Source organism: Vanellus vanellus (genome assembly GCF_965231255.1).
Source record: "Vanellus vanellus genome assembly, chromosome: 12".
Classification (NCBI taxonomy): domain Eukaryota; kingdom Metazoa; phylum Chordata; class Aves; order Charadriiformes; family Charadriidae; genus Vanellus; species Vanellus vanellus.
Window position 1 is genome coordinate 14,642,393 of NC_138917.1, and position 60,948 is coordinate 14,703,340.

Sequence of the window (60,948 nt, forward strand, 5' to 3'; positions counted from 1 at the left end):
AGTCTCAATGACTGCAACAAAACTACAAGAGCTCCAGGGGAGGAGGTGGGAATGTTTGCCACTGTCACTGTACCACATGCGAAATATGCGAAAGACACTGGGCAGTGTTAGTCCTCCAGTAAATCTCTCGACAATGAACTAAGCCTGGCTGGATATCAGAGCTTTAACCCAAGATTGTTCTTTCTAAATCATGTTTACTTTATATTCTTCTGCAGAAAAGGACATTTGTCTCTGATTTTTTGGTGTTAGCTTGTCTTTCCTTCATATGTGTGCAGCTCAGATTTTGATGGAGCCCTGCCCCCATATGGTGCTCTAAGCTTTACTAAATTGATTACAATTAAAATAGTTCTTAGACTGATCCTCTTTTCTTAAGTAGAGCTAATGCAGATTAACTGTCCATAGAAAGAGGCTTTAAGTACCCAGTGCAAGAGAAATCTCGTATTAAATATTAGCAGTGGCATCACCGTGTATCACCATCATCGTTTAATGTGTTGTGCTGTTTGACAATAAAAATGTGCAACTAAAAATACAGTGCTGTGCAAAAAGATCTAAGTTCTAACTCTCACTTGCATTTCATATGTGCTGTCTCATTGAATGGCAGTTCAAACTACAGCAAGAAGTAATCCTTGGGTGCCTTTCTGTCTAAGAAAGAACACAGCTGGATATGCTGAAAAATTAGGCTGTCCATAGAGCCATAAGTCAGAAATGCGTTAACTCAGTTTTTGATCTTAATTTTGTTTCTAAACATATCCAAGTACATAAAATTAAAGAGATGTGGAATATTAGAATGACTACTGCAACATGACAAACTCTCATGGTAAAGCACAGGATTTTTCACAACTACATTCCAAGACATAAAAAAAACCCCGAAGTATGAACATGCATGAATTAATTATTAAACCACAGGACTTTCAAAAATACAGTTCTTAATTTTGAACAAGGTGTTTATTCTGCTTTGAAGGAAAACTCATAGTCAAGGAAATCATTTCAAGCATAAGCAAGCAAATAATTTCCAGCATAAGCAAGCAAATGAATAGAATTGGTACAACTTACTATATAAAAACCACCAAGGTTTGTATAAGACAAACTGTTTACATAAGCAGCAGGTGGATGCAAAGGACTGATTTATAGGATACTTTAAGTGAAATAAACAGTAACCTTGCTACGTTGGGATTAGTCCTTACAGAACAGATTGAGTATCCCACTAGCTGTTGAAGGCATAACAATAAACACCTGTGGAATTTATGCAATTTACAAATCCACACTGCTATAAGTTCTTTTAAATATTCATTTGCTTGTCTCCATTTCTCTTCCAGTGACTCACAGAGCTTAGACTACAGCTATTTAAGCCCTCCAAAGATATTCCTGGATACAAACATGAAAGGCATGAGTGAAGCCAATGCCAGGGGAAAAGGAGCATGTTTTGATTCTTAATGTTCCCAGACACGAATACTCAAGAATTACTGAAACATCACAGAAGGGTTATTCAAGCGAACTTAAGCAGCAGAATGTTTATCAATGTTTCCATAAGACATGCACTTGCATAACTATAATCCAATTTCTAGATAAAGATTTGGCCCAGTTTTAGGAAAGATTCTCGCTCCCAAATAATTTCATTTTTAATATATTTCAGTATATAAAGTATTCTATTAGCTCTTAAAACTACACAAATCATGTCTCAAAAAAATTCTTTGCAATCACTACTTTTTTTAAAAAAAATGATCTTTAATGAATAATTCTGTAGAAACATAGGTATTTAATTTGACTGAGGCGTAGTTGATACTTCGCTGCCTTTTGGGGACAGAGGGTTGTTAAGAATGCATTGAAATAAACACCATGGCTAAACTTAGCTGGACTCCAATCAATAAGAGAGAGCAACCATGACAGCCATTACATCAGCAATACAGTACGTGCACATGTTGAACTGGAAGGAAACGCTTTTTCAAACTGGTTGTGCACGGAAGAGTTAGGTCTGATTACATTTTACCTTAGCTGGAATTTGGCCAGGAGCATTAGGTAGAGTAACCCGTGCCAGTAGAAATTACATCACATCAATGTAAAAATGTTTGGGTGAAGACTTAGACATCTTGCTTTATTTTGTTATTTGTCAAAGCGTTTTGACAGTAGCCTACCTCCTCCAAGAAAGCACTGTAGCAGACTGAAACGCAACTGCAGAATCCAGTGACTTGTAAGGACACCAGTCTTTTTAGCAGTCACTACACTACGTCATCTATTACTATGCAGCACACTTGCCATACGCTGTACACTTGGTATTGTAATTTAACTCCCATGCACTGCATGAATATCATTTTCAAAAAGTGTTTGCACATGGCAAAGAGTTCTGAGAAGCAAGACCAAACAAGCCAGCAACTGCAACACACAAACTTTGGTATGGCAAACCACAACAGCAGTCCAGCAGCCAAGAATACATCAAAGATTATTATGCCATTATACCATCTGGTATTTTTAGAACAATTTTTATTCAAATTTAAAATCATATAGCCCCCTCGACCTCCCACCCCCCCCAAAAAAAACCCTATCTTATATCATGTTCCTTTTTCCTTAACATAACCTTCTGGCTGAGCAGCAAAGTGCCCAGGAATAATGCTCTTTCATGCTAACGGTTTAGACTTTACAACACTGTAACTGGGAAAGTCTCTGCTGAGAGAAGGGATTGTGACAGATGACATGAGATATTGCAGTAGTTTTACTGACAAAGCAGTAAGTGTGTGATAGAAGTTCAAAATCTATTCCATCTATTCCAGTCAAAGCAAGTTTAACAGGCATTAAAGCAGAACCTTGATAGGAATGTTATTTGGAAAAGCAGAGAATTTTCCTACACCATTAAAAATATATGTATGAATTTCTTGTTTCTCTTTTCTGGATGAAAGCTTAAAGCTTCCATTTGGGAAATAAACAAAAAGACAGTTTACAAATTATCTTCATATGCTAGAATAGGATTAAGAGGCCTGGAGCCAAACTTTAGAGCACTGAAAGAACAGGTTATTTAAGGTAGTGTAATTGGTAGACATTGTGTATTTGATACAGGCAAATGCTTCAAATAGTTCATCCATTTAAACCAGTACTGAGAAATCCATACACTTTTGCTGACAAATCTGAATTCTGCTTAAAGAGACAAGTAAACGTATCACTAAATTTACCAACAGTCTTTCATTAATGTATTAGTTCTTTATAGATAATCAAATGTTCACTGATAAAAAGACTTATCTCAGATCTTCAAACCAAAACATTCTTGTCCAGAAAGAGGGAACTTACACAAGGGGATTGTAGAAGAATTGGGAGCAGATGCAATCATCCTTGATTGACCTTGGGAAAGCCTTTTTCCCCCTCTCTGTTTAAGATTTGACATCTACCCTCTCTACTCCCCTTTGCCAGCCTTCTCCATTTAAAATAGAGAAGTTAGGGAGCAAGCTGTAAAGGAAAGAATCAAATCCTTGGAAGAAAGCTGTATGAATTATTGCAGAAAGAAAAAATAATACAGCAAAGGATTGGCATGCTCACAGCTGCATTCAGTGGCATTTTACACAATACCAATATTTGTTATCTTAAGCAAAAGCTCCTACTGTATCACTTTGGGGGAAAAAATACATAAATTTTTCTAGAGACCACAAAGTAAGGAACTAGGCATCAGGACAACAGAAAGGATCTTATTCCAGAATTGTTTAGGGGGGTTATTTAATAGATTTGAGGAGGAGGTTAAGTCTCAAAGATCATTTTCTTGCACATTCGCATAGAACTGAAGTGTGCATTCTGCTTACCAATCAGCTGTACTATACTTTTGTGCGGTACCAGAGCTATAAGCAAGTCTATTGTTTAAAAGACAAGTCCACTGAGTGATGGTAAAAGACACTTAACAGCCTAGAAATAGTTTGATCACAAGACCATCAATGATTATTCTTATAAACCTGTACACCAAAGTTAAGCAATGGTGATTGTTCCTACACAAACTAGAAGAAATACTCAAGTTCCTCCCCGCTGGATTTCCTGAGCAATTTTTACTCCCTCTTAGTTTTTAAAATTTTAACTGTTCCCACTATTTTTGTCAAATATTAGAAGGACTGTAATCGGAATCCTTTACTATCACTACCATCCCCTTACTGAAATATTATGATTTTGTCAGACATTTTGTTCCATTCACGCAATCCTGTGGGGCTCAGGCATCCTTGGAAGCAACTACAGACCAAGACAATTGGGTGTCAGTTTTTCCCAGTTCTCAACATACTTAATAGAAGATGTCATGTTTTCTTGCAAACCTTATACCCATCAGATTACAATAACCGTACTACCTTGGCAGCCATTAACAGCATATTAGTAAATAGCTCTGTGGCAAATTCTAAGCCAAGAAAACATGGGGAAGGGAGCACTTCTTTGACTGGGTGCCTTTTTTTTTTTTTTTTTGAGCTTGCTTAAAAGCACAGTCTACTAACCATGGAGAAATAACACTCCCTGGCGGTGGTTAGCATAGTTTAAATTGTCAAATTTCGCTTGGGACTTTTGCTCTTAGTTGCGAGGAGTCCTATTCCAGCACATATGGGCTCTGTCACTGAGATACATTTCCAGTATCATTTTATTCCAGCTAAACAAACACAAAAATGCAAACAGTTTTCTCTACTGTTTCAGCTCATTCTGTGTCCTGTTGCAAGCATTCAAGCATACACAATGCATGGAAACAAGACCAGCTTTATGCCCTTTGCCTATTTGGGAAACTGAAATTGCTCCACATTAAAGTGTACTTTATTTCAAATGCCAGTTGTGTCCTACCAGCTCTCTAATGCCATTAAGCCCTTTGCTATAAATCATTACCGGAAAAGGATGATCAGCAACAAGCCAGAATGTTCTGTCTTAAAGTAGGCTATTATATTGAAACAAATGTTACTGAAACAAAGACTTTCGTGTCTGGACTTCTGCAGGGTAGAGTTTTACAACAATTTTAACTTACTGCAACCACATAACTTTCATAGTAAATCAGGTGGGCAGAGTGAAGTGAAAAGCCATTTACGTAAATGTAAAATGTTAGCAGTTTACTTTGACCAAACAAACATCAGATTTGTTCTTGATAAGATTGCGCATCAAGAGATGAAAAAGAAAACTAATTTCCTTGTTCGTCACCCTCACTTTTGAAATTGTCTCATAAAAGGCATTCCCACCTCAAATATTATGATGCAGTTATAAGCCTGTTACTCATGATGTTCAAGGCCTACAACCCATCCAGATGTAGTCCCGAGAAAGTCAGCTGCCCATGAGCGCTGGGGGATGTCTTTGGAACATGATGTTTTAGCTTTTCAACACCCAGCAAAGGACATCAGCCTTAGTTTAAACTGTAAATTAACAGAAAACCTAAAAGGTTTTTGGGTTTTATTTATATATTCAGATATCTTTTGCACGTATATCCCCCATAAATTAAATCTATAAAAGAAACAAAAACCTGACAGCTTGTAATTCCACAGAAATGTGCATTATACTTATGTGTGGGTAATCCAAAGGAACATTTACCCCAGTCCTCCATGTTCCCCACTGCTTTTTCACCTCTACCAACACCTACACTTCTTATATTGTACAAATTTTCTTGTGATGAGAAGTATCTGAAAGTATGCTTTTAAGAAACAGTACTTTTAAAGGATGCAAAAGTCTTTTGAGACGCAGATCACATACATGAGAATAACAGAAGTATTACTGAAATCAACTGAAAAAGAGAAAAATCGAATCATTATAATAGAAGAAACTTTTCCTAGTTATAGCAACACAGTTGATGATAGTTTGATTCCATAAACCTGATTGTTTAAGAGTTATTAAAAAGATAATGGTATGAGTTAATGCTAATGTTGATCACAGCTAGTTGGCTGTTTTAGAAATGATAGGGATATTCATCAAAATGCAATTAAAAGGGTATTTTTAAAAATTAATAAAGACAAACATTAAAAAGAAACAAGCAGCCAGGAAAAAAAAAAGTCAACAAGATCGTTAAGGAATGTGAATACACTAATAGTGACAGACGAGGCTGATGTTGCTGAAGGCCTGAATAAGTTATTTTGAATAAGTTATTTGCTTTAACGTTCATGAAATAATTTGGAGGATATCCCCGAGACCAAAATACATTTTCATAGGGGAGGGTGACATGGTGAATGAAATCTGAGACAGTTTTATTATTCCAGAGCTCACAGAATAGTTCAATAATTAAGACAATTAAAAGCTGACATTGCATCAGCTTACAATGAGGGGAAAGAAAAAATGGGGGCTTCTAACTTGCTCTTTTCCAATAGGAAAGATGATACAACAGCAGAAACTAGAAGATGACAATATGGCACTTACACCTATCAGAAACAAAATGGCTGAGCTGCGGGCTGAAATAGTTCCTCACTTCCTAGAGTGGAGGGCAAGAAGATTGCTTGGGCTATTTCTACTCTTTTGAGAAATATCATAGACCTCACTTATCTAGCCTCCAATAATTTGGCTTAATAACTAAAAACAAAATTATAATGACTATTTGCTGACAGACTCAAACAGCAGGGATGAGCCATACTCCCTGCAGGCCACCGTCAGCCACACGAATTTTATGAGAGTAACTACACAAAAAGCAGCTGGCAGGCTCACAAAAGGCCTTTGGCGGAGTATTTCAACAAAAGTCTGTTAGAAACCCCGAATAACCATATGATAAAAAGCAAAATACTTGCTCAAAACCAGAAACTGTCCAGGGGTTAGAAATTAAAGAAGGAATAAATGGTTTACTGTCACTATGACTAAAGAATAACAGTAATGCCTCAAGATTCTGTACAGCTCTGTTTTCTAAAGCAATTTGACAGAAAACATGAAAATTTCATAATATTTGGCAGGCGTGTTCAAAAAAAAAAAAAAACGAAACCAAACCCAAAACCAAATGGATCATCTGGAATAGAGTAATAAGCAATATCCAGCGACATGGATTTGTGGTTTCATTAGATAAATTTGACCATATCCTACACAGGGAAAAGTTGTTTGGCCTGGTCCTCAAAAGTGCAACTGACTGCTGTGGAGTTATGCCACTATTGCTGAAGAGATTCTGACAAGCTTTCCCTGATTGCCATGGCTAATGCGTCCAATTCTATTTGCAAGTTGCAAGCATGCCAACTCCGTCATGGATTTATACACCTTATCTCCTGAATAAAGGAAATGTTCAGGTAAGTATAGCTAATTTATCATAATCAAAAGAAGAATTTTAGGCAAACATTAGATTTTCTATTGAAGAAGAAAATTACTCCTGTTCTTTTTGTCAATGAGTAAGGTAATCCATGAGGCATCTTTCACCTGCCAGTGTCCTGAATCACAGTGTTGAGTTGGATTTGTTTGAATTCCAGAGGCCACTTTTTTTTTTTTAATAATAAAATGAAAAGATTTCCATGCACATTTCAGCATGAAAGCCATATAACTCCCTATTCTTAGTACTGATTGCAGCACTTAGATAAGAGAAACATCTGCTAGAGCACAAATACTGCAGAATAATCTTCTTTGGGTTAACATTCTGTATTGCCATTATGAAATGTTAGGGTTTTTTTTTTCCTAACCAGATAGCTATAATAATTTTAAATCAATCTAATGTGCTATGATTAAATTCTATGATTAAATGAAGGAGAAAATTAAGCTAAGACCATACAGACCTCAAGGCTTCTGCAGCATCCCTTCCCTGTTGTAGGTGCAGAAGGAGAGACCTCTTATAGATGGCAAGAAATTGAAACTTTCCACAGAATCTGGGAATATCAGAAAGATCAGATGTGACTTTATGTGCAGTAAATGTAGCTTTTTATTACATAACAGTAAACTACTTTGCATTGCACTGTATGCAGATAGAATCATAGATGAGATATCTAAATTAATTACCATTTTTTGCAGTATCTATCAGGGTTTTTTAAAGATGCTCACTTCTAGTGGGCTAACAACAGAATCCTATAGAACAAAGAAGGTACAGCTGGTTCAGTTCTGCTGTTACTAGTAAATCCTTTCCCAAATAGAGACTTTAGGTCGTTGGGCCATAGGTATGTGGCTCATTTCAGCTGTGTCTTATGCGAAGGTAACCTACACATAAGACAGACATCTGCATTTATCATGCCCTCCTATATTTTGTAGGAACTGTTCAGGTTACAAAGACCGGCCCGTTTACCCATCCAAAATTACCAGTGTTCTGGTGGAAAGCCCCTAGCAGCTTTGCAAAGTCTGTTGTGAAGTTCTTTCACTTGCTGTGAACTGGCATTTTTCAGTGGCTAAATATTTTCCAAGGAAGACGGCTCAGTGTAACTCTGCAATGGGTGTAGCTATCCTTCACTCATTTTCATTCTTTCCCTCCATCGGAATTTGCCCTACACCATACTAGGTATCTTCTTCAGTGAGACTGCTATTTCAGTCAATGAAGCGTACTCTGTGCAGCATGCTGGTATGCTTTTCTATTCTGCGCCATAATTTGAAAGACCTAATTGTGGCTTGATATATGACACTGTCTAGCTTTACAGGTGACTGTACTTTTTATGTCCACCCACTTTTCCTGATGTTTTCACCTTGAATTTAGTGCATAATAATAATTTTATGGTATGTGCTACAGGAGGGGGGAAGCACAAACGCAGACCTAGTGCTTATGACATTGTCTCTACAGTCTTACACACAAAAGCGACTGAGGTAACTTAGAGGACTCAGAAAGCATTACAGCAAAGGACTCACACAAGTGATTTACACAAGTGATTTACACAAGTGAAACATGCTGTGGACTGGTTTAGGTGAGGTTTAAACGGTTTGTGTAAAGATGTCACACCAGCCTGTTTCCCATCTGAAGCAAAATGCAACAAAGTAGAAAGGCTTTCCCATAGTGAACTAACAAATTTAAACCAGCCTCCTTTGCCTGTTGCTACAGTAACCAGCTGCAGTAAGCGCTCTGCAGAAATTTCAGGCACAGTTTATATGAATTGTTTATGTAATTGTAGTTTATATGCAGACAGATGTCTGCCTTCAGAAAAAGACGTCACTGTATCACAGGAGAGATGCGTGCTTTACTGGCTGCATTAGCAGAACAGATGTAATATGTGGGTCCTGTATGAATAAAGCCAGAGACTGAATTTTCACAATGAATTTTTAACAGTTACGGCACATTGTTACTCTATGATGTATCTGTTCTGGGACATGAAATAGAGCATTCTGTCATTAGGGCTGTTGTCAAGCGTATCAGCCAGCATTACGTTCACTTGTAAAACATCTAGATTTTGTTTCTCTTATACAGTAAATATCTTCCAAAATTACAAATATTTTAATATAATCTTAGAGTTTAGAGAAAATAAAAGCCTGTTAGAGGGATAATTACGATCTGAGTCAAACCTTAGGATTGGCCTCAGAATATATAATAATCAGTCAGATATGACTGTTGTGTCTGTGGAGAGAATCTGAAATCTGAAGTCCCCTACGGATATTTTGTTTCCCTTTTAAAAAATTTGGATTGCTGGTAAAAAGGCATATACTCAAAAGCTGTACACCCTCCCGCTTAAATCTAAGAAGATGCAAAATAGGAAAGTTATAGCTCTTTCCCTACACCTGAAATGCAGTTTTAACCTCTTTTCAGTATTGTAAGAGGAGATTTAAAACAATGCACCATGCAAATAAATCATCTAATGAGAGCCTTAATTACAGAAAAACATAGCATTTCACCAGTTTACTCCCAAGATGTGATTAATGCAGTCCAAAATACTATTTTCTTATGGATTTGGAAACATTTAAGCCAGATAAGTTATGATTTTAGTCTATGTTAATCCTAAGCACCTTACTAATTCATCTAAAAATATAGTCTCACAAAAGAAACACATGTATAGCACAAACAAGAAAAAGCACATATAGCATTTTGGTAGGATATGTCAGAGTAGTTCTGGGTTCATTTTTTCCTACTTTTGGCTGAAGCATTTCAGGATAAAATTTAGAATAGAGAATTATTCATACCAGGCTAAGATTTATTTTTAACTCTTGACATAATTTCGCATTACAGTAATGGATTTAGTATGAATTTAGATCAAACTCTCTTCACTTTGCTTTTGAGACAGTTCACCCTATTTTAATTCTCTGCACATTTGGTGGCATAACTTTGTTTTTATGGCTCTTCTTCCACTATTCTTTCTTTTCCTACTTACTGACACACTTCCAGGTTAGAAGATTACTGACTCTTAATGATTTCATCATTTTTTTATTTAATTACTTGTATTTATTTTAAAGAAGTGAGACTACTGCACAGGTCAAAAGGGTGTCTTGCTGCTTTGGTTAGCAATTTAGCATGTCATTAACCAAATCATATCCAACTTTCATTGATAAACACAATAGCATGCATTGATTAAGTATGTCCATATTTAAGGAGGTAAATCAGCCTGCTTTCAGCTGATTAAATTTTTTCCCAATTGTTTGTTATTCTGGTATGACTCTTTGGTCTGTCTCTTTAGTGAGATGCTACAGGAATTCTGTTTAAAATCTTTTTTTTCCTATTCCATTTGAAAACACCAACTCTTTCCTCTAATCTGTGTCACTAAGAGGTGGAACACTGTCAGAAAAACAATCTGATTTCTACTATATCTCATTGTATTTGTACCTCCTGAAATAATTTTAGAAGATTTTTGCCTGCATTTGTTTTAAAAGACTTGAGGTTGTTTATTCTCCCCTTGGTTATTTGATTAGTTAGTCTCCACTCTGAATAAGCATTTATATGTTCAACTAACTGTAAATTTATTTATTAGAAATAAAATTATCGGGCTATATGAGTTTAAATTTGCACGGTGTTCTCTTTTTTAGGGAAAAAGCTGAAGTATTTTAGGGGAAAAAATACAGAAAATTTTGAAATCATCTAAGTATACAGTAGTAAACTACTACCCAAATGTCATGGAGGCAAAATAAGGGAAACAGATGTTAGTGACAAAAATCAATCCAGTGTGTTTCCAGGGGGTTTTTCTGTACTGAAGCAGGATGAAAAATTAATTGTAAAATGTTTTCAATGACACTTTTTTTTTTTTCATTTCTTAAAACCATACTAACTAGAAACGCTTACCACAAACATTATGATGCTTTCACAAAACACAGTAATGTTTTGTGAGAACTTTGTTGCTTTTGCAGGGCAGGGACAGTTTGTGTTTGGTACTGCCATTCGCAGTACACCTGTGATGGGCCCTGATGGGCTGGCATTTGGAGGATTATCATATCGCTGTTTCTCATAAGCAACTTCAGTGCTTTGGGTGCCCCCTCCACTGTTCACACCAGCTGCTGCAGGGAACTCATCTCTGCCAGTGCAGGACTGAGAAGTCTACACTGTGTGCTCCTGAACATAGCAAATAACAGCAACTGTAAGGCAGTGAACGGCTATTTGTATGAACCACCCCATATTATAAAGTGCACCAGTCAATAGCACTTCTTGTTTGAAACTAGAGCTTCATCCCCTATAACAAAACAAAATATACTCTTTCTCCTCCTTACCTTATATGTGGCTCTTTCTAGTGCCCTGCTGTGACACATCTGACCTAATTGTGGAAGAAGAAACGGAAGCTGTGAAGACAAAGACTACACAATTTAAAAAAAAAAAAAAAAAAAAAAAAAAAAAATAATCAACAGCATTTACTTGCAGGATTGTTAAGGTATAACAGGTAGGGAGGAAATACTGAAAAATGCTAGCAAATCTCATAGTTATGTTCCACAACAGCTTTCTAAGGAAAACAGCTTGGCACAATGTTTTCAAATCAAGTCAATGGTTATTCATGAAGTGTGGCAATCAATGTCATGTTTCTGATCACATGGCACCATCCTCTACTTAGCAAAGTGGTGCATCCTTAGAAATGGTATGATATATAATGATTGAAGATCACAGATCATGTTATTTTAACACATGCAAGAAATGCTAATTTTTACTTCTGATTTTTGCATACTGTTTTTTCCTGTCCAAAGAAGAAAAGTGTTTTCCTTATATTCCATTATTTTCCTTTTACGCTTTCCAACTAATCTAGATAAAAATACCTTGCCACCCCTTCCTAGTGTTTCTGCTGAATATTTAGTGCAAGATCCTTCAAACAACTGTGTTCTAAGTCCACCCTTTTGTTCCTCATTTTCCTTGTAAAGTAAGATTTGATCTTATTGTGTTCTGAATGGAGGAATACAACAAACCTTTACTATGGTTCTCTTGTAATTTAAACTTCACCTTTAAAGGAATTTTTTTTATTATTTATAACCTCTAAAGTCTCCTTCCTTTTCAGTTTTTAAAATTTGTTCCTTTCTGCCTCTTTGTTAATTCTAATTTAAAATCTAGATTTTTTTATCTTTTTCTATATGTTACTGAATAAATTTTATCCCCATTAAGTTATTTGTAAAGTTGCTATAAAAATAAAATAAATATTCATTCTATACTTCAGAGGTACCTTCTGAAACACTTTACTGGCTTTATCTGAAACCTGTGCTCCTAAATAATTCAGGCGCTTAACTCTAATGTAATCATGTTTTAAAAAAGCAACACAATAAAGTAAGGCCAGACTGCTGTTTCTGATAATGACCAATAGCAAACACCTAGAGAAAAGCCAAATTAGCCATTTAATACAAATTTTTGTAGTAATAGCATTACTACAGTTGAAAACTAAGAGAGTATGTTTCCTAAGATACAGCTTAAATTAAGATGGCTGTCCAACCTGTAATGGAATTATATTCTAAGAAGAATCCATACATCACAGAATGGTCAGGGTTGGAAGTGACCTCTGGGGCTCATCGAATCCAACCCCCCCCGCCAGAGCAGGGTCACCTACAGCAGGTTGCACAGGACGGCGTCCAGGAGGGTTTTGAACGTCTCCAGTGGGAAAGACTCCACAACCTCTCTGGGCAGCCTGTGCCAGTGCTCTGCCACCCTCAAGTAAATAAGCCCCTCCTCGTGTTTAGATGGAACTTCCTATGTTCAAGTTTGTGCCCGTTACCTCTTGTTCTATCACTGGGCACCACTGAAAAAAGACTGTTCCCATCTACCTGGTACCTTCCCTTTAAGTATTTATAAGTATTGATAAGATCCCCCCTCAGTCTTCTTTTTTCTAGACTGAAAAGATCCAAGTCCCTCAGCCTAACCTATAAGAAAGATGCTCCAATACCCTCATCATCTCCGCAGCCCTTTGCTGGACCCTCTCCAGCAGTTCCCTGTGCTTCTTGAACTGGGGAGCCCAGAACTGGACACAATACCCCAGATGCGGCCTCACCAGGGCAGAGTAGAGGGGGAGGATGACCTCCCTCGACCTGCTGGCCACACTCTTCTTGATGCCCCCAGGATGCCATTAGCCTTCTTGGCCACCAGGGCACATTGCTGGCTCATGAAGATAGCATGAAACTTATCACTTGAAACATAATACAAGGTGGATTCTAAGGATGCTTTCCACATTAGCTATTTCTGGAATTTGGTTGGGAAAAAAAATGGTGAATTTAACCATAACAAAGGGCCCTCATACATTTTATTGGTCTCATCAAGGTTCTTATCACAGCATTTTATGTACTATAATATACATTTATCAAAGTGAAAGATAATTTCCTCTATGCCATTACTGTAATTTCCCCATAACATTAGAGTAGACTCAGGCAAGTGTTCCCAACTAATATAGCAATACAGACAAAGAAAATTCTATAAAGCACTAACAAAATAATTATTGGTTTGTTCAAATTACTCTCTGTCAGTGAAGGAAGATAAACACAGATGATGTTTAAATTGAAAACAGAAAACTAACATCCTCAAACAGTAGGAATGATCAAAGTTACCTTGCATTGAAATGTTGAAATTGATTTGTCATTAGAAGTAAAAATACAAGTACTTCATATACCTAATGAGAAAAAACAAAATCAATGTTCATCTGTGTGGGGTTTTTGGCAAATTCTTTATTGATTAGGAAGAAATTGCAATTTAAAATGTCAAAGAGATTAATTCACTGTATCACTTAACTACTATACAGCAAACAGCAAAAGTAAGCTTGGTGTACATGGCCAAAGAGACAGAATAAAAATTATCCTAATGGAATGTCCATGCATAAATGGACACATTGAAATAACAACCTAAATCTGGTTAATTCAGCTGCTCTCTCTGAATTTAATTATTCTAATTAAAATCATCAAGCATCTACCTGCCATGAGACAATTACAGGCTTGCTTCTTCGTATCCAAAAGAAAGTGCAAAGCTTCCCAATTGAAAAGCAATCTATTACTACAGGATACAGTACCAAAAAGAAAAACATAATTGCCTATGAAATCCTTCAAGAATGGAAATGGGATATAAGAAAAACATATTTGAATGGTATATACTTGAGGCAGTCGTGTGTTTTACAGTACATTTCCACTTAATCAGGTGAAAACAGTGAAAACAGAACCTGAAGCTCATTTTAGAAAGTATTTCTAGAAGGACTTGTCTCAAAATAACTACGTCCAAAAATCCAGAAGCTTTTAGATGGAGAAACATAAACTACAGGAAAATTGGAGATGGTAGCACTGCAACATCTTGCACCTCACACAGAAGGAAAAAGAAAAAGTGTATAAAATTTCCTTTTCACTGAAGTGCGTTGCGCTTTCAAATAGTAATGTCTATATTTATATAATCTGCTCCCAAGCCCTAATGACAATAAGTATTATTGTCTGCTACTATTATGAAGTGTAGAAACCAGGATAAATTGAAAGACATCTTTGAACAGATGAATACGGCAACACCCCTACAATATAGCATCATGGAGTAAAAAGGCAAAGTATCTGCATATTGCAAAGAGTGTCTTAAGACAATAGACAGCTTGACATGCAGTTATGCACAAATCTACATTGACAGGGATGTAGATAGGAATTAAACAGACTCAGGTATTGGAAATACCTTCCTAGAGTTGTAAAACACTATTTATAGTTTAAATACGATTATGAAACCAATATTCCAGTCATGATCGCATTTCTGTTTCAGAATAACAAAAAGGGGTTGGAAAGCCTTAAAAGCACTGAGCATTAGGCCATTTAGTTTCAGAGAAAAGGTACACTGCGAGCCAAACACAAACTTTAACCCACAGTATTTCTCTCCCAAACTCCATCAGACACATGGGTGAATAGCATTTCCTTTAAAAATAGCTGCACAGGGGGACTTTGTGAGAACTAAAGATGTGCTAATGTGTTAAATACTTGTGACAAACATGCTTCAGCTATTAAACAAGCACACCAAACCGGGAGAGAAGTGTTTGAACAAAAGGGCATGTTTTAAAATAAGCTTTTGAAGGAAAGATCTGAAAGACTCTTTGAGGACTATCAAGTAAAATGGTACTTCTGTTATACTACCGCTTTCAAGTTTTAATTTTCTGCTGAAAGATTAAGGCCTTACTGGAGTGGGTTAAGACCACCCAATCATTTACCAAAAATTACACAAGTGCATCATACAGTGTGAGTTACTCAAACTGCAGACCGTGAAACATGCCGGTGGACCTACAGAGAGCAGGAGTCAATCACAGGAGTCACTCAAGATCAACTAAAAACAAGCACGATAAAGAAGCTAAAATTAGTCTGAACATTTGTTGATGTTTCTGTATGAGCCACAGGGATGAAAGCCTTTGTAAAAAGGAGGAAAGGGTAACTATTCCTGCTAGAGTTGGATGATCAATTCACTAAGTAAACTAAGAAACCTGCTTGCCTGCGGGCATAAGGAGGAACTCTGAGTCAAGGAGCTTTTCAGAAGGTTAATCTGTCACTGCTGAGCACTAAGTCCAGCACCTCCAGCCTATTACCCTGCACACATGACATTGAAAAGTGCGTTGTTGAGTTGCCTCAAGATCTGGCCCGTTATGCATTTCAGTGACATAAGCTTTGTCTTCCGAGGCATTTGTAATATTACAAGTATTTGGACAGCGAGGTCTACATTGCAATCTACTGGACACATACACTAACTTCCATTTCCTCCATTTCATTCTCCATCTACCTTTCTTTCTACCCTTTCTTTTTAATAAAAAAAGTAAAACATGAAATCCAACAGGTGTCATCTAAACTGAGGCTACTCGATCACAGGGGTTTGTTTTGGTTTGTTTTTTTTCCATGAATTGGGCCAGGACAACCACATTTTGTAATTGTTTTAGATGCAGCTCTGGCAGAAGCTTTGGCCTTTTATTGCAAAATCCCTATTTGGAATAATTATCCTCTCTGGTAAGATTCTTTCTTTAATAAAAATTAAGGTTGAAATTAAAGGGATACTATTAAAAGCACAATTTGTAGCCACATATAGCACTAAAATGCCTAAGCAAAATATTTTCGCAGATCCTGCCTTGGCAGAGGTGTATCTAGAAGCGGCTCTAACATCTTCAGCTGTGACACTCACATTTAATGGCAAAAATTACCTCTATTTACAGTCAGCGTCATTTTGACATCTTCCGACAAAGCCCATATGCAGCTTTAGAATCGCTAGCTCAGATACCTATGACAATGTAGCCATGTGGCATGGAGATCTCTGCGGCCTAATGAGATCAATCTAGGGCATTGAGTACTGAAGCAATTAATAATAGCTAAACTGCTGCAGCTACCCTGGCTACAAGTACATTAGAAAGTGAAAATAAAGCTCCATCAGGTGAATCACCAGGACCTGTAATTGCACATTTGATTGTCCACAGTCATCAGCCAACATGTTATATCTGGGCTGTCAGCAATTTCTGCTTGTGATGAGAGTTAAGCTCAGGGGAATCAGGCAGCCCATTCCTAGGGCAGCTCCTCAGCCCTCAGCTCAGGCTCCCAGGTTTTCAGTCTTTGCAACTGCAATTGCAAGCTACACAATTCCTTCTCACATGACCACACTTGCACCTAACCAGAAATGAGGATAGGATGGGATGCGATGCGCTGCTAGCTTTCTAGCAGTAGAAGACATACCAATATCAACTGGTGTAAAAATGAGCTCAACTAACTCTTGGCCTCCTTACCTTCCCGTAGGCATTAATCAATACCTTCTGTCTGTATTACTCCTTATTCTGCTTTAACTGTTTCAAATGTGACTCTAAAAAGTGGACTTCCAGATACACCAAAGAGTTTTTAAGAAGCCATAATCCACTATTGAAAGGCAGCTCTCCTCTTCCAAAATAGCTAGGTCATCAGGGAAAACACTCACTTTAAACTTTAACATGTCAGAATATTGACCGCTCAACTCCACTTGCTTCCAGCATGGTAAATACAATGATTTGTATTATTACTAGAAAAAATTAAAAGAACTTTTAAAAACATTTTTATCCAACAACAGTTTCAAAGCAAACAATTTCTCATTCTCAGAAATTCTCTAAATGGTGCATTTGCTTTATTAGTAAATAGAGCAAAACAAAAAAAATGGCATGATGTTCCTTCAAATTGCACTGTACAGAAGGTGTATCCAGCCTACAAAACATGAAAACCCTCCCGTTTCATTTCAGTTCCTATGTTTTAACCCTCAGTGTTTTGCATATTACCCACAAAATCTATGCTTGCAAACAAAAGCCTATATTAAGTAGTTTCAGCAGAAGATGAGGTAAAACATTACTCTAAAAAACCCGCCAGCCAGCTGGCAAAATTCATTTGCACTGGAAAAAAAAATCTTCTCTGGCACACAATAACACGCTGCTGCTGGGAAGCCTGCTGCTGTGTAGTACCGAATTATCTCTTTGACAACATACGGACGTCATATTGTCTAATCTCACATATTAAAGGACAGAGGCTAGACTTAACTTCTCCACTCCTTTATTTTAAAGAAAGAAACAGGCACCTTTCAGCATTGATTTCTCCTCCAATTGAGTCATGGCAGCTACGCAGTAACTTTTTTCTTTCCTCAAAAAATTAGTTTTGTTGAGCGGAGTTTTTATCGCTTTTTTTTTTTTCCTCCAGAAAGAAGATATGAGACCCATACTCCACTCTGACTCTTCCCTGGTGAAAACAGCATGAAGGAAATCTTAAAGATAATAACAACATAAATTCATTGGTATTCCAGAAATGATCTTTTAGATCTTAACTTTCTTTTATGAAAAACATGTCCAGGTTACTTGCAGATTAATTGCTGAGGTAAAGCATACCTGCTTGAACATTTTCAGACTAGGATGTTTGTGAAATAATGGCAATTTAAGTGTGAAATTCCAGAGAAACTGCTGGGGAGGCGCAGATTCTCTGTTCCTGCGTAGATCCCTGCCACAGGTGGGGTGGGGCAACAGGAGCAGAGGAGATTATGTCCAAAAACAGAAAACAAGACAGACCTCAGATCAGCCAATGGCACTAGGAGCAAACTACTTACATTAGATTTACTTTTGAATTTTACTTACCTTTAGATTCTTGCTCGGTTCAAATCAGACCTCTTCCATAACCAGCAATTGCCAAACCCCTTAGCTACTCACTCCAAGGTTAAGATTTCAGTCTCTTAAGCTTTCTATTTTGTATAAGTAATTAAGTATTTATTGGAACAGAGCTGAATGTGGTTCCCACACATCCCACGTGAATGTAAAAGCCAGTTTGGACACAGTCTCTTTTTAATTGTATACTTTTGGTTTACGAAAAGAGGCTTGTGATTTAATCACCGCATTACCCACAGGAAAATGTGACTGCTGTAAAGCATAGATAAAACAAAACAATCCTCCCGTGAAGATGAAGGTAATAGGGAAAGATTGTTAACATTTTAAAAAAATGTTTATCTCTCTACCACTCCAAGTATTCTTCAGGCCAGGAATGATCTGTACAATAGCTGGCTGGGTAATTCCTGATACTTTTGAAACCAGCCCGAACAGCGAGAAGTAAAGCAGCGTGGTTATCTGAAGCTCTGCAGTTCCTCTCCTTATCTGAAGTGCTGCAAGGGGCACACTGATTGATTACAGGGAAAGAAGGCAGTTATTTCAGACTTGGCTTTGCACCCCCCACTTCATGCCAAAGGGTATGTAACTCAATTGCTGTAACTCTCCACAAGCTCCAGGGACAGCATTGCCTCATCTGGGGGAGGAGGGAGCTGCCTCTGCTGCATCAGCAGCTAGTTGTGATGCAAAGGAAGAAAGATTTAAAATTAAAAGAATAACAATGATGTAATTTTCTGCCGTGTTTGGGGATGAGTTTGCAAACAACCTAGCTGCTACACAAGGACATTGCTTGTCAAGATGGCGTTTCAGGCATGCCTCTGTGCTCCCTGGTACCAGGGCCTTCATCTTCTCACCTGACTACAAGCATCTGCAAGCAATCTAGTCATTAAGGCAAAAGCTTGCTCACCACAAAGCCCACAAGAGCCCAGCCAAGCAGCCAGGCCCACCAGTAGGTCCCTGGGCCTTCTGAGGCAGTGCCAGGTGGGGTCACCACCACAGAACAACCCCTTGCGCCTATGCAAGGTGCCAACAGCCCTAGGGCGGGAGGTGAAAGGCACGGCTAAACCCCAGCATCTGTGGGCTCCTCAGGTAAGGTGTGACAGCCCTGCACCTACACGTACTGCAACAATGTATTCCCATTTGGCAGGTGTAGGAGTGGGGCATGGAGCCATTGTATGCCATTCCCAGAGAAAAATCACAGGAAAGTCTAGTACTATAGCAAAGAACATTTTCATTTGCTCTACCTACTTACGAGGTATTCTAGGTCTTTTTCCTCCACTGATGCAAATCCAGAGTTCAGAGTTTGCCGTATCTTCCCTTACACCAATAAAGTTCATTCCGATGTAAAATAATTTATACTGTAGCAGCTCTTCAGTTTAACATAGCTATTAAATGTTTTACGGAGAAAAAAAAAAAAAAAAAAAAAAAAAAAGAGGTGGGTGGTAAGCCAAAAGTTATGACAAAGCTTACAGCACTTTAGCTGTACTTCCCATGTGTTTTGTCATGAAAATGTGAATTTTTTGAAATATTGTTTAAAGTTGAGATAATATATAGCCAGTTGTTAATTTGTCTTTGTCCAATTAATAATTTACTGAGTTTTAAACTAGAAGCTCCAACTCAACCGATTTGTCTCAAAAGCTGTTTCATATAGTCTAGGCTCAAAGCTACTGTTGTAAAATCTTATGCCTAGAATGTATCATTTTTATTAACCCAGACGATGACACGTAAATATCCATGCTTAATTACTGTAATCTGTGTTGTCCAGGAATCCTTTGGGAAAAGTGCATTCAGAAAACAGGCATATAGATCCAATTTGCCATCACAAAGGTGAGATTAATACAATTTGTCATGCATTACTGTCCCAGGCTCAGCTATGACAAGCTGGGACAAGACATAGAATCCTAGAATGGTTTTGGTTGGAAGGGACCTTAAAGATCATCTAATTCCACCACCCACCCACCCCCCTCCCCCCCAGGTTACTTAAAGACCCATCCAGCCTGGCCTTGAACACCTCCATAACTTCTCTAGGCAATCCGTCCCAGTGCCTCACTACCTTCATAGTGAAAAATTTCTTCCTGATATCCAATCTAAATCTACCCTCTTCCAGTTTGAAGCCATTACCCCTCATCCTATCTCTACACACTCTTGTAAAAAGTCCTTCTCCAGCTTTCTTGTAGGCACCCTTCAGATATTGGAAGAACCTTATAAGGTCTCCCCAGAGCCTTCTCTTATCCAGACTGAACAACCCTAACTCTCTCAGCCTGTCTTCATAGCAGAGGTGCTCCAGCCCGCTGATCACCTTTGTGGTCCTCCTCTCTGGACCCACTCCAACAGGTCCACATCTTTCTTGTCCTGAGGACTCCAAACCTGGACACAGTACTCCAGGTGGGGTCTCACGAGAGTGGAGTAGAGGGAGAAAATCCCCTCCCTCGACCTTCTGGCCACACTCCTTGTGATGCAGCCCAGGATACGGTCAGCCTTCTGGGCAGCAACTGTGCGTTGCTGGCACATGTTGAGCTTCTCATCAGTCAGCACCCCCCAAGTCCTTCTCCTCAGGGCTGCTCTCAATCCATTCTCTGCCCAGCCTGTATTTGTGCTTGGGATTGCCCCAACCCACTTGCAGGACCTTGCACTTGGCCTTGTTGAACTTCATGAGGTTGGCATGCACCCACCTCTCAAGCCTGTCCAGGTCTCTCTGGATGGCATCCCTCCCCTCCAGCACGTCAACTGCTCCACACAGCTTGGTGTTGTAGGCAAACTCGCTGAGAGCGCACTCAGTACCACTGTCCATGTTGCCAACAAAGAGGTTGAATTGCACCGGTCCCAGACTGACCCCTGGGAAATGCCACTCATCAGTAGTTTCCACTTGGACATCCACCTGTTGACCACAACTCTGAGTGTGGCCATTGAGCCAGTTCCTTACCCACCAAGTGGTCCATCCATCAAATCCGTGTCCCTCCAATTTAGAGACCAGGATGTCCTGCAGGACAGCGCCACACGCTTTGTGCAAGTCCACGTAGATGACATCTGTTGCTCTCCCCTTATCCACCAATGCTGTAACCCCATCATAGAAGGCCACCAAATTTGCCAGGCATGACTTGCCCTTGGTGAACCCATGTTGCTTGTCAATCACCTCCTTATTTTCCTTATTTTCCATGTGCCTTAGCAGTGCTTCCAGGAGGATATGCTCCATGATCTTGCCGGGGGCAGAGGTGAGACCAACTGGCCTGTAGTTGCTCAAGTCTTCCTCTTTTCTCCTTTTCCAGTCAGTGGGAACTTCACCAGACTGCCAAAACTTTTCAAATATAATAAAAAGCAGCTTAGCAACCTCATCTGCCAGTTCCCTCAGGACCCATGGATGGATTTCATCAGGTTTCATGGACCTGTGTACTTTCAGGTTCTTTAGATGGGCTCTACTTGATCTTCACCTACAATGGACAGTTCTTCATTCTCCCAGTCCCTGCCTTCTGCAACTTGGGCAGTGCGGTTAGAGCCCTCGCTGGTGAAGACTGAGTCAAAAGAGTCATTGAGTGCCTGCATGCAGCTTATTCCTCCTGGAAATATTTACATGACAGTAATTTATCTACTCAGTAAAGACATGAAGGAACAGGGAAAAGTCAAAGACAAAGGTCAAGGTTGCCAAGACTTGAGAAAGGAATAAATAGTGGAAAGGCCAGACAAACAATAATAAAATGGGGCCAGGATCAACTAGGTAAGACATGGGGTAAAGCTAATTGCACATTTAATAAGTGTAAAATGCAGTAAGTCCAGGAATAACAGCCTAGATATATAGTATGGGGAAGTCTCATGCTGGAAGTTATTTTGCAGCTGCTTAAAAATTTCTTGAAACTAAATGTCACCAGATTTTCTTTGACAGCTACACAAGAAGGCACTCTGGAATTAGTTTCTCATTTAGGAGGCAGGAAACGTTCACAGAGAGGAGAATAGATCATTAGTCATCACTATAACATCAAATACCTTTAAGAAAAAGTAAAGAAATTTAAGAAAATCTAAAAGTGTAAGAAAAAAATAAAGTTTAAGAAAAATATTGACAGAGCATAAACTAAATTTATAATTTCAAACAAATAATCTGCTATCAAAATGCATCGCTCCAAGTTGATTGTACAAACCTTGTGTTAGTCAACAGTCCCTTCCCTTTATAGTTAAACATTTCTCCTTCTGCACCTCAAAGGGTAATTAAAGCTGTAAAATAAAGAAACTTACATTTATCAGTGACATAAGTGATTGGAAGGACAAAACTCTGACATGAGAAGGTTCCATTCAAAGCTAAGTCCCCTGAGGCTCAAGTGTCACTAAGAACTTAACCACAATTTTATCATACAATTCCTGCACAAAGGAAATGGTTGGAAGTTGTGCTATCAGCCTCATCTTTTCACATTTTGCTCCTTGACCTACTGACAACCTGCACAATTGAATCACCATTGGCATCTGGCACAGGAACAAGCAAAACTGTGCTGGTATTGAAAACAGAAGAGCTATGTTTTTATTGATATCTTCATGAATGTAAAGCTGAATTTTTAAATCGGGAGATAAAAGGCTGTCAAGAGATAAGCGAGGCTTAAAATTAAGCGCAAGAGAAAGAAATGCTATCAACACATCATGAAGGCAGCTTACTCATGAGAAGTACAGTTTTGAAAAGATGAGAGGAAAGAACCACAAAATTAGTTTTTAGACCCAGTCCTTTAATAAGGATTACACTTCGGAAATAAAGGCGTAACATGAAAGCATAAAACGTGGCATGTGGCCTGATGAATAGCTTAAGATACTAAACTACTGCCAGTCTTGGCATTAGGCTTTCACTTGACTCAAGTATTTCTTTAAAGTCACTAAGTGGCAAACATTTATGGGTTTGTGCATGTTGAGATACTGCAATGGCATTTTTGTTCATCAAAACGCAAGTTTTAGTCCTGAAGTCAAGTGTCCTGAGCAGAACAAAAACAGAAGCAGTGGGCTAGGGAAGCTGCAATGAATTCTGTGGTTCACATAATGGGAAAAAAAATGCTTGTAAATTACACCTGTCTCTTTTTCTTCCTATCAGCTACTCACACTGAAACGAAATATGTACTGAAGTGAATTTTGATTGTCATCTCAATTTAAGAATGGCTAGAGTGCAAAATCTGGATCATACTGTTCACATCCACTTCTAGACAATGCATTCATTTTCAGTGAAGGCACACACATGTTACGCTCCTTTTAGAAATTATTCCAAAGTCAAGTTGCTGGCAACATGCTTTTCCCTTCTTAACACCATATTTGATGCTGTTTCATAGGACATCCTGAATTACTTAGGAGTTGGTATTTTCCTACATACTTTTCACACACCAGTTCAAAAAACTGACCTACAACTTTTGAAGACAGTAAAAGATTTTGAAGGTGGCATCTAGATTTGTAATTAAAAATCAGAGAAGGAGGAGTCCTCAATCAGGCAGTCCTTCCAATTTTTCCCCTCAAGTAAAAACTAATAATGCGCAAGAGTGAGCCACTGAAGTGCCTTTGTTTTACTGAATGTTCCACAGCTGTGGGCTGATAAGATTGCAGTCGAAAGATATTTTTTAAAATTTTCCATTCATTTCCAAAACAGCTGCTACAAGTGGCACGCAGTTTTAAAAATTTTAGAATAATGCACTGAAAGGTACAGTACAAATACAACTAATAGACAGAAAGACATCTATTTTGATTTCTCTTTATTCAGATTAATGGAGTTTAGTTAGATGCTGTCCTCCCTAAGGAAAAGGTGCACAGGCACTGATAGCCGTTGGAAGTAAAGACCTGGGCACAGAAAGACACAGAAAACTGAATGATGCTACCCTTCCAAATGCTAAGTTTTCTAGAAAATCCTTCAAGTATGAAAAATGGCAACCAACCACTATATTCCTAAGGAAGAGGACTTCACTAGCTTCTGTTCACTGTAAAAAATTAAGAAGCATATCAATCTCTTACAGGAGTCAGATGCAGACTAACGACACTTTAAAAAAATATGGAGGAAGATGTACCACTAATTGCTGCACATTTGTTGTCCACTCTTCCACAATGACCCCTATCTATATTTTCTTTCTTTGAAGATTTTTTTTTTTTTTTTTACAACAAGAAGTTAAATAAATACACAAAAAATTCATCAGAGAGCTAGCAAAGAAGCAGCAGTCTCCATGCTAGAGTCCTGTTTTCTACTATGTTATCCATACGTGCAGCAAGGAAGTAAAGTTTCAACATGCAATATATATACTATTAATAAATATTTGTCACATTTTAGTAACATTATGGAAGGCTAATGGAACAGGTTAACTCCTTGGAAAGCAGCAGTGAAAATAATAGCTTGTGCAAATCTCTTATTGCAATGCCACTAGGAGTCAAGACAGTCAGAAAAGAAAGGTACCAAAGCTTCCTTTCCCATTCCATTTGAACTGATTGCCCACAATAGAAACAAACATTTCCTGTGACATTAGGTTGTCGTCAGCATCCGTAATTCCCAGTTCACTCAGTCTTTTCTTGTGCATCTTGCTCTTTTTTGCAGAAGTAGCCCCGAGTTCATTTGCAATTTCAGAATTGCCTTCAGTTTGTTTTGAAATCTCAGCTCTCTCATAAAGGTCCAACTCATCAGTTACACATTCAGGTAGTTCTTCTTGCCTGAAGGCCTCTACGCAGGCTGTCCCACCACCTGACCAGGTAGGCTGTGTATTCCCTAAGTCAGGAAACAATAAGAATGTCATCAACAGTAACGCAAAACAGCCAAATCATTTAAAACGCCTGGAATTAAATTTTCTTCAGTCTTAATATTTTCACCTCATCCCACTCAGTTTTTGAATAACTACTTAGTGATAGCCACATGTTCCAAATACAGTGTAAGATCCTTAAGGAAAAGGTTTCTTCTTGGGATGACTTCAAGTTGCCAAGTGATAGTGATAGTAGAGAAAATTACAGTGGATTTACACATTGCACTTAGTGACAGTTCTTCTTGAATAAGACATAACCTAAGAAATACAGTTGTCACATTTTATTTCCTGTGGACAAAAAAAAAAAAAAAATATCTGTGCTGGGATCATGTATCAGCTCTAATGCACGAAAGAAAAAACGAGCAGAGAATTACCACAAACCAGAAGAGCTGTAAGAGAAGTCATATATGCTTTCTCGCTGATCACACTCTTGTTTCTGTATGACCCAAGGAGGCCAGTCATACAGGCTCTGCTTAGCAGGGAGCACCGATCAGATATGTAACAACTTTGTAATGGAAGTGCACACACACCACGAAGCACACACAATCACAGTATTTCTCTGCAGCAAGTTCATCCTTTAGGAAACTCCAGTGTTCTGAGAGTTATGAAAATTTATTGCAGCTAAATCAATCTTGACATTATTAGAAAATTTAAGAGACTTGATTATGAGTTATGCAATCCAAAAACCTAGGTATACTAGATTTACTAGTTTTAGGATTTTCTTCTAGGAAAACAAAAATACCTTTTGTTATCTCTGCTGAAGCATCCTTTACATCAGAGGGCATCGTTGGTCTAACCAGAACCACACCGTATCCTTCATTATTATGGATCATATTATTGACCATGGTTATCTTGGGGATATCATAATGTCCATCTAAGAAGTTCTACAGCAAAGAAATGGAAATCCATCATGTTATGTCCAGGTAAAGGGATGCAAAATATTCCAGTTTTAGGTAGAATCAGTTCTGTGTATTGGCTAGAATTTTATTATTTGCCTATGCAAGTGACATTGCAAAAGGCATTTTCTTTCTGGCAGATAAGAAACCAAGTATACTGCTTTGATGAGCCAATCCGAGGCAAACAAGTACCATTATCATCCTCTATGGCATATAAGAGTTATACCATAAGGCAGTAAGGTTATAAGCCAATCTAAACGCAAATTATTTGCATTAATTCTAGCAGCTATAAGCTTTTGAAAAACAAGTACATCGTGCCTTGAACTGACCTTTATAAGTATTCCCTCCTTGCAGTGGTGTATGCCATTGTCCAACAGGGTGCACGTACTACCTGGGTATATTTCCACACCAGCACCCTACAAGATAAAATTGACAGCCATTCACAAACAGTTCAGGCACATTTAACTTGACAACTCCATTGAAGATCTTTGTGTTCATCTACCATTTTGCACAATGCAAAATTGTGTTACCGCTCCAGCTTCACGACTTTGTTAACCAACTTAAGCGGCAATACTCAAGATTGAGGCCCCATGGATAACATTATTGCCACCAGTCCATAAAAGCTCTGGTAAAGAGTAACTGCACAGCCTTGCATTACTTTCTTGTTCTTTAATTGTCCACCTCAACACTCAAAGCCCCATCATTCTTGAATTGAAATGTCCTAATCAGAGTTCAATTCTGCGTTTATCATCCTTCTGTAAGAACCAACAGACAAGGCGTCCAAAAAGAGCATTTAGTTTCCACAAAAAAAGCAAGGTTTAATGAGAAAATTATTTATGGGCACAGAAAAATCACTTCATATGTATTGCAAGACATCTATCAGTCCAGCAATGCAGCAACAATTCACAGATGTCCCCTGTCACTACATCATTTTCATATTTTCACACACAAATTGCCATGAGACACTTCAGTGGATACTATTGGTCCCAGGGGTCTTGTAGCCTCCAATCTCTTAAACTAAATAACATGTAATCGTCCAAAATGAATTTGTAAAGGTTCTCTCAAGAGCTACAGAAGTAACCCCCTTACTGACTGAATTACTTCCAAGGAGAAACCTTTATTTTAATTTAGGAAACAAGCCAGAGTTAAGAGTCTGTTTGTACCTTAGCACCATACAGATCTGAGTTTTGCATTACTAGCTCAGCTGATGTTCGTACTGTTATGCCCGTAGTTTCACATTGTAACACACAATTCTCCAGGATGGTTTTCCCATGATGGACATCTACATACACAGAAGACAAATATTGTTAAATGAATCAGTTATGCAAAGGCAAACTGCTCCTACAGATAGATGGGCTTGTAGCATTTTTGCAGTGTGATAAAATTACTATTTTATCCACTTCAGGTTGATTTTACTGATTTGCTCGTGCATGGTTTGAACTCATGCCATTTTTTCTAGTATAAGCGGGAACTCTGCTGCAAGGGAGCACTAGTCAAAGATTTGTCTTAGAGTTTTTTTGGCTTTTCTTATTTTTTTGAAAGTGACAGCAACTATTCTTTTCATTACATTCCTAAGAGACTTCTGAATTAATAAGATATTAAATACGTGTATACAGGTGTTAATAAACATTTTAACATGTTTAAAACCAAACATCTGTTTAATTAGCACCTTCTGCAAAGACAGAAGGCCAGGGCCAATAAGCTTATTAGATACAATTTAGGATTATTTGAGCCTGTTTGAATGTGCTCTCAGCAAACAAAGTTCTAGACTACTTCTAAAGCCTGTACCGTTCCTCAGTGGAGAGCTGGCTGGGTTCAGCTACAGCTGAATAATGCCATGGGCAGTCTTTTGTGGAAAGAAGAATTATTTCCTTTTCTAGGTAGCTTGCAATAGGCTGTGCAGCAGTCAGAGTCAGGATGCGTTAACAGCAGAAAAATAATCAAGTCAAATGATCTTATCCAAGTACAAGAATAAAACACAAGAGCCACAACAGCTTGAAAGTACAAAGAGTAGAAGTTCTTTTGATGTCTACCTTATAAGCAAGTTAAACAAAAGGGGAAGCCTTGATATTTATACCCGTAGAGCTCCTCTTTACAATATTTTGTTAAAACTAGTAAACTCAACACTGTGGCCCAGCTTTAATTCTAATAGTACATTATGAAAGATTCACAAAAAGGTAAAGATGCTTTTATACTTACTTAAAATCCCCTCCACAGCATCATGTTGCACTAACTTCAAACTGGAGATCCTTATATTGGCTCCTGTACAGTCAACAAAGTTGTCTCCTTTCCCTCGTTTTTCTATCACAATGTCATCTGGCAGGCCATAGCCTTAAAGCAGAGGTGAAAGATGCAAGTTTGATGAATAACTGGTAATAGTCAGCTGCTCAGTACATAACAGACAGACATTTAAATTAAATAAGGAGGTTTAAAGCTTGAGGTCTAATATCTTGAATAGGATTTTCCATCCAGTCGCCAGACTACACCTTGCATCCCCTCTGTACCAAGGTACATGCACTCAAAACCAAACTCAAAAGTTACCTTACTTGAATGACACACAATAAAATGCAAAGTTATTTTAGACAGTTGAACAAACGGGTAACTGAGCTCACATTTGCCAAGGTCAAAGTTCTCACTCCCAAAAGTTACAACAGAGCAGGGAGATGCAGTAACCAAGGACACACAGGCACCTGCAGCCCGCTTTCGAAGTACAGAAGTTCACTAGAGCAAGCAGAGGTTCCAAAGAGCATGGAGGGAATAAACAGTCATCACCACAACACAAAGAAGCAAGTCCAAAGGACTTGATGTTGTTAGGAAGCTTCACTTAACTTCCCTATTTAAATGAAACTTGGGTCAAAATTTAATGTTCCTGTGTTACATGGGCTTCCAGATTAATTCAGATTAAAAAGAAACTTTCATAAGCATATGTCAACGTTGATTTACTAAGCCATCCACAGTTGTCAGCATTCAACCACTTACAGGGAAATTTATGAGCATGTAAAGCTTTTATTGCTTGTCACTGACAAGAATCATGATAAGGAAAGCAATAATGCAATGTCCATTAAAGCAGCATGAGTCCTATCATTTTCTGAAAGCACACAGAAACTCAGATAAGAAGTGCCTGAGCGGGATGTTAGCTTTTAACCAAGTACATAAATAAATACTGTAATGTGCAAGTAGAGAGGTTAAAAAAAAAAAAAAAACAAAACAAAACAAAACATTGAACAAGAGTTGGCAGAAAGATTTAAAGACAGCAGATTTAATGCAAAGTTAAGTGATTGATACTATACTATCTAGAAATCTTTTCCCACTGCTACTGATTTATGGTCACTGCTGGAGAGGAGGTGGCATGGGGCAGTTTACTTCCAGTATGTAAAAAGAGAGCACCACAAGACAGCAAATTGCAGATCTAGTTTAACTTCACACCACTACAGAAAGGTTATTATCCAGGGCAAGAAGAGTGTTTTAGAAATAACTGTCCCACAGACTACCCGCAGTTTTTCTAACCATGCCTTTAGCTTGCTTTACACTTCACCTCTGAAGTAGCAGCTCTAGCAGTAAGAAGCAGGTGACAAGACAATGAATAGAGAAGGAAAGATTCACCTGCTGTCAAGTGGCGTTCAATTCACAAGGTGGTCACAGCTGTACACCCTGCCTGTAAGCTAAGTGATTCCACAGGAGCTAAAGGCAATTGTCATCCAGTAACACTGATCACAGATACTAGATGGGCTGATGCTACAGGTTTCCATCCAGCTTGAACAACTACTGTAAAAGCAGAAGGGAAGTTCTCAGGTGCCTTTGCTGCATGTTTTTGTCAAGTGTTAAAGTTATCCTTATCACGATTTCCTGCAGCAGCTACTGCTTTAGCCTTATTTAGTTTTTCTAAGTTTTTATTTATCCTTGACTTACTAATCCTCATACTTTCAACCTCAGTACTGACTTGCACAGTGGCTGGAAAAAAATAAAAGCTCTACTAAGCAAAGTGTCATTATGTCTTCGATGAGTCACCCCTTCATCCAAAGAAAGCCACCAAAACAGCCAGCTGCTCAGATTAGTGCCAGCAAAATTTTTCTTGATGCTCCTACTTCAAATGGTTTTGGCTGCTACTATTGCTATAAACACTTCTCTAACAGGAATCCATATAAGAAGCTTAAATACTCTAGCATGTATTCATTATTCAGAGCGGTTCGTGCTAAAGATACATATTTATATGCCTTGCTCCTTAGAATAGAGCAGCTCATCCTTTAACAGGTGTGCTATTTCACCATTTGTATTACTGTTTCCTCAAAGCTAGAAAAGCAATTGTCATAAATACCACCCCACACAATTTTAGAACAATGCCATTTTTACAGATAAATAAAGCACTTTGAGGTCCTTTATTCTGCAGGTTTATCGTCTATCAGCATACATATCTATATAAATCAAATATAGACAAGAGAAGGGCGAGAAAGAAAATGACACTCAAGAAAGGCAAGAAAAATAAAGTCCAGAACAGCAGGAAATTAAACTCCCAGCCTTCTTCCCATTAAGAAGTTTTGACAAGATAAAAATGCAGCTAAATAAGCATCTGAACAGCTGCACAAGCCCCAGTGACATACAGACTATTACATTGCAAAAGAGCGTGCATGCCTAAAGCAGAGAAATTACACTGAGAAATCAAGAATTGGGAGGAAGAGGGAGCAACATGTCCTAGACATGGCAGAAGTATTTAAAACAAATATTTTGCAAGAAAAATGAAATCACATATGCTATGTCTGTTTCTACAGAATAAATACACATATTAAATCAACAGCCCCCTCCTCTACCCATGTGCTTCACATAATGCAGATTCACACTAGCAGCCCTCACACACATCACTGACGCGCAATAAGTGCCATAAACTAAGTTCTAATAGCACTCGGCTCTTTCTCTTTGTATTCACCAGTGCTATACTGGCAACGAGTCTCAGAATATACCTCTGAAGCAGATTAAGGCATGTAAAGAAGAACAAGGACAACTCTCAAGTACTCTTAAGTCACTGGATCTAAAAACTGAAGCCTCTCAGAATGACTTCCGGGCTTCCTAGATTAACAAAAAAAAAAACAAACAAACCAGAAACCAAGTCCCTCATGTTTCTGTTGAATCCTCTCTATTATCTATATAACCAGCATTTATCCAGACAAATAGTTAGGAAGAAATGATGAATTCACCATTTATCAGCAAAATTTGCAGTTTCTTTGCAGAAGTAACTATGGCTAACAAAACAGCTTACTCCATCCTGCATTAGACATGGATCTACAAGCAGAAATAGGAACCCTCTGAAAAAAAAAAAAAGCAAATGCTCCTGCCAAACTCTGCAAGAAGTAAACCCTTATGCAGAGCTAGTTTAAAACACTTTGGTTTAAGGACCTTTATGCTAGCAAACCTTCTACCTTCTAGTTCAACTGAATCAGCAATGCAGAACACGCCATCTACAACATAATGACCAGGACAGATGATGACGGTGTCTCCTTCGTAACAGGCATTTACAGCTGCCAGTGGATCATTGTGAAACTGTAAAAAACAAACAATATAATCAGCTCCTGAAGATTCTATAAAAATGGATGCATTTATGTCCTTAAAGCTTGCTTTTCAATTAAATGCTTTTGCTTGAAAGAAACCCCCTTTAATGGCACCAATAATACACAATTTCTACTTTGAATTCAAGAATCATAGCACACTCTGGACAAAAACAGCCTTAAAACATTCCTTTGATGTTTGTGTCATGTCCATTCCCCCATGAGAAAACTGGGGCAGAGAGACAGATTGAAGAGCATATGCACCAGAAAGCAAACCTCAATATGGCCTTGGTTCCAGGCCAACATCTGAATTGTGCCTGAAGTGACTTGCCATGAATTACTGAAGAAATAGAAGACAGAAGGCAAGGAAAATAAAAACTACAAACAACTCAGCAACATAGATTCGAGCTGGTCTGAACACTGACATAACCCTTTGCTCCTGGTGCAAGTCACCCCAAAATAGAGTTCAGATATTACAGTGGCAAATAGGGGGGCCACATGGTCCTTTTTCTTGCCCGAAGGAGGCAGACTGATATCCTTCACAAATATTACTGAGGAATTCTGTACTGAAGGACGAAAAATAGTACAGAAAACTTGCACATTTATTTCTTCCCAGCAAATTCCAAGGTAAGCATAGTGAGAGTATTTTTCAATTGCCAAGAAAGAAAATCTGATTTATAGCCCAAAAGTTAATCCAGGACCTTCCCTGTGGCTCCATTTTGCCCATCTGTAATTCATGAACTTGATCAGAATACAGCAAGCACTTTCATTTGAGCCCAAGGCATCCAGACTGTTCTTAACTGCTGAAGTGCTAAGTCTTGCCCGAATTCACTAAAACTAAATAGAACTGCTCTAAAATAAATGTATCGCCTACACAGAACTAAAGCAACAGAATGACATTTTCTTCTTCAAACTCTAGATCATTATCAGTAGCATCAAAAGACACGGGTATTTCAAAACTAAGTACCTTACCGTGTTTCATTATAGAATTGTTACAGAAAGTTTATCTCATTATGTCCTACACACAGGGAAGAAACTGCTTCTATAGAGTACTCAGCAGACACAAATGAATTAAAAGAAATTATTTGTATCATCCAGTCTTATAAATTATTGTTTAAATGATAGCACTTTTTTTGGACTGACAAAAAATAATACAGTCCAAATGTAGTATCTTGCACACGATAAATTAACTTAGTCTTCCACATTGTTTCTAGAGGAGAAAAAAAAGTATTAGTAGACAGACAATTCCTGCTACTGTACCTGTATTTCTAGCTCTTCACCACAAGATTCAGGGCAAAGTTTGTCCCTTATCAATGACTGCAGCAGACTTGCCATCATGGTTGAGGATACAACATGAGTGATCTTGGTACCCGTTGGTCTCAGTCCTTTAGCTTGGAGACCACTGTATTTTTGGTAACCAAACACATATCTAAAACAAGGGCAACAAAGATGTCAGTTCTTTCTTCAGCAAAGAATGTCCATGCATACTTTCCCACACGGCCCTCCTCCTTGCACAAACCCACCAAGTACCTCAGCAGAGGATTCTCAATTAGTTTTAGCTTTTGTTTTAAGTGCTCTACTTTCTCATACAATTTTAGCCCTTCCACCATGGAGACGTTTTCCACTTCTGAGTCTGAATCACTGCTTGATATGCTGTTCCTCACATTTAAAAACTTCCTGTAAAGCTCTTCACATTGACACAACAAGTTCTGGTAATCAGCTACAAGCCCAGAAGGCACACGGTGTTCAAGGATGTCATAATGCCTGCAATTCAGAGAAAGAGGTCAGTATATTTTGCTTTTACAATTTTGAAAGATCAAACGCAAACCCAGACAGAACCTGAGGAGTTCTGCATCACTACTTTAGTCAAGATTTTCTACAGTCTATATTAATACTGCTCAAAATTTTTGAAAGCAGCAAAACCAAAAGCTCTGAACAGTCACAAACGTATTACTTTCTAAATGGTTGCACATCCACGTTGAAAGATTATAACAATTACCAGAAACTCGCTCTAAAACAAAGGCATAAGCACAGCTACAAAAAAAATAGTAAGAATTTAGAAGGTAATTAGCTACAATAATTAGTCTTTTTTTAAGCATTTATTAGAAAAACTGAGAAAATCCTGTCTGAAATAGAAAAAAAAATACTACATGAAGTCCCTATTAGCAACAATCTAAACAACTACCTGGACAAAAACACAGAATGAATAAGAAGGAATCATTATCAGCACCAGATGAAAATGTGAAGGCACTGCACAGTAAATTTTGCACCATCCCAAGAGCTTCCTCTACAAATTAAATTGCAGGCCAGAAAATGCCAGCCCAAAGTTGCATTGCCAAAGTCAGAAAGATGAGGACATCTGCCAGCTAGATGATGCCAAGAACTCCAGGGCCAATCATGCAAGACCAATCATGGTCACTACCAAAAAGCTGGGCAGCTATTAATGATACAAATAAACCAAGATTTAATTATCTCACACCATTTTTGTAGGGTATCAATGAAACACAGTACAAATAGCTCTATTCAAGAGGCTACAAGAAGTAAGGGCAAAGATGTTCCCTCAACTTGCAGAGGTTCTTTACAGGGTGCACTTAAAGCATTCTGCAACGAGCAAGAAAATCTGTAATCAGAGCAGTCACTATCTACGCAGTTCTGATAAACAGGATGTACAGAAATACAAAAATCCTCACAAAATTTTGGCAATGGGGTTATCAGAGGCAACAGAGTAGGTCAATGCAGTGTGATTAACAGCAGAAGAATTTATAACAATATAAAATATTTGAAGGAAACTGAATGTTGGACATAATTTGGCCTAAAACACATACTCTACATTTTAGAGCTGGTCACTATGAAAGTGCATGAAACTAACTTGTTTTTCAAGCTCATACAGCTGTATGTATACAGTTCATACAGCTGTACTTGGCTCAGAAGACTAGTACAACCTAATGTGCAGTGTAAAGATACTGCCTGTTCTCATTAAAACAGTGCGCACCAGAGATCTGAAAAGTTTAAAGCATCATATGTTTCCATGCATTGAAGATTAATATTATTCCTGAGCTGACACATCCATGCTTAGATCACAAGAGGGTAGCACCAACATCAGTGTAGCTTAGGACAGCCTTTGTATGAAGCACAGTATGGGAGAATAAGAAACGATAACATTTACTTTTCTGCTTGAAGACAAACAATAAGTATTTCGGATTCTCACTAAAATGACTGTAAGGCCGTGCACAGTGTTAAAAAAAGAATAAAAACATTATCCCATGGCACATCATTGCATTCTGGTTTCATTCCACGCAAAGTCTTCATAAGGCTAAAAAACCTCAACAACAGAATAGCCATTTGCTGGAGCCTACAAGTATAAACATTTCAGAAACGCATATAGTTTTCATATATAATACTTCCTCCTAATTTGTATGAACTCAGAAAAATACAGGCATATCAGAGTCCTCAAACGTCACATTGTGTTCTGTTTGAACGAGAGGCTTGCAGCCACCTTTCTAGTGTGGGTAATTATGCTAATTTTCTTTGTAAAGCACATGCTATATTCTAGCCCATGTTATACTGTATTCTAAATATCTTTTCAGGGTAGTTTATAAATGTTTACTGATGTAGTTAGCCAGCATCATAGCAGTATCAAACCTGGATCTGCACGACACAAAATTCCAGATACTCATGATGCTAAGTTATAATAAGTAAATCATAGAATCATAGAATCAGTGAGGTTGGAAGGGACCTTTAAGATCATCAAGTCCAACCATTAAATAAATAGGAATAAAATTAAATTTTTATAAATTTAAATTTTTAAAATTAAATTAAATAAAAGGAATTGAAAAGTAACTGTCATGAAAGACATGATGAACAGATACTGCATCAATTCTCAGAGGAAAACCTACAGTAAAAATCACTTTTCAATTATTCATTCCAGGTACATTTTATGGTGTGCTTTGGTTATTTAGCACCCTCAAAATATAACCAGATTGTGCCCTTGTGCACCGCTTCAGTTCCATATGGCTGGACAGCATTAAAAACCTACCTTCCTTCAGAAAACCTAATGCCGACTAATCCCACTAGGGAAAGAAATACACACATCCCTCCTTCAGCATGACCAATTTACAAGTTTTTATTTAGATTCAAGTCCCTTCTGGTTCTTATTCTATGCCCAGAGGTATCAGAGCATCCCACACTAACTTTAATTAGGATTGCAATTCCTATGCCTGCAGTTTGAAGGAGGCTATCGCTGGATTTGGAGCGCCATCTGATGGAAGGTCAAGGATTATAGGGAAAAACTGAGGGTTCAGAAATCAAGTGGCAACCTCAGTTGCCCCTTCTTTCCCTACAAAATTTTGAGCATCAGACAGTGAACGCTGCCAGAAAAAAAAACTTGCTTTGATTTACTAGTGAACAGTTTTATTTGAAATCTATTTGTTTATCACTATTCTAGCATAACCCTTTCCTGTGGTTACACCCTAATAATATCAAAGGTTCTCTTACAATCTCAGTATCACTTACAATCTCAGTCGAGGCTCAACGCATCGCACAAAGTAATCAAAGTCATCTTCCTCCTCCTCATCCCAGGTCCTCCAAATGCACTGGTAGAAGAACCTTTTGAAGCAAAGCAAGTATTTAAACACACAAAGGAGGCCACATTTACCTGAGCAGAGACAACAGCACCAGAAACACAAATGTAATCAATTTGAGAATTCATCTCAAAGCATCACCTCTCTCCAATTCCATATTACCATGCTGTAAACTTTTCAGTATGCACATAAGTTATCTTTCTTGTCTGTTGTTTAACTGCATAAAGGGTTTTATTTTATTTTTCTAACTTCAAAATTCGCATCAGCCCGAGTTCCACTGCCTTTCATAAAAAGGGACTGAACAGCTAAAAGCTGGATTTGAAAACAAGACTTACACTCGAGAACCTGAGACTTTTCAGTTGTTTGGTTTTGGCCAGGCATCCTTCAGCTAAGCTTTCTTTTCCATAATGAGTTTTTCACCTCCATCATTCAAGCTTAGATCTCTATTAGTGAGCACTGCTCAACAGAATGAGTCTCTCCTCCTCTTTTCCTCCCGCACCAATCACTTCTAGACATTCTCTAGACAGGAAGGTCATTCCTCCTATTTTAGCTTTTCATCCAGTCCTACTGCCTGCCTATTTGTAGACAGCTTTCAAATAGCATGTAGTACACGAAAGCAAAGGAGATGGAAAAGAGACACAGAGAAATGATCAAGAAAAAGAAAACAGAAGTAGTAAGATGTGAACAAACACCTGAAGAAGAAAGAACAAATTTAGGGGAGGCAAAATGCAGAAAAATGGAAGAACGAGGGGAAAAAAAGGAAAAAAAAAAAATCTACCAAAATGTTATAGAAGAGAAAGGAGCATTGCATTAGAGCCAGCAACGGGATACAACCTAAGGAAACATGGGGTGGAGAAGAGAGAAAGCAACGCAGATACACACAACCCTTTTCACACAAAAAGCAGACAATAAGCTGCAGCTAAACGTATCTTGTGATTGTGTGATTAATTGCAGCTGCGGAGGACACCACGGGTTTTCTTTGTGACCAGTCTCCTCATAGTACCAGTCATCAGATTTACTTTGGAAAGCTTGGCTTGTGGAGCTTCCAGCATTACCACAAGAACTTGGGGCACCACCCATTGGATACTACCAGAGTGCATTTGTTCAAGACAAAAATTAAACCTTGAGCATTTTCTTACCTGACATGCTCTACAGCTAGCGCTGTCTGATCAAACTCTCCTGACTCATCATACACAACCCACAGCTCCTGCAGTGGAATCTGACGCTCCTTCAGCTCCAAGAGCTCCTGCATACACTCCAAGGTAAAGGTGCTAACCCGCGACTCGCACAGGAAAGGCTCACTGAGTTGCACAACTGCTTTCAGAGCCGAGTACTCCACATCAGCAACCTATTGAAACAAATAGTTCTTAAGATTTCTTAGATGCAGCTGAGGAAAGCTACCATGAAATGCATAAGTCAGCAGACCATAATGCAAGTGCCAGCTGACCCACACAAACCAATGCACATTGCATAGTACAGCAAAGGCAATCCATTCAGCTGAAGTGACAACCCCAGAATTAAGCTTCTCAGAACCACACACGTAGAGCCTTTCCCACATTCAAAACTTCGTTCAAATCCCTCACAATACTCAGGCCAGTAAGTTGCTTCCCTGCTTTGGTTTCTTGCTTTGTTTTTTTAAGAAACAGGCAAAAGCAGTATCCTCGGACTCAAATAAATCAATACCTTACAGTTCACAGGGTCCCCTTTGGGGCTCATTTTTCAAAGTGCCCACAAGACATAAACAATCCAAAGAGGTAGTCTGGGCCACGGAAAACCATTTTGTTACTAATTGGGCTGAAAAGCTGAGGGGGTACAAAGTTTTGCACTTTTCAAATATATAATGGAACTCCCAGTTTGAACATCCAAGGTTTGCACAGACACATGAGTTGGACACCAGGAGACCTAGAAGAGTATCCCAAACCAGCAATCCTCAATGGGTCTATGACAGGAGTATGCAATGTGGAAGAGCTACCATCAGTACCCAAGTGGGTTAGAAAGAAGAATTTTACTGATTAAAAACACTGTTAAATGATCAGAGCCTGACATTTGAAAAGACAACATTACAACAGACAGCTCTGGTCCAAGTACTTATCCCCTTTGTGACCACAGAGTTCTACCTCATGGCTCTAACTTGGTGTTCCTCCTGCCTGTTTCAAGCAATGTGCTTTTGAAGGCATTGCTTTGATTTAGGTACAGTCCTCCCACCAAAATACTCAGACTCTAGAAAGAGTGTCCCTGAAATTAGCACGTGAGATGTTTTTGCCACATGACCTTCACATAGGTAAAGTTATACAAGCTCTATATTGCCACTTTAGGTTGAAAAATTTTCCCAGCTCTAGAGATACTCAAGTAAAGGCAAGTGATTTTACAGATTCATCCAAAGGACCGCAGATGACAGGCTGACAGTATCCACAAAACAGAACCAAATCTCTCTTATTTTCAAGATATCAACATCACTCTATGGTTGTCTCAGAGAAAATAAAATTCACCTGCCTCACTGACAATGCTATAATTCAACAGCAGAATTTTTAAATGGTAGGGAGGCAAATCCCAAGGTTGAAAAATTAAATAAAGCCAAAAATAGAAAGTCTACCTAGTGCGTGGCTTTCCAAAGTTGTAGTACGTGCTAAAGAGCTCATTCTGAGTAGTTGTGTCTCACTGCAATGACAGCCTCTCATGCAAGTATCACATCACAGACTCCAATCCCATGGTTCCAGGTGAAGGAAATGCACAAGACACATGGTGTTTCAGAACAAGGTTTCCTTTGAAAGAAATTCCTATTGCCCTAATTGCCAGTGATGGCTAGATATGAAAACCTTATTATCCTCTACCAGCTCATAAACTTAATAGATAAATGACCTGTTACAAATGTAAATTATGTAAGTTGGAGATAAATGCCTGAACAACTGCATTCCGCTTACCTCAACAAGTACCTCAAACACATTAGTGCGCCAGACTGCCTGCCATCCAGATGGTTCAAGGACCTTCTCCAGGTACTCAGCTATGAATTCTTTCACCTCAGAAGCTTTGCAGTCAGCTAAAAAGAAATTGAAGACAGTACATTTATGCAAGATAACAAAGAAAAGTCCTCCAGATCATTGGAAAATGGAAGCCAACACAGTTGAAATGTTCCTCTACCACATCTAAAGTTGAACTTCATTCTCTTTTGCTCATACCTACCAGAATTTTTGCTGTCTCTCTCAGTACTTAGACAGCTGAAGAGTCATCTGGTTTGTGCTTCTCTGGAAGAAGAGATCCAGTATTCAACCTTCCAGGTACTGAAGATTTCCATGCCAGCACTATTAAACAGCTAACCTGTGCCTTATCTTAAACAGTCTTACTACACACAAAAAAAGTTCTAGCAAGATCAGTTAAGGCAGAGAATCCAGTATTAGCACCTTTTCCTTTCAATCATTTAGATTCTATGTACTTTTATTAAAACCATTGCTTCCTGGTCCACCAGCTAGAGCAGCCAAGGTTACAGCATAAGTGATGGCAGTGCACTACATCTTTTCTAGTCCCTGTTCCTATGAGCATCTCAGTTTAACATGGAATTGACTCCATTTAAACTGGATCATTTAAACAGTCACTACAAGAAATCTGATCACATGTTCTTTTCCTACCTAGAAATTACTTACCCAAGATGTAATCCTGGTACGCTTTAAATCGCTCATAAAACAAAAGATGATCGGTGTGAAAAATATCCGGAAAAAGCACATTCCCATCTGGCACAGTCCTGCCTAAAGCAGTCCCTGGTTTGTCACGACTGCCATAATCACTACAGGAATCATCATCTTCCCGGAGCAGATCTGGGGAGAAGAGCGGAAACAAAGCAAACCCCACAAACTGTCAGTTCAATACAATCATCGCTCACTCCTCTATTCCCAAAGAAATCCTGTTCAGCCCAAGATCTAACACGAACCTGCTTTCTGCAACACATCTTAAATTATGCCTGGTCAAGTGACTATCTAACTTAGTCACTTGCTGTCTTCTTCAGAGTATTTACCCTGTGCCAGAAGAGGATCCCTCTTTGTTGCCACCTGCCCTTAGCTGAAGTTACATGCCAATTTACTTTGTTCTATATGTAAGATCTAAAATGCTTTAGGTAATATATTACCCATTCCTATACGTATTATGCCTTGTTAGTACGCTGCCTGTATCACCCAGACATGATATCAAGCAACCATTCAAGCGATTTTTGAACATGTATAAAGTCAGCTGACATCACACACAACTGATCCAAAATAACACACAGAATTACTCTGAGCAAAGAGCAAAATATAAATAAGATGTATGATAAAACTGCAGATACTAGTTTCAGCCAAAGACGCATTTTCACAGTTGCCCTTTCCTTCTCATGTCTTTTCCTGTTCTTCAGTACAAAAATTATTTTTTTATTTTAATAAACTAATAAATAATAACATCTCCACACCTGAAGTCTCCATGGAAATTCCAAGCAACATATTTAGACAGAAGGGGACACAGCATTGTAATTTTTAGCCCGGACATTGGCTGAATCTTTACTTTGAAGTGCTTGATGCAATGATAACACCCTTTTAAAAGTCTTCAAAAAAGTGTCTCCACTAGTGTTCTCACTACAAACTCAGTGAACATCTCACAGGCCTGGTCATCCTTAAGTTCAGAAAATATTAGTGATGTCTGCAGTAAATTGAGGGTGATGACACAGGTCTTTTTCTCCCCCTCCCCTTTTCATTAACGTAACAGCTCAAGACACCTTCATTGTCCATAACTCAATTCCTTAACAATCCATAGGCCTCCACATTTTCATTAGACTCAAGTCTGACCTTTACTATAAAGAGGAAAAAAATAATACAATCATGTGTTCTATTTCTAACACAAGAAAGCTAGCAGGTTTTTTTAACCTCGAATTTGTTCATGCTCTTACACATCTGGGGCCAAACTCAATCAACAAAACAAAAATCAGCACCAGCCAATTACAAGTGCTTAGCCTATACAACGTTTATTTGTAGCAAAACCACTGTAATAACATGTAAATAAATGAAATTAAAAGGTGGTTTTAATTATCAAGTATAATTTATTAAATATTTGAAAAGATTCCTGTAAAACTGTAGCTCTGTTACATGCACACTGTAATTAAGAAATCTTTTTCCTACACACCCATAATCAAATCCAGCAAATATAACAGCAATACCCTGTACAAGCCCTACTATGAATTCCAAAGCGCAGCATACATTCCAGAATAAGCTATTCAATTTAGCTTGCTCTTTGTTTATAAACTGCAAGCCTATAACCACATAACAGTAACGACCCGGCACTAAGCAATGACACTCAATAGAAACTAAAAGCACCAATATTCCAATATTGTACTACTAAGGCATAGGGCAGGGGAGTCACTTCCAATAAAGCATTTTTCCTCTGTCGGTATTTCAAACACACACATGTTGCTGAGCGCTGATTTAGATGCCTGCCACATGCAACAGAGACACGCACAGTAAGATCATAATCAAAAGAAAAAAAAATTTACTTTACTGTGTTTATTTCCGAAGACGTCCCTACAAGCCTTCGCAGGGCACCGTTTCTAGCCCGATCCCCACCGCACGCACCAGCAGCCTTACGAACCGGGGAGCGCCGCGGGCAGCCTCGGTACCGGCGCCTGCACGGGGTCGGGCTGGGTACGGGAAACATTTTCCCCGTAAGGGCGGCCAAGCAGCAGCGCAGGTTGCCCAGAGAGGCCGTACGTTGTCCGTAGAGGTATCCGAGCCCCTGCCGGAGCAGCCTGCTCTGATCTCACCGCCCCTGGCCCCGCAGCCTCCAGCGCCGCTTCCGCAGCTGCGGAGCCGCCCCGAGCAAACTGTGCGTACCCTGGGCGGACGGTACCAGCGGTCTGCCAGCGGCCTTCCCGCGGCTCCCCCTCTCCCTTTCCGAGGCGGGACGGCCCCGCACTAGCCCCTCAGCGCCTCCCCGGCCGCACGGGCGGGGAAGCGGCCGGCGGCGGAACCGGGGCGCGCCCGGCCGTAGGTGGCCCCGCGCCCTTCGTCCCCGCGGGGCGGCCGCCCGGCACAAGAAACTCCTACCTGGCTTCGCCTCCTCGGTCCGCTCCTGCGGGCCAGCGCTGCTCGCAGCCGGCGGCAGGGCCTGGCCTTCCCCCCGCGGTTCCGCCGTCTCTGCGCGCTGCGGCAGCGCCGGTTCAGCCATGCTGCCCGCCCGCCCCGCGCGGCTCCGCCCGCTGAAATTTCAAACTTCCCCGGCAGATAACCGGCTCCGGCACCGGCCGTCCCCATTGGCTGGCGGCGGCAGGGCCGTTGCGCGGCAGTGCCTGGCGGCGCCTCCCCGCGGGTCGAGGCTGGGGCTGGGCGCGGAGCTCCGGCGCTGCCCCGCCCCGCCCCGCCGGGCGTTCCCGTTACCCGCAGCCGTGCCGGGCGGCGCGGTGACTGTGACCGGTACCCTGCTGTTCTACAGAAGGTTGCCGGGCTCCCTCCGGAGCAGGGTGGCAGCCGGAACGGTCGGAAACGGAAAAGAATGCTTAAAGCCTTCCGCCCGCCAGTCACAACCCAACCGGTAAACTGAGTCCGTCCTCGTTAGGCAGCAGCCAGAAGCGCCGGCGAGGACGGGCAGCGCCTCCCCGAGCAGAGGTTTGCTTCCAGAGGTGTTCCTGCCCCTGCGGAGGGGGCTTCGCAGCGCACCTTCCCCCCCTCAAAAAAAAACCCAAAACAAAACAAGCAAACAAAAAAAAAACCACAAACCGCAATTCACTGAACGACTTCTTCACATAACTGCGGGAAGACATGCTTTGGTTTTGAGTCTGACTGGCTGCTACGCAAAAGGCACCTGATCAAAATTTAAGGGACAGGGTTTTTCCCTCTGAATTTCTCAGTGCTTTCGACTTTGTGTCTCAGCCATTGTGACTTGAGCATCTCTCATTTCTGTCTTGACATATCATCACAACCTGTTTCACGACCCAGCTCTCCAAGCCACTGTTTGCATTTTGAGCTGTTGCACAAGTGCCAATAAGGATTAAAGTCAAAACGATGTAAGGTTGAGCTAAGCAGTTGGAAGACATTAATATTAAACTTAGCAAAGACGAGGCAACCACAGGTCATTACAGGACCTGGGGACAGGCAGGAACTAAAGACAGAAAAATTCAAGATGCTCCAGGAAGCATGTGCAGCCTCTGTGCAGTGCACTTCAGAAGAAACAGGATGCGTGTCCCATGGCAGAAGACAACCCGACAGGTGTGGTGGGATAGCACAGATGCTGTACATGACATACCTCTGCCGGTGCTGCCGGCAGGTGTGTGGAATTGCCGCTGCAGGCCAGGCTTCAGAGAGCTGCTCCTGCAATTCAGTCGTTTCAGATCAATACCACACAAAACCTGGGTTTAACCTGTATTATTAGCACCACAGGTTGTTGGTATTATCAACACCTTTAACAAGTGTAACAGTACACAGCAGAAATTTTAAATCGGGAAGCATTCATTTCTCCTCCAAAAAAAAATGGCTATTTTTAAATTGTTTTTTGAACAATTGCTTCAAAACATAAATGGCCACGAGGGGGCGGCCTTAGATTTCTAACAACGTGCTTAAACAGCTGCCAGGTTAGAGTCTCTTCACGTTTACTTTCCAAATATTAACTGCTTTTGCAGCAGCAGCGCAATGCCTACAGCAACTTACAGATTCAGAGTAAACCAAGAGCCCTGCTCATCCCTACATCACACGAGTCTGAGTTGCTGGACGTCCACTGAAATCAACCCTTGCCCATCATAACCCCAGAAGAAAATAGAGTATCTCAGTCCCTGAGACTTTTCTGCAGTCTGCTATCAGAATTTAACCATTATCCTGGGCATGCACGTTTAACCATACTCACGTAGTTTTCATATATCATAATTAGTTACAAAATTACACTAAAGCATCTAAATCTCCCCCAAAAGGGGTTTTTTATTTTTTGGTAAGGTCAGCCTTCAGAGCAGAGTGTGTTTGTAAATTAAGTGTCTGTAAATGTGTAAGTTTTAAGTAATTAAAAGTTTGTCCCCACTAAACCTGCAATACCATTAGACATTGTATTATATTTGAAAGGGGATTCCCTGTATTCAAAGAGTAAAGGGACACAGTTATTCACATAAATTATTTGCTTTAAAGCCACAGCATTGAGATTCTGCAGCAGACAACACGCATTTGTTATACTAACACAGAAAAATGTCTCTGATATGAAGGAAATTTCACTGAATGAATAAGGGGTTTGAATCCAACCTTGGCAACACACGCACTAGCAAAATTGTATTCAGGCTGTACACTGAGTCAGGAGGAGTAGCGTAATGGTCAAAAAGAGGGAAAAAAAAGAGTAAGAAATAGTCTAACGGAGAGGAAAGATAGTGGAGGAACAGCAGTAGGATCCTTCACAACAGGAACGGGAAGGAAGAGAATATTTGGAAAGGAAAGGACTGCAAAAGGGATATTCCACCAAGATGCAGAAGGTCATCATTCCATACTTAGGTCTAAGTTACCCTGGTGGGATGTTCCTTGTCTTATACTTTTTTCAACACCTAGAATGAAAAGAGACTATCAGCATGAAAGGACAGAAATAGCAAACACAACATGAGAAAAAAAAAACAACAACAAAACCAAAAAAAAACCAAGAAAGGCAAATAAAGGGGAGGAAAAGCAGAATGCCAAAGATTGCCTGGAAGATACATTAGAAGCCAAAGTGAGTCTCAAAAATTCAGAAAATGTTTTTGTGACTACAGGAGCACACGAATAAGCTTTTTTCCTGAACACAGGAGCCAAATAAAGGATTTAATAAAAAGCATGAAGTGATACAAAAGGAAAGAAAAAGGGTGACAAGTGAAGAACAAGCAAAAGTATTGACCCAGGGGTCAATACTTGGTCCTATTTTGTTTAATATATTCATTAATGACCTGGATGAGGGGACAGAGTGTATCCTCAGCAAGTTTGCTGATGATACCAAACTGGGTGGGGTGGCTGACACCCCAGAGGGCCGTGCTGCCATCCAGCGTGACCTGGACAGGCTGGAGAGCTGGGCAGAGAAGAACCTAATGAGGTTCAACAAAACCAAGTGCAAGGTCCTGCACCTGGGGAGGAAGAATGCTAGGCACCAGTACAGGTTAGGGGCTGACCTGCTGGGAGATAGCTTGGAGGAGAAGGATCTGGGGGTTGTGGTAGACAGTAAATTATCCATGGCCCAGCAATGTGCCCTTGTCGCCAAAAAGGCCAATGGAATCCTGGGCTGCATAGGGAAGAGTGTGGCCAGTAGGTCGAGGGAGGTCATTCTCCCCCTCTACTCGGCACTGGTGAGGCCACAACTGGAATACTGTGTCCAATTTTGGGCTCCCCAGTTCAAGAGGGACAGGAAACTGCTGGAGCGAGTCCAGCGAAGGGCAACTAAGATGATTAAGGGCTTGGAGCACCTCCCTTATGAGGAAAGGCTGAGAGAGCTGGGACTCTTTAGCCTGGAGAAGAGAAGGCTGAGGGGAGACCTTATTATGGCGTACAAGTATCTAAAGGGTGGGTTGAAGGAGGATGGAGCCAGGCTCTTTTCATTGGTTCCAAGTGACAGGACGAGGGGCAATGGGCACAAGTTAGAACACAGGAAGTTCCGTTCAAATACACGGAAACAGTTCTTTACGGTGAGGGTGACAGAGCACTGGAACAGGCTGCCCAGGGAGGTTGTGGAGTCCCCTTCCCTGGAGATTTTCAAGACCCACCTGGATGCAGTCCTGAGTAATGTGCTCTAGGCAATCCTGCTTTAGCAGGGGAGTTGGACTAGATGATCTCTAGAGGTCCCTTCCAACTCTGATAATTCTGTGATTCTGTGATTCTGTGAAAAAACCTCATTCAATTATATATTTTAGCTATCTGCTGTTAAATCTCCACTATTGAATATTTATGACTATAACATTAGACCCAGTCTTGCCTTTATGCATAGAGTAACTGTATAACCATAGTAACTATATAATAGTAAAGTTATTATTTAAATTTTTAGATTGTTTTTTCTCTAAATAGATACAAGGAATTCAGGGACTCATCAGGGCTCACAATGGGAAGATAAGTTCTTTCACACCTAGGTGAAACACTGGCACAACATCACAAACAGGACAATACATTTACCCCCATTTGTTCGGTTTTCCGCATAGCTGGGGGAACAATGTGTTCCATAAGACACTTGCACAACGCTCAGTTCATTATCCTCAATCCTTGCAACAGAGCTGTTTGACGTCAAAGAAACACAGTCCTGGCAGGGATTGCTGCTGCAGGCAACCAAGTCATGGACTGATCCTCCATTGTGTGAACACTCCATTGTGTTCAAAAAACTCCACCACAGCTGGTTTCTTTCCCCTCATATTGCAAATAGAAACTCAGTCCTCTTATTGTTGAAAACCTTCCACTTTCCAGCTTTAATGTGCATGTACAAGGCAGACCATCAGTTATTTTCTTGGGCTTAAACAGTTCTTTTTCTCTCTACAATGTTTATCCACCCAATTTATTCTGGAGCGTGAATTGGCACTTTCCTGAGCGTCTTTTGGAAAGTCACAATCTCTCTCTCCTTTTGCACAGCAGGGTCTCCATTCACCTCATCTCACTAGTTGCCTTCCTTTGCACTCTTCTCCAAGTTTATTTTTTTCTTGAGTAAGAGTGACCAGGTCTGCGTGAAGTGCAGGGGACTGGCAAGACTTTGCTCCTGAGTTTGAAGGGAGGATGGGAAAGTGGTTGCCCTCACACTCTGTACTCAGCTCTCACACTTTTGAATGAAGTCTCATTGCTACTGCACCTGTCAATGAGATGTGTGCACTTCAGTCACCACGATGCTTCTAAAACCCCTAGCCTTATCTTAAGCCCCAAATATATTTGCTCAGCTGCCTTTCCCTTGAAATATTAAAAGTGAGGAGCGCTAGCATGCAGAACTCTGACTTTTGAAATCTGATGTACACCGTCACTCAAAAACATGACATGGCAAATACAGTTTGTAAATCACAGAAGGCCATTAATTGCTTTACAGAAATTAATGCAAGTACATCTACATAAACCTGAGGAAATGCAGAGAGGAACTAGTGTCTTAGTACTAAAAAATAACTTTCTTTTGATGTTTCCCTAGTTCTAACTGAAGGGACACAATGGTAAAACAGATCCCACATGGGATTTGGCCAGTCTGGGTGTCCTGACAACAGGCCCATCACAAGCAGTTGAGTTACAGTACCTCCAGTGCAGGTGCCACCTGGGCAGCAATAAGACTGTATTGGCTCAAAGACTGGTGGCAACCCACACCCCTATGGCAACCCAACCCCTGGCTAAGAGAGGCAGCAAGCCAGAAGGGCTGCTGAAGCTGGCATATGCAAGTCAGCCTACAAACAACACATATGCACAAAAGAAAAAAAAAATCTAAAAAGAGACTGCTACATAAGACTGACAAAAAAATTCCGTGTACTTTTCCTCATCCTGATACAAACTTACTTTGTTGTCACGGCAATCACTTTAGTCTCTCTAGGCCTCCATTTGCCCACTGTATAATGCAGATAATATTTTTTACTGCATAGGTTTCATTAATTCATTTGCAAACCACTTTTATGTCAGCAGATGAATAGTGTCACATAACTGTAGATTGCTCTTAATTTTGTGGGTTATTAGCTATAACTGATGCTCTGACAGTATTTCATCAGTCTTTAGACTTACTTTTACAGCTGTATAAACTTAAACCATTGTAAACCTAAATAAATTGAATCTAACCAGAAAAACAATTAAACTTTTGAAAACCTGTATAATTTAATTTCCTCATAAAGTCAAATCCATTTTTTTTTATGAACTATTTTGGAGCTTCACGTATGAATTATCTCGTCATCCAAATGTCTACATTTATCAAAGATGGAGCCATATCACTGAGATCAATATATCTGACTTCCAGAAGTCAGAAAAATTAGAGCTGGAAATCAGCTGCTTGCATCACTGCTTCTCTCTTAATAACAGAGGATGTGTTCTTGTGTGTTTTCTCTAGTGTGATTTGAGTAGTTTTCAGAATTTTCTCAATATTAGCTTCTTCAAGAATGTACTGTCTGGCCTTAGAATTGATCTAACAGCCACCTTATGTTTTAAAATACTGATAACAGCACTGCTTATTTGGATTTTCCTGTTTATAGACGCTTTTTTTCTTGCAATTCACCGTAACAGCTTCCAAGAGTCTTACTACTTTGCCTGCTGAGCATTAAGTTTCTCTTAACCACAAACATGCCTGGTATTGCTAACTCCTTAATTTTCAGAAATGCAAGTTTCAGCTGACTGACCTTGCAAACTGAACCTCTGCTCCTCTTATCAAGGAGTTAGTAAAATTAATTTTAGCCTTTTTGCTCATTAAAGAGGATACCACAGTTCTGTTTTTCCCCACTCCTCCACAAGTTTTCAAGTTCCACTAAGAGCAGGAAAGGTGCTTCAGTAGCATTAGAATTGGGTCCAACTGAGGACTGATCTATTTTAGGTGGGGAGGTTTTCTTGGGGTTTTTATTATTATTTCACATATATTGACACATATCTGCTTCTCAGCCATGCTTTCATCTCAGAGAACATTCAATCTAGATATTGACTTACAGAAGGAAGCTACATAATGATGGAAAATTCAAGTCTATGCAGATTACTTGACTAGGACTCATCAACAATAAAAGTGCTCCCTTAGTATTGGGTAGGCCCCTTCTCCAGATACTCAGCTCCTGGAGAAAGGTCTGAGAAAAACAGTCCTTTTTCAGATGTTTCCAAGTTGTCAAGAGCTCCAGAAGAATAGGCTGAGCCTTACACAAGGTGTTGATAATTGACTGCAGAGATACAACAGGAACACAGCCCATAACAACATTTTTTCTTTCTTTGGAGACAAACAATAGTCAGGAAGATTTTTCAACAGATGTTAAAACTGAAATTGAGCATTGATGGGAATAAATAGAGACTTTGGGCTAAAATGGAAATTCTAAACAGGCTTCAGCTTTATGACTAACACTGTGAGATTTATTTATCAGGCATTTAACATTGTATAACAGAGTGAATGCTGTATTTTGCCCTATTACTGTCAAAATTTTCTTTGGCATTAGTAAGAATAGGCATCATTGCCTTCACTGGCCCCTTAACTTTCGGCGCCTTTAGAGCTGCTGGCCACATCTTTGAAAGAATAGCAAAGATGCAAGTGATTAAAGATAAGGATGAAATCATGATTACTGCAGATGCAGAACGCAACAAATCATTAGGCATAATTATGTCAGGAAGAAGGCATGCCTGAAAAGAATGAAATCGCTTGCACTAGTGATTTTGCATGATCGTTGCACCTCTTCATTCACTGTAAACAAAACAAAATTAAATTTACTAATGATGCAAAAGAATGCAGCTGTTGGTGATGGGATATGTTGTTTTGATCAACGGTTCCTTTCGTTTCAGTTAAAATTTTGAACATGGCTGTTTAAAAGCGATTGTCCTATAATTTTGTGATAGTTCAAGTACTTTAGGCTCTTTTTTCCAAAGGACAGCTGTGTCGTTATCTCGACAACTAATGTGTAGTAATGACGGCTCTCAGGTCTTAAAAATTAGCTACTAAAGTGTGTTGGAAAAGAGATCAATTAGCATGAAGTGATTTCTGACAAACGCTTGTCAGTGGGCTTATGATTATGTCTTAACAGATGGCAGTTTGAAAGTCTGGAACTATCTGAAGTGTGCTACTTCGATTGATAGTCAGAACAGTCACACGCAGCCAGTTCGTTTCGGGCATTATAAACCAGAATAAAGCATGCACAGGCACACTGGACTTTTCAAGTTGCTTTTCTGTTGTTGACATGAATTTCTGTGCTCTGCAATCTGCTTAGCAATTTGTGCATAATCACAATAATTTTACTACATACTACATAAATGTGTATATATAATAATGATGCAACATATAACTACATACACACTCAAATTATAAAGTCAACTCTTTTTCTAATGTAATTCTTAAAATACTTTGGAATTTTAAAAATATGTTGAAGGCCTTTCAGGAAAAAATGTTTCACACAAAATACATGTTTTCTATGTAGTACAGCATAGAAAATGTACTGGAGTACATTCTAAGGTCTGTGGTTTATAAAACAATAGAATATGTGACCCAGTAATCCTAAACGACCGCAATCTAGATAAAATTTGTATGACTCTTACTTTTTACAGGTAGAATGGCATAAGTATTTGCATTCTTAGGTGTACACATTTCTAGATTCCCCAATAATATTAGTGACAAATGACCAGGATGAAAGTTATTGTTTTGTGTGGTTACTGTACTTGTTGGGGCCGGGTTGTTTGTTTTGGCTTTTTTTTAAGTACATAGGATATAATATGGAGCTTCTGGGAGACCAAAACCATTCATAAATTAGATCACATTCAATTAACAGAATAGCTTGTATCAAAAAAGGAGGTTTTTTTTTTCCAAAATATCAAAACATATTTTGGTTATTTAGTGAAATGTTTTAATTCAAATACGACAATGGAAAGATGCACTTCAACCTGTATACACTATCTTTAAAGTTTACCCAAATTAATAAATAAAATAATTATTAAGTAGTATAAAATAAAATTTTATTGTCTTTTGAATGAACTCTTTAGTTTTATCCAAACCAATTTCCCCTCCGGTGGTCCATCAAGTAGCTGCAAATCTTACCCTTCAAAAACAGGGCCTTATTTAGTTAAAAAATAAAAATCATAATTTGAAAAGTGTTTGAAGCCACTGTATTTCTTTCCTTTGTACACATCACCACTCAGTAATAGTGTCTACAACGTAGAACAGATTTCCACTGAAATAGAAGATATACCTTGTCCAGCTAAAAAAGAATCCAAGTTCTTGATGTTGTTTGTATGCTCTTTTTTTTTTAGATATGCCTCTTTTAGATATACTTTCTTTGTTTGTAGCAAAGCAGAACACTGTGTGCTGATGAAAATCCGTTGCTATGACTCTATAGTCAGGCTTCTTCACAAAATAACCAAAGATTTTCCTTAAAATAAGACTTCTGCTAATGAACTGTCCCCCTTGCTAGCTTTCCTCCTGGCTTTCCAACACAGAAAAACCACACAGAAAACATCCATCATTGCAAGCAGACACGTATAACTAAAAATCCCCAATGTGAAAAACAGTCTTAACTATTTCAAAAGTGTGCAAAGCCAGTAATTTTGCAAGTTGCCCTCAAACATAACATTCTGTAGGTAACACTGAATTGGGTAGCTGGATCTCCCCAGGCTGAATCCAGTTCACAGCTTTACCTACCATCTACAGCCACTATCACTATGCAACAATGCTTACAGGAAATGCACAAGTGTCTCAAAACCATGGTGCGCTGATCCTTACCACACCCTTGTGGGGCCTAGAAAACTTTATTTGCACAGAGGACCTGATTTCCCACATCATCAAATGCTCATGCTCTGCTGTCTCAACTAGTAGGGGCTATACTCAGGTAACCCCTGAGCAGCATTACGAGAAAACCAAATATTTTAAAATAGAGCATTAAAAGTTTGCTCTTCAAGTTCTATGTACTATATGTGACCATTTGCAACTCAAAAGAAGACGGAGACAGCTTCTAAGCTTCTGCATTCCTCAAAACCAGGGGGATGTGTCAGTTGAGTACTTTGGATTACGCTCAAGGAGAATGGACACCAAAGGGGCAGATTAAATGTCCTGGTGACAAATGCAACGTAATGTTGATGGAAAAACCCTGAGAAACTCAGATGCATTGGGCTTCCTGAACGAAACACAGCCACTCAGCAAACCAGCCTCAAAGAGCAGCACGTCACCAAAAAGAATGTGTGTGCAAGGTACAGGCCAGAAGACAAGGCAAGACCAGGCAAGCTAGCATGTTCTTACATACACAGAGGAGAGGACACTGAAATATTTGTGGCTTGCTCACCACATTTTTAAAAAATGAGGGGGGAAACGGAAGAGATTCTTTCAGTGTGTGACCGAAGTGAATTATGGTCTGGAAATCCTTTGTACCAAAAGAGACTGAAATCAAGCCTGTTAATTCAAGCATTAAATTGTGTTTTAATGTTAAAATTAATGGCTTTTTCACACACATAATAATGCACATTTTTCTATGAGGAGCTGGTCCTCTCTTCTGAGAAAAGACAAATAACTGTCATGAAAAATATGTTACGGAAGAATTTACAGCCAGCTCCTGAGCTACAGAATGTCACATTACTATTCTAATAGGAAGAGCTATCATTCAGATTGTTTGGCTTTGTATTTCTTTTTCATTATTATTGCACTTCCATTTAAAAACAGAGACTGATCACTAAGAACTTGTTCTCTCACTTCTTTTCACTAGCATAAACCGCAATTGCCAGCCTTCAACATCAGCTGCTTTAGCATATTCCTACAGAAAATATTGGATTTGGTGTTTTTCCACTGAGAAGACAGATACAGAGGATGCCCAAGGTCACACCCATCTAGCTCTCCAGCTGCTGACCGGTGTCCTCAGTGTACCGGGTAGCATGTACCAGCTGTGCTGCAGCACCCGAGTCACATCACAGCAGCTTATTAGTACAAAGGGAACATTAATAAATAATGGCAGCACAGCAGGTTTGATGGAAGAACAGCACTAAAGCAGTCAATTTGGTTCAAATGCTTGTTGTGCCATAAACCAATACCCTCTCAGAGAACGTGACGCGTGCTTTGTATCAAGCGTACAGCTCAAAGTACCTATTTGTACAACTTTCCGCCTGTGGCAACTCGCAGCCTGGAAGCTGTAATAGAGTGAATCAGGCCCAATAATTAATTAGTTCTTAGAGATTTCAAAGAGGCACATCCTGGATATTTCTGTGAGTGACAGAGCCTGCAGCAGAATCAGCTCGAGAGTCCACACCCAGAGCTCCGCAGCTCTTACCTGCAAAATGAGTGGTCAAAAGGACACTCCCAATGTCTTCTTTCAGAAAGTGAAAAGCAAAGCAAGAGTGAGTGGGTTTCCTCCCATTCGGTCCAATTTTTGTAACCAAATCAACATTCTTATCTCTCAATAACGGACCCAATATTCAGCTGTTGTAAGCTACCACATCCCTTCCAACATTACTGAGACAATACTGACATAAACAAGCTGAGCCCCTCTGTATCTGTCCAGCCTTCTAGGTCAGTGTAAGACATCCCCTCCAGGTAAGAAACAAACATTTTATGATCTTTATTATCTCTGTCCTAAAAGTACTGAGCCTTTAAACAGCTTATACTGTGGAAAAGTGCAGAGAACACATCAGTATTGCATAACACCATTCAGTACCATGACTTTCACAAGATGGGTGATGACTGGGACACTGCTGTGGCTTTTTATTTATGACTTCTGGAGGTACAGCAGAAAAATAAAACACCGATATGATTGACAGTATCCCTGCTGGCTACCACCCTAAGCTGTTAGAGGCCTGACAGTACAATTGGACCTTTGAGTTCTTGGCAAAGTTTGTCCCAAAGGAAACAAGTGACAGGACAGAGCTGGACGTGTCTGACCTGGTAGCATCTAGAGCGTCAGCAGCAAAGAGTAGTTAATAACACAAAATAGTGGCACAGAGTAAATGGCAACTCTATCACTGTTTTGCATAGTACTTTGAGAGACCCAAACATTTTCCATAGCAGGACTGCTTCTTTTAAAATATTTCCCTTATGTTATAATCCAGAACACCAAAATGTTTTACACTAGCTGTGAAGAAGTGAAGGAATGGAGCTTTTTATGTTAAGCATTAACAAAAAGGATACTGACATCCTTTTGGAAGTTGCCTGGGAGAGGGTGAGAAGTTTCAACTGTTAAATGTTTTTAAGAAGAAATAGACAAGCATCTGTCACTAATGAAGAAGTTACAATAAGCTCATCTTTGGGCAGACAGCTGATGAGGCACAGCCCTACTTCCCAGGATCCAGTGTGCTATTTTATAAACTGAGTTTTGAAAGACACTTCCAACATACTAATGTTTTTTCATCCTCTAAAAGGAGATGAAGGTACTCTTCAGCTGTGATCTGCAGGCATCTGAAAGGAAAAAAAGGTCATACCTGCTTGATGTATTGTGCAAGAGATCCCAAATTTGTTTGCGCTTGCTTTTTGTTGAACCAGCTTGTGATGTTAGTGTGCCTTTTCAAAGATCAAGTTTCCCCCTTTTTTGCCATCTGCTACTATGCACACAGAGCTGCCTGTTTCTCTGTCAATGCTGAACTAAAGCAGGTGGAAAGAAAAGCCTCAGTCCTCAATGTAAGCAGCTCAGCTAGGTGCTGTAGTGATTTATGGGCGTACTTACTTCCAGACAGCATAGCAACATTGTGGGAGGCTACATAAAATTTACCTTCAGGAATCCCAGGTCCCTGAGGCCAGTGGGAAAGCCTGGAGCAAGGAAGACATACCATTAGTGGAGGAGGAACAAATCTGGGAACATTTAAACACAGTGGACATGTCCATGGGAGCTGATGCGATGTACCCAGAAGTGCTGAGGGAGCTCGCCAATATCACTGTGAGGCCACTCTTGATTATCTTTGAAGGGTCACGGTGATAAGGGAAGGTTTCAAGGAAGAAAGCAAATGTCACTCGTATCTTCAAGAAAGGCAAGCAGCAGCATGCAGGGAACTGCAGGCCAGTCAGCTTCTCTCGATGCCTGGGAAAGTGATACAGCAAATAATTCTGGAAGCCATTTTCAAACGTATGAAAGACAAGAAAGTGATTTAGAATAGTCGGCATTAGAAAGAGGAAATCATGCTTGACCAACCTGAAACAACAACAATGAAATGACTAGCTCACTGGATGAGGGGACAGCACTGGATGTTGTTTATCCTGACTTCAGCAAGGCTTTCAAGCACTGTCTTTTATTACATTTATTGTAGATAAACTGATGAAGTATGAACTAGATGTGAGGACTGTGGATCAAAACCCGATTGAACTACCTGGGTCAAAGGGTTGCTGACAGCAACACGAAGTCCAGCTGGGGGCAGGCACTAGTGGTATATGCCAGGGGTGGATAGAGGGGCCGACACTGTTTAACTTCTTCATTAATGACCTGGATGATGGGACAGAGTGCACCCTCAACAAGTTTGCAGATGATACGAAACCAGAAGTGGCTGATAGATGGAAATGCCAATCTCATTATGTGCTTTAAACAAAAATTCTTCTCTTACTGATACAAAGACAACTCCATTTGAACTAATACCAATATAAGAAAAAATTACTTGTATTGTTAAAGTTCTATGAAAATAACAATATTAATAATAATTATTAGATAGCTAAGGCTCTTAATGATTATATTTTAGCTCTTTTTCTTTTACTACTTCCTTTCAGCCCCCCCTCCTATGATATCAATGTTCTTTGAATAGGATAGATGTCATGCTGTTTGAAATAAAGGGCCACTTAAAAGCAAAGATTATTCCTTAGATAAAAAGCTCAGCCCCATACATGGTAGGACAGTGGTCCCATCTGTTGTTGGAACAAAGCTTTGGGAAGCAAACAATAAAAATCCAATTAAAGCTGCATTAAAATACACGCAGTAGAGGGTGGCCTAATTCCCACAGCTCCCAGGCATTATTGCTCTGGTGTACTCAGCACCTGTTCAAAAAGCTGGTGTCACAGGGAAGGGTGGATGTGCTCAGCTGGCTGGGAAGTGGCTGGCAGCATGGTGTTCTCAGTGGATGAAAAAAATTTCTTTGTGTTCATGAGAGTGCTGATGAATAAAAGCTGACTGGCTAACAGCATGCCCATCTCCTGTCTCATCTTTAACATACTAAATATGCAGCTTCCTGCTAGACAGATAAAACTCCAGCCTTCCCAATTTTACTAACTTCCCTCTATTGGTATCAAGCATTCTGCAACACTCATAACTGCACCGCTAGCACGTGCTTTTCACTGATGCTTTTATTCCCTTATTATCTAACTCCATTGAAAGTAATATGGAGGTTCATATGTTGTTAGTGACAATAGTATGTTAGTCACCAGTACAGTGGTGCCCTGCACAGCACACTGTGTCCTGTTTTCCTTCTGAAATCTGGAGGAGTGAACCTCTTTCAGCAGGCACGGAAATATAGCAGATGACCTGAAAAGCCTTTGCAGGTATATACTTCTAATAAATGTGTTCAGTGAGAGATCACACTTTTGACAAGACTGCAGACAGACTCCTCTCATATACTTGCAAGAAATGACACAGTCCTAATTCCCCATATGTGGCTTCATAAAAAGGTGGTGTTGTCCAGGGTTTAACGCTGGTACCTAGCCAGATCTTTCATGTCTGAGAAGAAAAGGCAGAGAGAGGTGCAGAGAGAGACAATACTTTTGTTCAGAGCTCTGTCTGTTACCGAGAACAGGAAGAGGTTTTCTCTAACTGCATCAAACAAACCAGGTCCAAAATGGAACATCCATTATTCACATACATTTGCTTTCTTTATGCCTCATCCATCCTGATGTTTAGTGATTTCCTTGAGTCTATCAAACATTATTCTGTATGGACTCTGCACAATACCAACATACAGCCAGGCTTTTCAAAATATATAGTAGGACAAAATGAATGTCCCAAATATTCCACTGGGAAGACTGAAATAAGATACTGTACTAATCACTTGCCAATTAGCCTGGTAAAAACAACTTGTCACAATCCCTTGCCAGAATCGATATATACTTGAGAAAGATAAAAAACGGTAGCGCTTAATAAAAGGTCAGGACTTAATCTGGTTATTTTCAATGTCAATCACACTGCAATGCCACTTACATTGAGCCATTGTACTGCATGGGAACCAAAAAGTCCTGCAGAAACTTCCATAGCCAGGGGAAATAACCCATGGGTAAAGCATAAAAGTGGGGGCTGAAAGACCAAAACAGTAGCGCAAATCCAAGCACAGACAGTGAGTTTTAAGGGAGAGCAGAAAAAGTAGTGTGTGTGTGTGTGTATATATATAAACATATAAATACGTGTGGAGAGACCTTACTTAATCTAGGAAAAGCCAACATGAAATCAATAATAGAACAGACTATAGTTGCACCCAAAAAAGCATAAGTGATAAAAAAAACACTTCTTTCTTAGGTACTAGAAAGAAAAACATAGCAAAAACTATAGCTGTGAATAGAAGAGGCAGCTTCTGGGGAAGTCAGGTTAGCCTAAATACTGTAGATACATGATATTTTCTTATGCTCTGCTCATGATGTTATTCATCTAACCTTTCTGAGGCTCTGGACTTCTCCACAAATAACTTAGGAAGAAGGCTCAGTTTGGCACCACTTCTCTCTTCTAAAGTGTTTCCCAGTGACAGGACGAGGGGCAACGGGCACGAGTTAGAACATAAGAAGTTCCGTTCAAATACACGGAAAAACTGCTGCCCAGGGAGGTTGTGGAGTCCCCTTCTCTGGAGATTTTCAAGACCCGCCTGGATGCAGTCCTGAGTAATGTGCTCTGGGCAATCCTGCTTTAGCAGGGGAGTTGGACTAGATGATCTCTAGAGGTCCCTTCCAACTCTGAAACTCCGTGATTCAGTGAAAATAACTAGTTAGCCTGGTTCCTTCTTGTAAGCCTAACAACAAGCTCAACAGTTATTTCAGAGCCATGAACTTTGCATATAACTGAGAACTTGAAAGTACAAATACCTCCTCAGAAACAGGAAACCATGCCCAAATTATTGCTTTGCATAGTTTGGTCACCTCATTTAGTTATAATCAATCAGTACCTCATGATTCAAATTTCTAAAGTCAAGTCTAACACATCCTGTATGGCAGCTCACTAGCTTCATCTTTAGTGATGTGTTATAACATTTTAAAAACATACTAACTTACTAGTTAATGTCAAGTGCAAATGCACTGCAGCAGTTCATGTCTGAGATGTTATTATTACCTAAATTTGACTTCATGTTCCCATAAATATATAACTTACCTATTTTCTATCCAATGAGCTAAAGTAGCCAACAGCTCCACAGACTACACAGTAAACAAATCAACTGTTAGAACATACATGTTTTTCAGCACTAATATATGACGATACATAATTAATCCCAAGAACACCGAGAAACAGAATTTAATGAAAGACACAGTGAATTCAGTGTACTACAGAAGAATACTAAGAGGTTATACTTCTAAAATAACCTAAGTTCTTTATCCCAAACTTCATTACTTGTAGCAGGTTCCAGTTAATAGCTCGACCTTGCCTTTTACTTTAGTGACAACTGAATGTCCTCTTGCCCATGATGTTCAAATACTCTTTATATATACATATATATAAAATATATATAAAGAGTATATATATAAATTATATATATGCTCTTTATAAATATATGCAAACATTTTTTTAAAATATATATTATATATATTTATATTTTTTTATATATACATGTATATATATATAAAATGCCAGCTGGTACTGTGCATTTACTTGTGGCCCGGGCAGAAAGCAGGATGGTGGAACACTGCATTTAACACTTACTGCAGTATAAACTTGCTTGGCCGCCTTCTGTTCAGTTCTTTGACTAGTCCACTTGATACATAAAGTCCTAAAAAAAACACTGTGTGATTTCTTGTTTTCTTTGCATTGCTAATTGTTGTCCAGCTTTTTTAGAAGTGACTGGGATTTGGTATTAGCTGATTGGCCCTGGAGTTCTTGGCACCATCTAGCTGGCAAATGTCTTAATCTTTCTGACTTTGGCAATGCAACCTTGGGCTGGTGTTTCTGGCCTGCAGTTTTCTTTGTACAAGATACTCCTGGATGGAGTATACCTAATAGTGCAAAATATATCATGCAGTGAATCCAACAGTGTCCAGCAGCGTTACTGTTCCTGCAGCGAAGCAAATTAAGAAGCCTGCCTAGAAAAGGTAACCTCTGTGGCAACAGCCACTTACTGAGAAATGAGACAAGTTTTTCAAATTTGTACTTAAAGTAATAAAGAAATTGTGGCCATAAAAGTAAACACTATCAGTCCTTGTCCTCCAAGTCACTCAATGCGAAGAAAAAGAGTAGCCTGGGCAAAAATTCACCAGTAAGTCATATACTACATCACACACACTTCTTCAGCTATGCGATGGAGAGTGTCTGTGCTGCACATGACACAGCATTGCTGAGATACCCAATGCAGGTTGGTAGTTGGCTACTGGAAGCTGTGAAGAAATGAAAGGATGGAGCTCTAGAGCTAAAGTCCATCACCATACCTAGACTGCTGCTCACCTAATGTGCTTGCAGTACCAACATGCACACAGTCACCTGGGGATTTGTTGTCTTCTCTTCTTGTCCTCAGATCAGATCAGATTTAGTGTTCCATGCAGGTTAGAAACAAACAGCACCAGAAGCAACACTTGTTTTTTAAGTGGGATCCTGATCTCATTGGCTTATCTGGGGATAGAAGTAGATCCTTCAAAACATGAATGTTTTATTAGAACCAAAACAGATGGGAGACACGCGGACTACTGAAGCAGCAGCTGGAAAAAGCAGCTGGTTCATTTAAAGCAGACAGCAGCTCTGCTTGTTTTTAGGGAGTCTTGTTAGCAAACTGGAACTGGAGTGGAGACTGCTCAGGATTTGGTGATGAATGGGCTATTCTGCTGCCTCTGCAGCTGAGAAGAGCACAGGCTGTTCAGGGAACATCTCTCCTGATACTAGCTTAGGAGCAAAGTTTGTGCAAGATTTTGAGTAAGAAAATGAGGCTGCTATCAACAGGTCAAATGACGAGAGCAAATTAAAAGCGAAGCATATGGCCATAAGGAACAAAACAACCCTTATTTTTATTAGTTTTATGTCACAGATGACTAAGTGGAAAAATATTTTAAGATTACACCCTCTGGTGGGTTTTATTACCACTGACCTCCTGATTGCCAAGAACCCCAGCCATTGTGTATCTCTGCTTCTATGAAAAGTTCTCATGCGGACACAACCTTTGTGTGATTACTAAAGAAGAGAATCCTAGGAGAAAGAAAAAGTGCCAAACAGCCATGCAGGCAGCTTCCACAGATGTTGATGTATTTCATAGGAAGGTTACAAGAGCTTTTTCTTATGGAGTAGATTCTGCAGATCTTATAACCTCTTAATGTTTAAGCATTCCTGTTAAGGCTCAACTGAAAAAGGTGGTCTACAGCCTGAACAGATGCATCAGAGTTTGACTCTAACTCTAAGGAGCCCTTGAAAACCTAGCCAGATGATGAAGATAATCTAACATAAGAAAATTTTCCAGTAATGACTATTATTAACAATTGCAATATCATTCATCATTTACCATACTGTCACCTCTCAAACAAACCAGCATGGTCTTAATCATGATCAGTGTAGGGGCAAAAGCCTTTGAGTATTTTTTCTCAGGTTAGGTCCTCACTGCATGTGCTGGTGAAAAGTTCACCACTAAGACTGAGCAGACAAGGCCAATTGGAAATTGGTGGTGGAATACTTAAAAATAGCATATTCTAATAGACAACCGGGGAGAGAAAGGAGAATATTTTAAGTAAACAGCAAATTGTTACAACCTTTTTGCCTTGAAATTTTCAAAAACTTGTTCACTCTGTCCTTGGAATAAATAAGGCTATTGCTGTGTCAGACAAATGCTTCTGAAGGGATATCTGATGGAAGAAAATACATTAATCTCTACAATGCGATGACAAGTTAATCAGATGGCTCACCTGTATTTCCACTCCATTTCAATTTTATTCTTTGTACAAATAATAAAAGCTGAACTCGTCATCAAAGGAGAGTAGTAATACTTTCATCAATCTACCATAAAAGCTAGTTCTCCTACACTGCTATAAGAAAAAGATTGTAGAAGCAGAGAAAAATAAGGCAGATACCTGAAAAAAATCCAGAAACACGTTATCTTCAGCATTAAATTATCCCTCCAGACCTAGACTGTATGTAAGTATAAATTCAGCAAAGCATAGATGCATCGCTGATTTTGTTATTTAACTCCATTATCTCCATGTAAATCAATGTATACCTAAAGTATTTTGTCAAAGAGGGGCTA

General features: G+C 39.4%; 1 protein-coding gene across 1 annotated transcript; it reads right to left on the bottom strand.

Annotated features, from left to right (window-relative positions):
* Positions 1-24,685: 24,685 nt before the first annotated feature.
* Positions 24,686-42,229, bottom strand: SHCBP1 (SHC binding and spindle associated 1; the record flags this gene model as incomplete). Its single annotated transcript, XM_082489398.1, has 13 exons — positions 24,686-25,008; positions 25,782-25,923; positions 26,265-26,351; positions 27,099-27,217; positions 28,135-28,266; positions 31,347-31,467; positions 32,733-32,901; positions 33,003-33,236; positions 35,985-36,077; positions 37,192-37,400; positions 38,974-39,089; positions 39,691-39,861; positions 42,109-42,229. 13 exons carry the CDS (start codon positions 42,227-42,229, stop codon positions 24,686-24,688), a joined length of 2,037 nt encoding a protein of 678 aa, XP_082345524.1.
* Between the last annotated feature and the right edge of the window lie 18,719 nt (positions 42,230-60,948).